The sequence below is a fragment of the Microtus oregoni genome, unplaced genomic scaffold (genome assembly GCF_018167655.1).
Source record: "Microtus oregoni isolate MIOR12 unplaced genomic scaffold, Mior012 000077F_ref0000221, whole genome shotgun sequence".
Taxonomy (NCBI): Eukaryota; Metazoa; Chordata; class Mammalia; order Rodentia; family Cricetidae; genus Microtus; species Microtus oregoni.
Window position 1 is genome coordinate 4,625,940 of NW_024544029.1, and position 56,735 is coordinate 4,682,674.

General features: G+C 42.5%; 2 protein-coding genes and 2 non-coding genes across 10 annotated transcripts; all 4 read right to left on the reverse strand.

Annotated features, from left to right (window-relative positions):
• Window positions 1-5,040: 5,040 nt before the first annotated feature.
• Window positions 5,041-23,102, reverse strand: Kansl2 (KAT8 regulatory NSL complex subunit 2). Of its 5 annotated transcripts, none has more exons than XM_041642640.1 (10): window positions 23,052-23,102; window positions 22,313-22,571; window positions 19,859-20,037; window positions 19,426-19,540; window positions 16,078-16,241; window positions 15,688-15,854; window positions 15,239-15,335; window positions 12,627-12,880; window positions 8,373-8,480; window positions 5,041-7,044 (listed from the first exon to the last, which is right to left on the reverse strand). In XM_041642640.1, the coding sequence occupies exons 2-10, from the start codon at window positions 22,561-22,563 to the stop codon at window positions 6,913-6,915; spliced, it is 1,467 nt and encodes a 488-aa protein (XP_041498574.1). In that variant the 5' UTR covers window positions 22,564-22,571; window positions 23,052-23,102; the 3' UTR covers window positions 5,041-6,912. The 5 variants fall into 5 exon arrangements, with proteins under 5 accessions (XP_041498574.1, XP_041498576.1, XP_041498573.1 ...); XM_041642642.1 differs by having other exon boundaries at window positions 12,729-12,880; window positions 22,987-23,083; XM_041642639.1 differs by having other exon boundaries at window positions 22,987-23,083.
• On the reverse strand, window positions 7,231-7,367 carry LOC121441528. Its single transcript, XR_005973468.1, has one exon. It is a non-coding gene; the product is annotated as a small nucleolar RNA SNORA2/SNORA34 family (small nucleolar RNA).
• On the reverse strand, window positions 15,039-15,175 carry LOC121441527. Its single transcript, XR_005973467.1, has one exon. It is a non-coding gene; the product is annotated as a small nucleolar RNA SNORA2/SNORA34 family (small nucleolar RNA).
• A 3,816-nt stretch (window positions 23,103-26,918) lies between the features above and the next one.
• Window positions 26,919-53,918, reverse strand: Ccnt1 (cyclin T1). 3 transcript variants are annotated; one of them, XR_005973461.1, is made up of 10 exons: window positions 53,692-53,918; window positions 51,490-51,571; window positions 44,708-44,836; window positions 41,717-41,777; window positions 39,905-39,967; window positions 37,562-37,607; window positions 35,583-35,746; window positions 35,356-35,426; window positions 30,881-32,712; window positions 26,919-30,398 (listed from the first exon to the last, which is right to left on the reverse strand). XR_005973461.1 is itself a non-coding variant. In XM_041642604.1 (9 exons), exons 1-9 carry the CDS (start codon window positions 53,847-53,849, stop codon window positions 31,309-31,311), a joined length of 2,178 nt encoding a protein of 725 aa, XP_041498538.1. In that variant the 5' UTR covers window positions 53,850-53,918; the 3' UTR covers window positions 30,803-31,308. The 3 variants fall into 3 exon arrangements, 2 of the variants coding, with proteins under 2 accessions (XP_041498538.1, XP_041498539.1); XM_041642604.1 differs by lacking the exon at window positions 26,919-30,398 and having other exon boundaries at window positions 30,803-32,712; XM_041642605.1 differs by lacking the exons at window positions 26,919-30,398; window positions 35,356-35,426; window positions 35,583-35,746 and having other exon boundaries at window positions 32,569-32,712.
• Between the last annotated feature and the right edge of the window lie 2,817 nt (window positions 53,919-56,735).

Sequence of the window (56,735 nt, forward strand, 5' to 3'; positions counted from 1 at the left end):
CAATGACAGAGGACCTGACACCCATCACAAAACACCAATGCACATAAAATAAAAATAAATATTTTCTTAAAAAGACCCCTGGGTAGCACGATACAACAATGTCCATTGCCAACCTTGCCAGGGGAAAGCAAACGGCTCTTGATGTGCTACATAATGCTACTGACCCAAAGTCACAGGTCTTCTCTTCGCCCCAGAGCTGCTCCGGCTATCGGAAACACAGGGCTTTCTCCAAGTGACGCGTAGGCCACACGGGGGCGCTGTCTGGCTGTGTTTTGCCCTTATTATATCAGCTTTTCTCCCAAGCAACCAATACTGCGCAGACAAGTTGGCAGCCCTTGTGGGAAGGGGTGGCCCTTCACCATCGGCTTTATAGTCTTCCCAAAATATCCACCCACCAGGAGACACACTACGGTTCACTTGACTGGAGTCCCAGCCCACCAAAACCAGAAATGTGAGCGTATTTATAAAGTTAGATGTGTCTGAGCAGCCAGACTCCGTCCCACGCAGCATCAGCACCTGAAAGGATGCCAGAGGCAGGGCTAGGGGTTGGGGGAGCACCCGACCGCTCGGCTCACAGAAGCCAACTGTTCCCAGACAGGGCCGACCCTGTGCGCTGCTCATCCAGCATGGCCCCTAGCGGAATTGTTTACAATGGGAAGCCTAGCACACTTCTAACTCTCAGACTATCCGCATTAAGTCTGTGGAGAGTTCTGTTTACTAACCGCTGACGCTCGCCAGCTCACAGCAGGTGCATCCCAGATGACACCTGGCCCATTAGCTAGGGTCCTCCCTGATTCTTTGGTCCCAGGACCTGTAGACTCTGCTTCTTAGAATAGGTTATAATGGAGACTAATTTTAATGCCTCCTCCACAGTCAGCAAGAAACTATCTGCCCGTCCCCGAAACGCAGTAACCAGGTAAAGAGCAGCTCCCCTGGGCTCAGAACTACTGCAGAGCCGTTGTAACATAAGGGTTGTAGCGCATACGTTCTGTGGCTGTTCTCTGCTCCCCGCCGGACAGCTTTGGCCCAGGCGCTGTCTTAAATGACAAACTCAGGCTTCTCATTTCTCTCTTGGTTCTCGTCTTGTGCGCTTTGGCTTCTCAGCACTTTGTCCTGCGAATGCAGATTCTGCACTGCCCCTCCCCCAGCGCTGGGACTAGACCCTTGGTACGCTCGCGCATCTGCTAGCCTGTGCTCTAATTCTGAGCTACAGGCACAGGCCGTCCTTAAGTTATAGTAATTGATTCGTTTCCTACACCCCTATCTTGGGATTGTTTACCCCAAATGGGGATTTAGGTGGGGTTCCCTGGTCTTCGTTGCAGTTCTACTTGGATGAAAAGGATTTAAAGTCCACCTTTAAACCATGAGCTGTCAGGCTTGCATTCTTTTGTTGTTTTTGTTTTGTTTTTCGAGACAGGGTTTCTCTGTGTAGCTTTGGAGCCTGTCCTAGAACTTGCTCTGTAGACCAGACTGACCAGAGATCCACCTGCCTCTGCCTCCAGAGTGCTGGGATTAAAGGCATGCACCACCACCACCTGGTGAGAGCTTGCCTCTTGTAGTAGGGGACAGAGAAAACCCAATGGGAATGGCAGGAGTCTGGAAAACTCAAAACCCACCCACCCCCAGGGACACACCTCCTCCAACAAGGCCACACCTTCGATTCCTTCCCAAACAGTTCCACCGATCGGGTCCAAGTTTTCAAACATATGAGCCCATTCTCATGCAAACCCCACAGGCTCATGGCCATATCATAATGCACAGTGCATTCCGCCTAACTTCAACAGTCCTAATGTTTAAAAGTCCGAAGTCTCCTCAGACTCAAGGCAATCATTTAATGTAATATAAAGACTAATGTTAGGTTTCAAATTTAAGTTACTGTGCTTAAGAGATCTATAACACAGAAATGTCCCTAACCTGTAAGCCCCACTTGCCCAAAGATAGAGAACTTTCTGGAAAGCTGGAGGCTGTGTCTACATGTTCCTGCTTCTGAAAACAGGCTAGATTGCCCAGCTGCACAGGATGTTTGGTTACATGTAGGTAGAGGAAAGAGTGAGATCAAAGTACGTTGTATGAAAGTCTCAGAAGAAATGAATAAAACTATTTTTAATCTCCTATCTGGTGCCCTCTTCTGGCCTGCAGGCATACATCGAGGCAAAACACTGTATACATAATAAATAAATAAAATCAAGAAGAAGACCTCTGGGAGAGCAGCCAGTGCTCTTAGCTGCTGAGCCATCTCTCCAGCCCCTATGATGATATTTTTAAGTCACTGGATATGTGCCTAGAGTCAGGGAAGCCTCCCTGAGAAAATAAATTTTTAAGATGAAGCCTCCTGAATATTAATCAGGAGAAAGGCATTCAAGAGATATTTGCTGGATGAAGCACTGTAGGGAGAGGGAAGGCTTACGCAGAAATTATGAAGCACAAGGGACTTTGCCACGTCTGTGAAATGCGAACAGGCCAGGAGAGATGAGGCTAGAGACAGATGGCATGGCCACTGCCATCCATGGCAAAGAGTCACCCTCCACCTCGTTTCTGCAGACTTGGCAGGAAGCACAGGGCCTGATGCCAGGGCTCTGCTCAGCTTCTTGGAATTCTCTAAGTGTAAAAAGATGTAGGTGGAAAAGTTGAAGACACAGGCAAGAAGGAAAGGCCCATTATGAAAGAGGAATGAGAAGCAAGATTCCTCCTCAAGAGGAAACAAAAGTAAAATTCATGCCAGAACTCAGAAGGCCAAGGCGACGTGAGTCCAACAACTGCCCAGGCCAAGTGACAAGCACCAGCAGGGTCACAAAGCAAGTTTTCATCTCAAACACAGCTACAGCGGTGGTTCTCAACCTTCCTAAAACTGCAACCCTTTAATACAGTCCCTCATGTTGTGGTGACCCCCCAACCATAAAATTATTTTCGTTGCTCTTCATAGTCGTAATTTTGCTACTATTATAGTTGCAATGTAAAAACCTGCTATGCAGGTGGTCTTAGGCAACCCGTGAAAGGGCCATTTGCGACCCACAGGTTGAGAACCACTGAGCTACAGGCTCCTTGACCCACCCAAAGGAGCTTATAAGGGTTAATTTTGTTGTTTAAATTACTCTCTAAGTTTTAGGAGTATAGGTGTTTCACCTGTACACATATCTGTGCACGGTGTGCATGCCTGGTGCTCTCAGAGGTCAGAAGAAGGCACTGAACCCCCAGAACTGAAGCTACAGACAGTTATAAGTTGCCTTGAGGATGCTGGGAACTGAACCCTGGAAAAGCAGCTAAGTACTCTTAACTGCTAAGCCATCTCTTCAGTCTGTGATGCTTAATCTCAACTGTCAACTGTCAAGAGATCAGTAGTGTATCTATGGGGTATCACTTGAGGACATTTCCAGAAACAAGTCAGGAAGGTTCTGACCAAATGATGGAGTCACAGTGTTATGACATAACTGGAAGATGGGAGATGGGGACCTGCTTGAAGAAGTTAGGTCCCTGGGGTGTGTCCTTGGAGCTGTATCTAGTCCCTTTCTTCTGGTTCCTGGCCACCATGGTGTGTGCTGTTCTGACTCTCCACACCTCTGCCGTGGTAAGGCAATGTCTTCCTTCCTTAGTTGCTCCGCTCAGCTGGTTTGCTGCAGTAGTTACAGTAACTGACAGAGGTGCCTTCGCCTTTGTCCTCGCCTGACTTTGACTATCGACCCAGAATCAAGGGCAATCATTCCGACCTACCACCATCAGCTGTATTCCAGAGAAACTGGGGGGACGTGGATGATCACTGCTGCAGAGGACAAACAGCTTTGTTAGCAGAAACGGATAAATACAGGGAAAACAAAGAAAATACATGGCTATCCAAAGAGCTAAAGGAAGGCCAAAGGCAGCGACAAAAGGGCTGGAAAAAGAGAAAATGACTACAAGGAAAATGAGGAGGATGAGAGTCAGGAAAGATGAAAAGAGAATAATGAAGATGATTAGTTTTTCTTTGTCTATAAAACATTTAACCCTTGGAGTGGAGACATAGCTCAGAGGTTGAGAGCACTGCCTGCTCTTCCAAAGGTCCTGAGTTCAATTCCCACCAACCACATGGTGACTCACAACCATCTGTAATGGGGTCTGGTGCCCTCTTCTGGCCTGCAGGGATATACACAGACAGAATATTGTATACATGAAAGAAAGAAAAGGAAGGAAGGGAGGGAGGGAGGGAGGGAGGGAGGGAGGGAGGGAGGAAGGGAGGGAGGGAGGGAAAGGAAGAATTCCTAGACTGTAGGTTTATTTGTATAGTTGGTGTGTGGATCTTTTCTTGCACAGCAAGAATCAAATAGAGTTGCTCTGGTGATATTCCAGAGTTACTAGCCTTGCTAATAGAGAGGTTATAAATGACACGGAGCATTAGTAAAGCAAACCCTTGTGTGTGCACAGTAAGATTCACTGTCTCTGAGGTAGCTGACTGAAGTAATCAACTGAATTGAAAGTCTTGCAGCTACTCTGCAGACATTCTGGGTGCTTCTAAACATAATTTGTATGGCACTGAAGCAGGCTTTTTAAAAGGTTTGTGCTGGACAGTTGTGACAGCAGCACTCTGGTGGAAGGCAGATGTAAGCAAACCTCTGAGTTCAAAACCAGCCTGGTGTAGAGTTCCAGTTCAGGGCTACGGAGAAACCCTGTCAGAAAGACACGTGATCAAAGTGCTTCCCTTCGGTCTGTTGTTGAACTACAGGTTTTCAGGTCTCTCCTGGGCTTCTACGAGTGACGCCCACTCCTTTACAGTACATCATTTAGCTTAGCTTCTGTTCCTTTAGCCTCCCACTCTGCCTTTCCATCTTCCCCTTACTTTCACTTCTCATTTCTGCCACGTTTCCTAGCTTAGGCTGACTTCCCAACCTTAGAGGTTGGCTGGAACTCAGCACTAATAGCTGAGCGCAGTCTCCCTAGCTCCCTCTTGTGGTCAGTATTAGCCACTGCAGTCATGGTGCATTCCTGGGGGTGGGGAAAATGACCAGACTGGATGGGACATGGTAGGTAGGACACCAATGACACACCCAAGAAATTATTCCACCCAAGTAGTTCAGTAAACTGTTGGAGTTTATTGGTTTGCTTACAGAAGCATGGTACATCACTGAAAAAGTTCACCCCAACATTGTGACAACTCAGGCAGATGTCGCATGGCTGGAGCTCCCTACACAGCCTGCTGAGAGCTGGTTTACAGAAAGTAATTACTGCTTATATATCTTTGGGAAGACTTAAGAACCTTGTAGGCTTTAGGAACTTGCTAAGATCTATATATAAGTTTCATTGACTTCCTGATTCTTTGGGCAGCTAAGAGGATACTAATAAAGGAATGATAGTGAAGTCCAATACAGCACAAAAGGACCTCAGCAATGTTGGCTACAGTGACATGAATAGGCACCGCCATCCCACCCAGCCCTCCAACCTTGTCACAATCCTGCAGCGTTAGTGTGGGGCCTGTCTCCCCAGCACTGATGGTCTTGGTGGGGTGGATCACAGCTTGGCCTGGCTCAGGTTCAACAGATGCACACTGGCCTTTCATCACTGCTGTTTGGCCCAGCTCCCTTCTGACAGTCCCTGGCCCAGTACTATGGACTTTCCATTGGCCAAACCTGATGTGGCTGTTTGAATGAAAAATGTCCACCAGTCTCTGGCATTTGGACACTTGATGGCAATTTTTGGAGTCTTAGGTGATGCAGACTTGCTGCAAAAAGTTGGGCTTTGAGATTAAAAGCCTTCAGTTTGCTGTTTCATGCTTGTAGTTAAGGCTATGAGCTCTCAGCTTCCTGTCGTCATGCCATGCCTTCTTATCCCTTCTGGAACCATAAACCTTAGTCAGAACCAACAAGAAAGTAACTGAAATACTTGAAAGCAGGCTGGGCTGGCCAATGACCTTCACCTTAGCACACCTTCATGCAGGGAGAAAGTACAGCTCATACAGTAATGGGATAAGGGCCACCCCAGAGTATAATCGTCCTCACGGTTTAATTACTTATGTTTTCTGTGTCCAGGCTTCAGAAGCGTCTGTCAAACGTTTCCCTAAAACCAGCCTGACACAAACCTCACCATATATTACCCCCTTTGTAGACCATTCTTTCATCTCCTCTGTGGGGTTCAACCAAGACCCTAAAGCACTATACAGTCTTGACCCCACCACTGAACTAATCCTCCAGTGAACACAATTCCATCTGTCACTTCTCTCACGCGGTTTCTCCAGTAATGCCCGTCTGGGGATAGAAATATTATGTACCTTTCCCATCAGACAGCACTGAAGTCCCAGGAAATAATACAGAGACTCAAATACAAAACAAAAACAAAAACTCCACAAATTCAATTCACACTACTTTACATTTCCATAACATTTTACCATTTAATAGAAACTATATACAACAATTTTGCTGTAATTTACACGAGGGAATCCACCAGACATTTACATAAGTTAAAGGCAAGGACAATTAAGGAGAGCCCAGATATGTGAGGTGAGCTGCTTCAGTCACTAGGAACAGGGTTTCTACTGCCCAGCTATGTGGAACCGAGGAAAGGGTTGATCACAGGTCTTTAGATACAGACGGACAGACATGAACGGCCAGCACCTCAGGACCATAGCCCCTGCTTAGATGGATTTCATCCATGGCTTAGGAAATCATATCGCCAAAACGTCTCTTTCCCAGGCATAGTCTCCAATATTCATTCCATCCCAAAGGCAGGGACTACCACACCCTCTTCCTTGCAAAGAATCCTGTAACTTTTAAATACGAAAGATGCATTCCTCACAAATTTGGCTCATGTTGGCTTTTAGCACTGTATAGGCCCGAGGAAACACCATGCAGTCTGGGTTGCCCTGTTCAGTGAGAGATGACCGGAGATAAACTTGTTTGAAGAATGAGAAGTTCAGATCCACCAAAGTCAAGCAATTCTCAGAATCAACTATCAACTGATAGAAGTGGGCTCTGGTTTTCCATTTGCAGTAGCCAATCCACGCTGAGGGAATGATGCACAGGCTTTCTCTAAATTTCGAGGTCCCTGGGATCTGGACCCGTCTCCAGACACCTGCATCTGGCCCTAATAAATAGAAGTTCTTTGGTTAGAGACTTATCCAATGGTTCTGAAACATAACCCTGATTTATCAATGCCCATTTACAGTAGCTACAAGAAAAAGAAGTAACAACGTGGCTGCTCTCCCCAATACTCTGATGTCCCTGAGAATCAGAAAAGTCTGTACTGAAGCTGTCAAAGGACGGAACAGAGGGTTGTTTCTTCCAAATGAGAAAGTCATTCTCTACTGAGGTTCCAGAAGAGCTGATAACTCACAAGAAGATAGTTCTTTAGGCCTCTGCTTGAAACCAACAGCTACAGTATAACTGCTAGTCTTCAGTTAGAGCCATTAGCAACCTCCCTCAGTCTATTTTTTTCTTTTTTTTTTTTTGGTTTTTTGAGACAGGGTTTCTTTGTAGCTTTGGTTCCTGTCCTGGAACTCACTTTGTAGACCAGACTGGTCTCGAACTCACAGAGATCCGCCTGTCTCTGCCTCCCGAGTGCTGGGATTAAAGGCGTGTGCCACCACACCACCTGGTCCCCTCAGTCTATTCTTAAGAACAATTAGAACGATGAACTCTGCCTTAGAAGGGACAATTTACCCAGCATCCTCCACTCAGATAAATGTATGCCCTACTCTTGAGGATTGGCAACCATCAGAAGTTCTACAGCTCATTTGGAAAATTAGTGTAAGATGGGTATTCAAAGAGAGAAAAAGTTGTTTCATGTTTTGTTTTTGTCAGTGCTGCACATTAAACCCAGGACTTCATACCTTAACTGTAAGCATAAGGTCTATGCTGGCTGGTTCTATGTCAATTTAACAGTCTGGATCATTTTGGAACCTCAACTAAGAAAATGGGCCCTCCACACTGATCTATCAACACTACTGTAGTGTATTTTCTTGATTGATGTGGGAGGGCCAAGCTCATTATGAGCAGTGCCACTCCTGAAGTCCTAGATGGTGTAAGAAAACTGGCTGAGTAAGCCAGCAGTGTTTCTCCATGGCCTCTACATCAGTTCCTGCTTCCAGGTTCCTGCTCTGATTTCTCCCAGATGAATTGTTACTTGAAGCATAAGATGAAATAAATCCCTTTCTCCCCAAGTTGCTTTTAATCATGCTGCTTATCACAATAGAAACCCAAGAACAATATCTATTGGTGAACTATATTTCTAGCTTGAAAGGGGTATTTTCATTTTATGGTACCCAGTGAGAAAACCACCATCTTGGGCACTTTTACACTGTTTGGAAATATTCCCTACTTCCTGAACTCATGCCAATCCACAGGGAAAACCTCCGCCTGGCCTGGTCATTATATGAGGGAATCTAGCAAAGATTCAGTTGTCAAGATACCCACCGGGCCTCCAGCAATTTCTTTGACGGAATGATCTTCGAGAGTTAGTGAAGGATCAAAAAGTAAGGGTGAAGGAGGGCACGGCATGCCATCACCCACCACATCCAGGTCCTGGGAAAGAAAGAGGAAAGCCTATCAGCAATATTTACAAAATCAATGAGCTAAAATTGACATAATTTTCAGCAAAGTTCAAAGTAATTCTCAGGTTCCCCTTTCCCCCTTGCTTAGAATGCTAAACCAATCAAACATGAGCCAACAATATTGAAAATTTTCTCTTAGCTGATAATGAAACATAAATCAAGAAGCAGATTCCTAGGAGAAATCATAGAAAGTATAACAGTGACTAACATGAGTAGAGGAAGAGCAGGCTTAACAGGGATACAATCTGTGTGAACCAATAGAAGAATCCAAGGAAAAGATACTAGTAATGACTGCACAACACATGAGTATCAATACCACTGAACTGTAAACTTGAAAGTGATTAAAGTGATAAATTTTATTATACATGTTTTATTATAATAAACACCAACAAAACAAAACAAACCCCCCAGGACAAGCAGATGACTCAATGAGAAGAGGTACTTGCTATAAGTGTGACGAACTAAGTTTGAACCCCAGAATCCACATGGAAAGAGAAAATGGACTCCTACAAAGTTGTGATGTACTTTTACACACGTGTGTAGAGAGATGGAGAATATTTTTAAGAAGATGGCTCAAGGAGTAGTCACTTGCCATCAAGCCTAGTGACTCATATTCAGTCCCCTAGTGCTCCACAGTGGAGGGAAGAACGAATTCAGTGCATACCACAGCATGTAGACATGTATGTGCGCTCACGTGTGCATACCATTGAAAATAAATGTAATAAAAAACATATTCCCTCGGAGGCTAGTTACAGTCAGTCATCATCTAAGCTCCTCACTGAAGTATATGGAAAGAACAATCAGCGACCAGATAAAATAACATGAAATCCGCTGGAAAACATTCACAAAGCAAGCAACTAAGAGAAAAGGAAGGTAGGAAAGAGAAAGAACCACAGAAACTCAAACTTCTCTCAATGGCAAAGACATAGTATTTGGCTAATTCCCTACTCCTAGCATAAGCTTCAGTTCTACCTGAAGTCAGGGTCTCTCACAGCAGAAAGATGATCATCCTGAACTACATGTATTCCCAGTCCTCTCCTCTCCATTTCTACTTTGAGATGGATCTTACTAAGATGACCAGGCTAGCCTTGAACTCACCCTGCAGCTCAGGCAAGACTTGAACTTATGACGCTTCTGCTTCACCTCACAGTAGCTGGGATTACGGGCCTGTGCCACCTGGCCCAGCTAAGCCTCTGAGTTTTAAACTTAACATAGTTCAAGTATTCTGTTTAAAAAAAAAAAAAAAGACATTATATTCTAGACTATACTTTTCCCACATGAATCAGCCATTCCCAGAGATAATGAGAATCAGCAGACCAAAGACATCGTTCTTGGCTCCTATCTGAAACCAACATTGATTTAGTGCCCAAGTCACTATAATGGTTCAAGTACTATGTCAACCTAAGTTCCATGACACTTGACAATAGCACAGTTAATGCTTTTAAGTTACATCTAAGAACTTACAGGTCCCACATTAAAGAACAGATGGGGGAGGGAAAAGAAAAAGGACACTAAGTAAGAAAAGGTAACAGGGAAGCGATTATGAGCAAAGCATGTTACACGCATGTATAAAGAGACCACAAGGAAACCTACCATCTTACACAACTGTTAGGTACTAATAAAAAAAGTCAGTTTTTATTATTAGTGTACTAACCACCAGGAATAAAAATCATAACCTCTTCATAATTAAGGTGGAGAAAACTGTCAAATTATCTATTCCCCTTAAAAGTCTAAAAGTCTGAAAGCTAATGCCAGACACAGAACTTGACTACCATGAAGCAGGAAGCAAAGGCAAGAGGATCTCTGTGCCTGGTCTACTTTAACTAAAATAAACAAAAAGTCAACCATAATTCAACTGGAGGCCGGAGAAATAACTCAGCAGTTAAGAGCACATGCTGCGCTTCCAGAAAACCCAGGTTCAATACTAACACCACATGGAACTCCACACAGAACTATAACTCAAGATCAGATCTGACACAGCTTTTGACCTCTTAGGGCACATACATGCAGGCAAAACACCCATACAAATAAAATAAAGACATATCCTAAAATAAATAAATAAAAAGTTTAAGAGCCACGCATGGGTGTGCATACCTTTAATCCCTGAACTCTGGAGGTAGGTAGAGGCAGGTAGATCTCTGAGAGAATTCAAGACCAGCCTGGGATACATAATGTATTCTTTTAAAATATCTTAAAAGACAGCAGCAATTTAAACACACTGCTCAGTGTAAGGAAAAACACAAAGAAACAGTCACAGTTACTAGTATCCATTACAGATGTACTGGAAATATCTATGCCCTTCACAGAAAGCAGTGTTCTCACAGGACTGAGACTGTGGACACTTTGTTTCCTGCAATCTTTTTTAAAAGCTTGGGACCACTGTTCACAGCTCTTTCCATCCACCTGTACACAACATATACACAAAGTCTATTTGTGAGAACAATTTCCTGCGAATGCCAGAGACTGGTCAAGAGATTCTTGTGTAGGAGTGGACAGGAAAAGCAGCAAGCCCAAGCAGGAAGCCTGCTCTGGGCTCTACTCCATAACTGGAGTCTCCCAGGTCCTCCCTCAGGAAAGGAGGTCTGTACTTGAAAAGTTTCCTCATCGCTAAGTACTTTAACTCACTAGAAACAGAGAGGATGACATATTTTGAGTCTCTAGATCACAATAGAAAAGAAAAAAAAATGTTAAGATTTATTTATAATAAGGACAAGCACTCCAAAGGGCTTCATTTCCTGAGAGTCACATAAGGAGGTGTTTAAATTTCCCCTTAAAATTCGCACTCCAAATTTATGGCTAAGAGGTTCGCAGACTGCACCCTAAACTGCCCAGCTCTGAGAGCAAAACAGGATTGGCATCATCTCTCTCAAAACCATAGAGGGCAATGTAGTGTTCTACAAAACAAAATCCTTCCCAGGAACTTCAGCCCCTGGAAGAGGTGAGCTCAAGGTCTTCTCTCTTGGTAGAGTTTTACATCACACATCAGTTGCCCCATCAATCTTCATTCTAAATCCCTCAGCTCTGTGAACATAAGAAACCATGCAGGCTCAGTGGTTAGGATTATTCATTACTCTTGCAGAGGACCCAGGTTCCATTACCAGCATCCACATGGTGGCTTACAACCTGATTTAACTTCAGTCCCAGGGGATTATAACCTCTTCAGGTTTCTGATGCCAGGCATCCATAGGGTGCACATACATACATGCAGGCAAAACACACATATAAAATAAGTATTTTTTAAAAAGGAAAAAAAAAAATCAAATGCCAGTCTTCTTAGGTCATGGTACAAAGCTGGGCTTAAAGTAGCAAGCAAAAATGATAGAAATATTCAGATCCCGTACAGAACAGCATCAAAAATTAAATTAGAATTCAATCAAGTGAAATCCACACATTGATTAAATTTTGGAATAAAACGTCAATTAAAAATAAACCTTCTTAGCTGGGCAGTGATGGCACACCTCTTTAATCCCAGCACTTGGGAGGCAGAGGCATGTGGACCTCAATGAGTTTGAAGCCAGGCTAGCCTACAAAGCAAGGAAGGAAAGTGAGGTATTGCAACACTCAGGAAGCAGAAGACAGTAGGACCTCTCTGAGTTTGAGGCCAGCCGGGTCTACAAAGCGACAGTCAAAGCTACACAGAGAATCCCTGTCTTGAAAAGCAAAACAAAACAAAAACTGAGTATTAAAGATTATTGTATTTCTTTTTGAGGTGGTAAAAACATCCTCAGATAGTAACAATAGCTGTCTGCATATAAATATCTACAATAATAATAATAAATCTCTGAACTCTTCTTCCAATCACATCCCAAAGTAATAAAGGAGGCCAGGCCCAGGAGGTCTATGCCTCTAATGCCAACACATATGAGACAGAAATAAAAAATCACGAATTCGGGTTCAACTCAGGATACACAATGAAGCCCTGTCTCACAAGAAAAGTCTGGGGAGGAGAAAAGGTAGGACAGAAAGTATATAATAAAGTAACAAACATATTCAACAACATCTGTATCATGTGAAAAGCTTTATCCATCCTCTTGGCTGAAAACCACTAACTATTCTCACCACTAATAAACAGGGCCTTCTTTCAAGGACCAATCAGATTAGAGCTTCTCTAACTTACATCACTGAACTCCAGTGGTAAACTCTCAGTGGGCTGAAGCTCGGCAGCACTCAAGTACAGATCCATGGGGCCGGCTTCCAGATCGTCTGGCACAGACAGTACCTGCTCGGGCTTATACATCTGAGGAGGCAACTGGAAATGCAGTGGACAGCAGGGATCCTCAGAGAGGCTTACAGGAACTGGTTTGTTGCAGGGTACCTCCTCAGATCCCTGGCAGCATTTGAAGAGAACCTGATTTGTATCCTGGCAAATATCTGCAGAAACAGTTAAGAAAACAGACCCAACCAATCGGAGGCACACAGTACAGGCGCACGCGCCAGGCCAAACACACACATATACACCCCACTACTCAGAGAACGACTACGCTTTTATAGAAACCCAAATGCAATGAGTAATTTTTAGTTCTTCAAATTACTGTTATTTTGCAGCACATAATTTTAGCCCTACCAATAATTTATAACTCATCTTCAATCTCTTTTCCAGGATTCTGGTCAGTTATACGAGCGACACTACATGCTAAGAGGCAATAATAACGCCAAGGAACATACACTGACAGAGAAAACCCATATTGTAACAAAGAAAAACAGAACATTGTTCCTAATAGCATGACACATTCACTTGGAACCGAAGAATTCACTATGTACCTCTTCATCTTCCCACCGTTACCTCTGAAGTGCTGGGGTCACAGGTATGAGCCACTATGACTGATTCTTAAAAAAAACTTTTAAGGTAAATTTTTTTTTTTTAAATAGAAGCATTTTCTTTTTTTTTTTTAAATATTTATTTATTTATTATGTATACAATATTCTATCTGTGGTGCAGGCCAGAGGAGGGCACTAGACCTCATTACAGATGGTTGTGAGCCACCATGTAGTTGCTGGGAATTGAACTCAGGACGTTTGGAAGAGCAGGCAATGCTCTTAACCTCTGAGCCATCTCTCCAGCCCTTAAGGTAAATTTTTTAAAAAGTTGTTTATTGGGGGCTGGAGAGATGGCTCAGAGGTTAAGAGCATTGCCTGCTCTTCCAAAGGTTCTGAGTTCAATTCCCAGCAACCACATGGTGGCTCACAACCATCTGTAATGAGGTCTGGTGCCCTCTTCTGGCCTGCAGACATACACACAGACAGAATATTGTATACATAATAAATAAACATTTAAAAAAAAGTTGTTTATTTGTTGACACAGGGTCTCTTTACAAAGCCCTGGCACTCACTAGACCAGTCTGGCCTCAAACTTTGCTAGCCTCTGATTCCTGAGTGCTGGGATTAAAGGTATGCACCACCATAACCAGCTAAAAGGTTCTGTTTTTGTTGTTTGTTTTAATTAGCTTACACAGCAATAGGCTTCCTTAAGTATTTTGACAGCCATTTCAGTTGATTCTCATCCATTAACCCTTCTCATTCCAGCACTCTCCCCACTTTACTATCCCATGTGTTCTATTGGCTCTAATACCCTCCTTTGAAGGCCCTTAAACCACCACCTCATACATCACGGGCACTTCGCAGTTTCCTGGCCTTCACCTAGCCCAGTTATGGTTTATGCATTCATCTTTAGAGCCCAATACTTTACATAAACATTTATATACTAAGAGCAGTAACTCTAAACAACATGCGGTATCTAGTATACAACTGTAATCCCAGTACTAAGCCATTCAGACATTATTGTAAATTTTCCTTCCTATCAAAACAACTAAGAGAAGGTTCTATTCTCCATTTCTCTCTCTCCAGACAGGACACAAGTTTCACAGCCCACCAGCAAATGTAGTTCTACACCAAAAAGCAAACTGTATAACAGTGTATATTTGCAAATTAGAAAGAATGGGGGAAATAATCCATTTTTTTTTTTTAAGTTTCTAATTTGAGTAAATTAAAAACATACAAGTGGAGCTGGAGAGATGGTCAGAGGTTAAGAGCACTGGCTGCTCTTCCAAAAGTCCTGAGTTCAATTCCCAGCAACCACATAGTGGCTCACAACCATCTGTAATGAGGTCTGGTGCCCTCTTCTGGCCTGCAGGCACATATGCAGACAGACACTGTAAACATAATAAATAAATACAATCTTTAAAAACATACATCAGGGCACTAACCACACAAAAGGACATCATCGCACAGAAGTTCACAGTACAGAACAATGTTCTGGGCAGAAAACCCACAGCAATCTTTCTTCTTGGTAATAGATTTAACATATATATAACTTAAAAGAACAAAAGCTAAATCAATAATGAAGGAGTACAGAAAAATCTTGGAATGTCACCAAGACCAGCAGCTACCCACATCTGTCACCAAGGACCCAGTCCTTTCTTCAGCTCCCCTCTCCCCCACTTCACCCACCCCAGTGAGGGTTTTGCTGTGACCCAGGGCCTCTGTAGCTAGTGAAGCACTACAGCTACAGAGCTGGGTGTCACATCCAGCCAGATGTTTCTTTCTAATGAATTGACCATAACATTTTAAAATTTCTGAAATGGCCAACAGACCATAGAAAGACATTTATTTAGGCACCTGCTTGAAACCAACAGCTTCAGCAAACTAATGGCCTTGATTCAGGGCCAAAGTAAACAAAATCTTCAATTAAACTAGAAAATCAGAACCTAAGCAGGCGGTTTTAAAAGATACGGGTAAGGCAGTGTCTGGTCATTGGAAGAGACTGATTCGAGCAACGGACATCATCCACAAAGGCTAAGCACCTCTGACTGGAACGAGTGGTATGAGCCTAAAATCGAGAGAAGAAAAACAAATAAACCCACACAAGAAGCACATAACTATAACATTATTCAGTTATAAAAGCAAAGTCAATTCACGTTTAACAAACCTGTTCACCAATATTTTGTTGTGGTGGGTTTTTTGTTTGTTTTTGTTTTTCGAGACAGGGTTTCCCCCTGTAGCTCTGGCTGTCCTGGAACTCACTCTGCAGACCAGGTTGGCCTCAAACTTTGCCTCCCTCTACCTCCCGAGTGCTGGGACTAAAGGTGTGCGTCACCACTGCCTGACTTGGACATAGTGTGCTCATGATGATTCTATCAATAAAGAGAATATGCACACCCAGAGATATATAAGCAAATTACCTGTTGAGCAGCCCCATCTGTGGCCAGCATTCTGCGTTCCTTCAGCTGCCTATGTAGTAAGGCTTCTACTCCATAGCGTTGACGATATCGCCTAAGACATTTTAGTCGCTTTAAATTCTCTCTTTCTTTGGCTAAAAGTCCCTCTGGGCCAGTCAGGAGACTACTACCTAGAGAACCACAGAAATCAAAATTTTCAAACAGGATGTCAATCTATCTGGTCTTGAACTCACAGCAAACTCCCTACCCTGCTTCTCAAGTACTGGGATACTTACTATACACCCTCATCACTAAAACAAGTCAAAGTGTAACTTGTAACCAAGGATCCATTTCCAAATCTAAGCAAACAAGGACTCACTACACGACAGGCAGATTCAGCTACATCAAACTTGCCTAAAGCTTCATGCTCCACTTTTCGGTTGTGTAAGTAACGGCGCTTCTTCTCTTTGAGTAGGTGTTGTAGTCGTTTAAACTGATCAATGTACAAAGACTGCAATCGAATTAGCTTCTCTCTCATAATAAGAGCCACTTCTTCAGCTGTGTAGACACCAGCATGTCTGGAATAAAAGAATAAATTCAGCGAAACATTAAAGAAGCAGCAATAATAATGAATGACAAGCATGGTGATGCCTGCCTAAAAGCCCGGCACTTAGGTGGAGACACAAGAATCAGTTCAAAGCCTGCCTTGACCAAGCAGCAAATTCAAGGTCAACCTAGATATGAAACCCTATCTCAAAACAAAACAATAAAAATCTAAAAATAGACTCAATTTGTATTTGTTTTTGATAAAGACAATGCTAACTGACACACCTTAGTAAATAGGAATATTTTTTATTTAGTTATGCATGCAAGTATAAGGGAGGCCCTTAGTTCCATCTTCAGCACCAACAAAAGGTCCCAACAATCCAGTGCCCTCCCCCGTGTGCACGTGAGTGCTGATGAAGCTGTCAGGTGCCAGGGGCTGAAGTCAGAGGGACTCCTGAGTGTCCGCATGGGCGCTGGGACCTGAACAATTCTTTTTGGTTTTTTTTTTTGTTTTTTTTGGTTTTTCGAGACAGGGTTTCTCTGTGGTTTTGGAGCCTGTCCTGGAACTAGCTCTTGTAGACCAGGCTGGTCTCGAACTCACAGAGATCCGCCTGCCTCTGCCTCCCGAGTGCTGGGATTAAAGGCGTGCGCCACCACGGCCCGGCTCTTTTTGTTTTTTAATTTATTATATTTAAAAAAAAATACCAATCCAAGTTCCTACTCCTTCTCCCCCCTCCCATTCCCTCCACACACTCTCCCACCCCACCCCCTCACCATCCTCAGAGAGGGTAAGGCACATTGCCTTGTGGAAGGTCCAAGGCCCTCCCTACTACATCTAGGCTGAGCAAGGTATCCATCCAAAGAGAATAGGATCCCCAAAAGCCAGTACATGCAGTAGGGATAAATCCTGATGCCACGGACTCAGTCTGCCCCAGCCATACAACTGTCAACCACATTCAGAGGGACTAGTTTGGTCCTAAGCTTGTTCCTTCCCAGTCCAGCTAGAGTTGGTGAGCTCCCATTAGCTCAGGCAAACTTGAACAGATTCTTTGTAAAGAGACTCAATGGAGGGAGGTCTCTCCACAAAAGGATACCAAAATGTTATCTCACAAAACAGAACTAGAGGGGAGATGTCTCATTACTTACATATTTAAAATAAAGATGTGAAACATCAAAATTTTACTAACTAATCTACGTTCTACTTTTACACAGTAATTTAACAGAGACCCTCTGGTCAGAACAAATTAGTATTTTAATTATAAATATAACAGGGACAGAAGATGGCCCAGTGGTTGAAAGCAGAGGCCCTCAGGCTGATTTCCAGCACTCAGAGCTCATAATTCTTATGAGTTCAGAGGATCCAGCACCCTTTCTGGGCCATGTGCAGACACAAAAACATCAAATGACTCCATGACTTCTAATTTTCCTTTAAATACCATCTTATACTGAGACTTTCTTGCCTTCAAAGACTAAGCATGGTCCAGGGGAAACAGCTCGAAGGTCAAGTTCTGGTAAAATGCATGTATATGTAACGCAAAGCCCAAAATCTAGGAAGACTGCACACCAATGTATAATTTGGCTGCCAGACACAAACCTCAAAGGTAGCCGAGAGATTAATATAATGACAGCCTCCTGTTTCTGAGTTAAATAATTAAAAACTGAAAGATTAACTATTAATTAAAAAAAAAAAATTAGCCAGGCCAGGCAGTGGTAGCACACGCCTTTAATCCCAGCACTCGCGAGGCAGAGGCAGGAAAATCCCTGTAAAGTCAAGGCCAGCCTGGTCTACAAAGTGAGTTCTAATTCAGCCACAGATACAAAGAGAAGCCCTGTCCTGAAAGAAAAAAAATAAATTAGCCAGACATAGTGGATCTTGTAATCCCAGGCAGGAAGAACTCTATGAGTTAGAGAGCTACCATGAGTTCCAGGACAGTCATGGCTATGCAGAAAAACCCTATCTTGAGGAGAAAAAATCATTTAATTAAAAATTTCATTTTAAAGCTGGGCAGTGGTAACGCACTCCCAGCACTCAGGAGGCAGAAGCAGGTAGATCTCAGTGAGTTCGAGGTCAGCCTGGTCTACAAAGCAAGTTGCAGGAGCTTTAAAAATGAAATTGTTAGCCGGGCGGTGGTGGCGCACGCCTTTAATCCCAGCACTCGGGAGGCAGAGGCAGGCTGATCTCTGTGAGTTCGAGACCAGCCTGGTCTACAAGAGCTAGTTCCAGGACAGGCTCCAAAACCACAGAGAAACCCTGTCTTCAAAAACCAAAAAAAAAAAAAAAAAAAAGAAATTGTTAAGATTGTTTTACAAAGCAATTTAATGGTTACTCTAAAGAAAAATCCCATCTATAACTATAGTGAGAAAAAAGTTACAATTACTGCAGTGCATTTAGTGTAATCATTAACAATATAAATACCCACCCAGCAACTGTGCCATATTGCTTTAAACCCAGTACCAGGGAGGTAGCAGCAGGCGGATCTGAGTTCCAAGCCACTCTGGTCTACAGAGTGAGTTCCAGGGCAGTCAGGGCTACTCAGAAAAACACTGTCTCAAAAACCAATACATATATATGCACTCTTCTGTAATAAGTAAAGATAAACACTGTCTAATAGCTAAGATGATTCAAAAACTAGTACTAGAAGAAACAAAAACTGAGCCAGTCAGACATACATAATGAGACTGTGCTCAAAAAAAAAAAAAATCAGAGATCTGAAGTGGCAATGTTTTGATATTTCTATTTCTGCAACTCTCAAAGATAACCAGGGGCTGCAGCAAATCTTAAAATGTACATTTTGGGTTTCTACATCAGTTTTCCTTTCATTAGACATGAAACCAAATAAACTACTCAACACTGTTATTTCCCATTTAAAAAGTCAGAACGATAGAATTTTGCAGCAAGTGCCCGAGTATAATTAGCTCATTATTTCTGAGATTTAGGACAAGTACCTATTTAAATCCATTTTCTCTTCTCTAGCCAGTCAGTGCTTTTCCTCCCATTCCTGTCAAAAAATCTCCTTTCTTCCCTACAGCATCTCATGGGAATAACTTTAGTTACAAGACTTCCACAAAGAATCAAGAGATCTTGCCTTGGAGCAAGATGGTGTTGAAGCACAACACTTAAATCCACCTATATGTATTATTAACCACATGCCACACTACATTTTACATTCTAACTCCATAAAATATGTAAAAGTCTTATGTGGAGTTACAACTTACTTTAGGGGATCTTCTTGATCACTGTCTATGCTATCAGCTTCACTGTCAGGGTCACCTCTCCATGTCTGATCCACAGTAATGGGTTCCTGATCCCCATCACTCCAGCTGTCTTCATCTGAGGCAAGGAAGGGAGAGCAGCCATTAAGACTTCCCACCTCTGTAACTCCACACAGGAAGCTACATTACTTAAGAGATCAACTTAAAACCTTAAAATTCAAATGTTTAAGTTCTTAAGAATAACAGAAGGAAAGGTCACCAGATCAGGAGAGTGCATCTAAACAAACTCTAAACGCAGAACAACTAACAACAACAACAGCAACCCTGAAGCCTCCGAATCCCAAGGAGAACCGCAAATACACAAAGCATTGCACTAAGCCACGTTCATTCTTTAGCACCTTCTACCGCACTCAGGAGAGAAGACTTACATCCTTACCCAGTATTCGGCTGGCTTCGCTTCGACTGCTCTCTGGGGTCTGAGAGCCCAGCTCTGTTTTTGCGTATGAGCTCAACTGGCACAAGAGGGTTTCACCCATAGGGCCTGGATTATTCTTCTTCATTTGAGCATGAAGTGCTAGAGCATTCCTTCGAGCATGTTCAGCACAGAAAGACACCCTAAGGAAGCAAAACATTAACATTTAATAAGCTCTCTCTTGAAAGGAGTCAGCAATATTGTCACCAATTAATTTTTTTCTCTTTAGGAAATTTAAAATTATTATATTCATGCCTTGAAAAACCAGTGTGAGCCGGGTGATGGTGGCACGCGCCTTTAATCCCAGCAGGCAGAGGCAGATGGATTTCGGTGAGTTCGAGTCCAGCCTGGTCTATAAGAGCTAGTTCCAGGACAGGTTCCAAAGGTACAGAGAAACCCTGCCTCAAAAAATGAAAGAAAGAGAGAGAGTATAGACAGATAGAGAGATAGAGAGAGGCAGAAAACCAGTGTGAAAGGAAAGTCAGGGGTGGTGGCACTGCCTTTAATCCCAGCACTCAGAAGGCAGAAGTGTATCTCCAAGTTCAACCTGGTCTAGAGTGAGTTAAAAGATGGAGCTACAGAATGAGACGCTGTCTCAAAAGAAACACAAATCTGAATCCGAAATTTAACAGCCCCCAAGTCAACCTACTTAGAATTTTGTTTTTGTTTTGTGTGGTACATGTGTTGCTTAAAGTCAAATCCAGAGCTCCATACATGGAAGGTCTCTAACACCAAGCTACTTCCCAAGCCCACACTAGTTGTTATTAAAGAGAAAGCCAAGTAGCTTAACCAGTGTTCTAGTCAGACAAAACATTCTAACCATAAAACATTAACAATATCTCATGGAAAATCAGAGACACTTTTAGTTTTCAAAACTAAGTCTGGAAACACATTTTACTATCAATCCACTTTAGATGATGGTTCAATTTTAAAACTTTTCGAAAGATGTATACAAATTACCTAGTAAAGTCATATTCCTGCACAGGTAAAGCACATATATGATAAAAGCTCTAAGTCCCTTCCAGAGCACACACTATACACTGTTCCTACCATTTAACAAGGAACAAGGCTGGGCAGGTGAGCCAGCACTCCAGCATTAAGAATTAACTTGCGAGCCAATTCAATGACTCAGCAAACAAAAGCACCCACGTCACAGCCTGACCACCTGAGTCCCATCCCCAACCCCTTGGTGGAAGGAGAACCAACTCAAGAAGCCGTCCTCTAACCACATGTGTGGTAGCCCATGTGCACATAATAAATGTTTAAAAATAAAAAACTTAAGGTTGAGTATGGCTGTGCAGACAGTAATCTCTGAGGCAGAAGAATTAGGAGTCCATAATTAGTCTGGACCACAGTTTAAAAAAAAAATCACTTAATTTTACAAGTAAGCAATTACCCCTGCCTCAGGTGTTCTTCCAGTTCTCACCATGGGGGAGGGTTTTTCGAGACAGGGTTTCTCTGTGTACCCCTGACTATACTGGAACTCAAGAGATCCTTGCCCCTGCCTCCCAATGCCGGGATTAAAAGCGTGCGCCACCATCAGTTCTGATGGTTTTAATATTTTGATTCCCTCCCAAAGAATATATCCTTGATCCTCCAGATATAACGAAGCTTACACACTATGATCCTCCAGATATGCCGAAGCCTACACACTATGATCCTCTTTCACTTCCCAATAGAAGGAACAAGCGTGGTGGTGCACCCACGACTCAAGAGACAGCCTGGTGTAGTGAATTCCAGGGCAACCAGAGCTAGAAACATTGGCCTTGTCCCAAAAAAAAAAAAACAAACAAACAAACACCCACACCTCGAAGGCCAAAAGGTTGCCAAGACGGGGCTGAAGAGGAGGCTCAGTGTTAAGAGCAAAGGCAGCTGCTCTCACTAGAGGATCCCCGGGTTTGAGTCCCAACAACCATCTATAATTTCAGTTCAAGGGGATCCAATGCCTTCTTCTAGCCTCTGCTGGCGTCAACCATGAACTTAGTACACAAACATTAACACGCAGGCAAAATACCCATACACATAATTTTTTAAAAAACATTGTATAAGGGTTGCAAAAGTGTTTCAAACCAGCTTGGTCCACACTGAGTTCCAGGCATAGAATGAGACCGTCTCAGAAAAATGCAAAACGACAAAGGGGCCGGCCCGGTGGCTCTGCGGGTCAAGCTTAACGACCCACGAGGTAGAAGAACGGACTCCAGCATATGGTCCACACGTGCGTGACACGAGAACGCGCCGCCCCCACCCACAACACACTACCAACTGGAAATAAATGTTTTCAAATGAAATAAGAATAAAAAGCTAAGGGCAGGAGGTTTGGGTGTTGCAATAGGCTCGGCGACACGTGTGCTTTGCGCGCACGAGCCTCAGCACGCATCCACACACCACCCACCCACACACACAGGGATCTACACATACCCATCTTTCTTCTCGGGCTTTGGGGCAGCACTGGGACACCGTTTTCCATTCTTCGTCGATATGTAACTACACTGTTTGAAGGGTGCATTCTTGTCTTCAAGAATATGCTTAATGCAGAACTCCTGCCCCTCCAGACGCGGTTGAGAGCATGGGCGGTGAGTAAATGAACAAGAAAGGGGCTCCTGCGATCTGGGCACTGGGGTGATCCTCCCCCGATTCGTTGGCAAGACGTGAATCCGAATCCTGTTCATACCAAAACCTGCAGGGGTGTGGGAGGCACACAAAAGATCGAAATGGCCTTAACCTTGCCTAAAGTCCTTGCCTGCGTTCTTCCGCGGGTCGGTTGGCAGGGCGAGGGTCGCGCCCTCCCTTTCGTGCCGCCGCCCTCAGGGCTGCTGGGGCTAAGTCAGCCACTCACCTCCCCGCCGCCCCGGCCCGACCACGTTGGCCGAATCCCCACAGCAGCAGACCGGAAGCGCGGTGCCCCGCCCCCACGCCCCGGCACACCGCCTTTGTCCCGGCCGCCCCGGAGCTCACAAGCCCCGGCCCGCAGAGCCTAGTCCTGCAAGCGCCATCTTGTCGTACGGCTCCCGACACCAGAGAACCCCCGGTTCCCGACAGCCTAGCAATCAAGAGTGACCCCGACGCTGAAAGAGACGAAGTCCCGCGCTGACCTGACAGAAAGGACGACCGGCAACCTAACAGCAAAGGTGAAGCGCCAGCCGCGGCGCCATCTTACCTCCCCGCCGCGCTACGCCGCGCAGCTCACCCTCTGGCCGCTCTGGCCGCTCGGAACACGGCCGCGCGGCCCCTAAACGCTGATTGGTCGCTGCTCTGCCGGTGATGTGCTGCTATTGGTCAAAGGCAACATATCAGCCGGAGGGAGGCGGGGCAGTGAGAAACTGCGCGACGGGAATGGTTGAGGTGAACTGTCTGTCAGAAACTCGGCCCGTGATTGGGCCATCGGAAAGGCGGGCCGCAGCCAGTTTCCAGGTCCGGATATTTTCCCGTCTCAGTGTGGTTCGCCTTCTGACGGCCATGGGCTCCACCCCTCTTAGACAGCTACTTTGTTACCTTTCCTACACAGCAGGTAAAAAATTGGACAAGGCTGACCTGTTTATACATGAAAAGGCTTTATTAGTTTTCTATTGTGGAGTTGATCGTAAAGAGAGAATCTACGAACAAATGTAGAAATAGCAAAAAGAAATAATAACAGTGCTATGGTAAGCAAATGGACAAGGGGAAAGAGAAAAACAATAGACTTCTAATTACGAAAAAATTCTAAATCCAAAGCGGGCCAAAAATGTAATACATAGAATCGCTTCCTTCTAAATAAGTATATTGAGGAAGCAGATACCAAACAGTCAGATACTGCCAGATTCTGCTGTTTCTGTGTGTTTGCAAGTGTGCCTGTGAAGGCCAGAAGATGGTTGATGTCCTCTTCTATCCCGCTCTACCTTACTCTCTCCTGGCAGGTGGTGGCACGGGTCTTTAATCCCAGCACCGGGGGACCAACCATCTACAAAGTGAGTTCCTGGACCGCTAGGGCTATACAGAGAAACCCCATCTCAAAAGAAAAAAAAAAAAAAAGGTAGAGGCCACCAGGTATGGTAGCATACACCTGTAATCTAAGATCTGAGGACTCTGGAGATAGAGACCGGGTCTGATAACCCGGAGCTCACTTTTTATATATTCATATAGACCAGGCTAGGCTGGCCTTGAACTCAGATCCACCTGCCTCTGCCTCCTGGGTGCTGGGATTAAAAAGCGTGCGCCACCACGACCTGGTGGAGCTATTTTTTAAGAAGTATTATCTCTATTTATTTATTTATTTATTTATTTATTTATTTGGGAATGTAACATGTGTGGAGTTCCGAGAACAATTTGCAAGTCAGTCCTCTCCTACCATGTGGGTTAAGAGAATCAACTGGGCCATCAGGCTTGGCTGCAAGAGCCCTCACCACTGAGCAGTTTTTGTTTTAGTTTGTTGTTGTTCTGACTAGGCTGGTGGCCAAAAATCCTTATGATTCTCTAGTCTCTGCCTCCTCCCCCATGCCCCGCCCCAGCACTGGAGTTGCCGCCTTGTCTGGCCTTTTTCATGAGTGCTGAACACTGGAACTCAACTCACAGCTCGGCACTCTACCCACTGAACCTGCTGCTCAGCTCCCTTTCTAAGTTCTGAGCATTCTGCACACTTTAGCTCTCCTGTACCTCGTTGATCTCCTGTCTGTGGACTGCTGGCCTGGACCCTTCTTTGGACTGTGAAAGTCTACAATTTTGTCATTTTTTTCCCCAGACCATTGTGATTTAACTGGACTTGGTCCTATTGGATGCAAAGTCCTCCATTTGTGTACTCATTTCCGGGTCAACTACTCAAGGACATCACCCCACATCTGTTTTCTGAATCTTCCAAAAGCATATGCATATGCTGTGATTTCTCCTATTCAAAAAGTAACAATGTTTATCTTGCCTCTTCCAGCTACTACCTCTATTGCTGTACCTAAGCCAGGATCTCCTTATCCAGCCCAGTCCAGTCTCAGATTCTCCTGCCCCAGCCTCTTTCATGCTGGGGTGTGTCATTCCCAGCTCCCTTATTCTCTCTTGAATCTTCTCCAGGTAGAATTCTCCCCACAGCAAACTAATATACAAGTTTATATGTAACCTTTCACTTTGTTAATTCAAATGAAGTTTCTAGGCTTCATTTTTAAGACAATTTTGTAAGATCTGCCCACAGACAGTCTCTGTAGTCCAGACTGTCCTGAAATCCATGGCAATCCTCTGGCTCAGCTTCCCAACAGTTGGAATTAGAGACATGAGCTACTGTGTGCAGCAACTTGTGTTTAGACACTCACAGGTGAGCTCACCTTTGTTTGTGAATATGGAAACCAAGTGTCAATTCAATTTCCAGTGTCCTCTTACTATACCTAACTCCACCTCTCCTCCCCGGCACTGGGATTACAGGTGCATCACCACACCCAACTTATGTGAGTGCTGGGATCCAAACTCAGATCCTCACGTTTGCACCCCGAGCACTTTACCACTGAGCCTTCTTAAAACATTTTCTAGATCCCTGTACTCTAGTTCCCTCTTTCCACAGTCGCCCATTCTTGTCATTTGAGTCTCTTGTTCATTATCCTCCCTACACCAAGTTTTGAAAACAATACTTTCCTCTCTCACTATGTCTTATTCCATTCATAAACTGATGGTTCCCAAGTAGGTACCACTACCCTGAACCTTGCTTTGAATGGCACACTCTACATCCATCCGTCCAGTAGACCTCCATGGATGTCTACACTAAATTTCTAACTTAATGCTAAGGCAAATTTCCTGTTTCTGTTTTCATAAACATTAGCTCTATTCTTCCAGTTGGTTAAGTCAAACAGTCATCCTTGACCTCCCTCTGACTTTACAGCAAATCCCACCAACTATCTCAATGACTCATTACAATTCTCATTGCTTCCAGCACTTTTGGAGCCACCTTATCTCTTCTAAGTTGAGTCTGTCCTCTCCTGTCCCCTCCTCTACCCAAAATAAAGAAAATAGACAAAATGACCAGAACCCACAGTTTTTTGTTTTTAAAGAAGTGTCCTTTCTCCATAGGGCTGGAGAGGTGGTTCAGCAGTAAAGAACACTCACTGGATGCTCTTCCAGAGGACCTGGGTTCGATTCCAAGCACCCACAGGATGGCTCGCAGCTGTAGTCACTCTAATTCCAGTGTCAGGGGATATGACACCTCACAGGCATACATGTAGTTAAAACACCAATATACATAAAATAAAAATAATAAATTATTTTTAAAGTGTCTTTTTTTATTGTATTTATTTGGGTGTGGAGACACATGTATGGAGCTTAAAGGGTAACCAGTGGAAGTCATTTTTCTCCTACCATGTGGGTCCCAGGGATTGAGGCTCGGCACTGAGCAGCTCTACCCACTAGGCCATCTCATCAGCTCTCCTTTTAAACTACTGGTAATCCTAAAGTTTGACAAACTTGCTGCAGTTCTTTTCCTCTAAGTGTATAACTGGCGTAGTGCTCATAGTTTCTCTACATTATCAATTTAACTTTTCTTCTTCAAAATGTAATTCTACCAGGTGTGGCAGAACATGCCAGTAATTGATCTCAGCACTCAAGACCTTGGGTGTAGCAAGAAGATGCCATTTGAAGCCAGCTGAGCTACACAATGAAACTGTCTTGAGCAAAACATACTGTCTGCCAAAAACATCATTGTGGATTTTCAAAGATGCAAGCTACAGTTATAAATTATATCTTGGTGCTTGGTAGATGAGTGTTTTAAGCTTTGCTACCACAGTAAAGCTGTCATTTTTTTGTTTGGTTTTGCCCTTCCAGGTACTCATGCAACAATGTAAGTGAAGAGTTCCCCCCCCACACACCCCGTCTACAGCATACTTTACACACCCCGTCTACAGCATACTTTACACCATCAGGTTCACTTGTTGTAGTTAAATCTTAGCTCTCCCAATGGACTTGATGTCTCTACGATAGTGTGATAGGAACTTTTAATACTATCAAAACCAAGGTGGTAATGAGTCAACAAAATAAGTCAAAGACTAATTTAAGAACACGGCACATACAAATAACAATCAGGTGTTTCATCATTAACGTTTATTGATGGGATGGATAAATACAGATTGAGAAACATACTTGACAGCAAGATATCAAACTGATAGCCAGACTATAAAATGTGTATACAATATCCTTCTTTAAATTTTTTTTTGAGTTTTTAAAGTTTTTTACAAAGAGCCCTTATGATAATGGTCACTTACATCCTATCATCATTCACCTAACAGCAGTAGAGATCCCAGGAGTAGCACCCAAAACTGAGGTGCCCCACGGAGGACAGAGGCAACAGCAGAATAATATGCTGAGCAGTACAAAATAAGACAAAAAACAAAACAACAAAAAAAGCTCACCACAAAATTGTACCTGAGTGACATAAACTGGTAAAATGTTACTTTGCTTTTCATTTTTTCTTTTCTTTTTTTTTTTTTGTTCTTTGGTCTGATAAGAAAATGGACAGTTTTTGATAGAAAATGTGTGGAAAGTAAGGTAATATATATCAGTTTCAAGTTTAGAACCCTAAGTTACACCTTACAGTTTCGAGTTCTTAGGCCAGAAAGCACTTCTACTTTCTAAGTGTTTCATTATGGTCTTCAGCTCCTCTGCTTCCACTGGCATTTCCAGACCACCTGATGGGAGACATACTTGCTCTGGCTTCAATTAACATGCTGTCAAGCATCCCTCTCCACAGTTAGAACGGCAACACAAAACCTATGAGTTTCTTCATACAAGCAGCAATACGCACTCAAAAAGGGAAAGAGCAGACACTGATTTTTATTAAACATTCTTTTCCCTCTTTTTTCCATTGCCAAGTTCATATTAAAAACTTTAAAAATATTAACATGGAGAGCTCACCCACTTAGAAAACAACTCTGAATTTAGACCACTCCATCAAGTAAAATTACAGTACCATTCTTCTTTCAAACTTCCATCCACTGAGGAATAAGAAATAAACAACAGCTTGGTGTAACAAGAATGCTTTCTAAACCATCAAGATCCAAAATTCAGTCAACATCAAGACATTTGGGGAGGTATGAATCGTTGAAAGCTCAGTGGGGGATGCTGGAAAGCTATTTCTCACTAACTGATGGGTTGCATAGACTGCTTAAAATTCTCCCAAACCCAGGAGAATAATATAGGCATTCCAATCAAGATGTCTTAGTTTCTCATTTCCTAGCATGAGTATCAAAATAACTCATCAACAAAAGAAAAAACATCTTTAAAAAAATAATCAGTTCCCAAAATAATGGAAACGCATATATTTAGATTCCAACCATACTAGGATAGATAGGACCCCTCCAATTGCCTTTTTCTAGAAGCAAGGTGTGAGAGGTAATGAGGAATTAGGTTGCAAAGGCTTCAGGAAACCCAGCAGTGATGTTACCATGATTTTGTTTCAATACTCAAATCTACTGCTGTTTGCAATTGGAGATTTCGATTTTTCTATCACTGCCGGTGAAACTAACAATATAGAAATATGTGGGATACACTAAACCAAAACACTAAAATCATTTACAAGGAAAGGATACTGAGAGTGTCAGATACAAAAACCACAATGATTCATGAATGAGAAAAGTAGGCTACTATTTAGGTATTTTCTAAACCCAAAAGGCTTAACTGAATACTTCAGAACACCACACTGGCTTTAGGTTAATGATTCAGAGTTTAGCCAACAACACAGGTATGATTTAAAAAGCCCTAACAACAATCCACAGGTATTTATTTATGCCAACGTAAGAGTCAAGCAAAATTTTAGGAATGAGATTTACAGAAGTTGAGGCTCCAAGCCTGCTTACCACTGTCACTTCTTCTTGACAGTTTAGATCAAAAGAAAAAAGCCATGTTTACAAGGCTGACTTTAGATATACAAATACTACTTCTCGACCTTTGAAGGTCTGAAGGTGGGAGAGACACACACAGTTTAGAAGCCTTATTTATACAGAAACAGGACAATATGCATGCTAGCTAGAAGGTATATCTGCTAACCCAAAAATAATGCAGCAGTTCATGCAGAGCCCATGAGGAGGTTCAGGACCTATGCACAGATCTAAAAGCAGATACTGTAGATATCTGTAGACAATACCAGGAGAAACTAATATAGGAAAAGTCCATAAACTAACCAAATTCAGTGCTGATCTACAGTAGGACCAGACTACAACATGGTCACTCTTTTAGACTCTAGTAAGCACTTTCTAGCTCACTACTGACAGTTCTAAGAAATTAACTACAGCACTGGCATGAAGAACTGCTGTAACAGCAAATACAACAGCCTTTGTGGTAAGGGAGTGCATGTGATTAGAAACACGTGACATTAGTGAGAGTAATTAAAAGAACATTTTCCCAAGTCAATTATGGTCAATCCCATAAATACAGATGTACTCTAAAATGGCACATTCCCTTTTGGGAAGGTCAGGATGGAAAACAAAATCTAAACGAATACCAAACCTAAACTTAGTAATCATGATGACACATATTTCTTGCACAACACAGGAAATACCAAGAAAGAAAATGTCACTTTAAAAGTTGCATACCAAGAAATATCACTGGCTTACAGATTAGCTAGGAGTTCCTTGTTTTGCACAGCACTGGCAGGCACTCCAGGACTGTTCAAACATGCAGATTATAAACCACGAAGTCACCCTAAGATATATTCCTCCTGTACATTCTTCTCTACTGGGCCATTACCTCAATAGTAACTGCCGCAGTGTTTTCCTAGGCTGTTCTTGGCAAGCAGCACCCGTACAACTTCTGTTTCCCTATGACTTTCAGCAAAAAGAATCTGAACTCTCCATAAAGACTACTTGGCATGACAGAAGCTTCACTAATTAAAAAAGAAAAAAAAAAGACAAATTATTTTCATAGCACCATCTTTTCCATAGCAAAAAAAAAAAAAACTACACACACATTTACATGCGTGTGCATACATATTTTTTTTCATGCAGTGAACCAAAGAATAGCAATGATCTGCAGCTTGGTAGCATTTTCAGTTAGAGAGCTTGACTTAGAATTTTTTTCTAGCCATTATCTCTTCAAAGATCTCCTTCATCAAAAATAAGCCCCATAACAGGATTCCTGATCCACTTTTTAAAAACAGGACTCTGTCTAGAATCAAAAACCACTGAAAGAAACAATTGAAACCCAACTGTGTCTGTTGGCTAGGTTTTCTCACTCATCACACCAGTGCTCTGAAGTCACACAGGCTGCAAACACAAGTGTGCAGTTGTTTTCCGTTTGACAGATAAAGAAGCAAGAATTACATTCATAATGTATCTTAAAATGCAAATTCTTCAGAATCCCAAATCACAATTTCATTGTCTTTAGTATCATTAACTGCATGGCTTCTCCCAAACCGATTACCACACATGGTCTAGTCTCCGACAGACAGGACATGCAAGCACACCCTTCTTCCCTCAGAGACCCAAACTTTCCCAAAGCCCAACCTGAAAAGGCCCAACTCTGTAGGGCAGAAGCCGGCCTTGCTCTCTAAGCGTCTTCCTCAATCGTCCATCTGCACTGAAAGCACAAAAAGGGTCAAAGGGAGTTTTCATGATAGTGCTAGAGAGTTGGCTCACTGGCTACATCTGTCCACACTAGAAACTACAGGGCTACTACTCAATCACAACATAAAATGTGTTGCAGTGTGACAATGTCAATACATGCCTCTTCATGTTTTCAAGGCCAACCACGCTCTCTAGTAGAATGTGGGGATGTGAAATGGTAGAGGTGGGAGGAAAAAGGTAACATGATTTTTAATCTCTCTCTCTCACACACACACAACACACACACTCACATACACTCATACACTTTAAAGGTCTCAATACTTCAAGTGGCCTGAGCCTATTTCACTCTTGGCCAAAAGCCTACCATCCCACCCACCCTGCACACTCCCACCCTCCAACCCCCACCCTCAGTCATTGCTATGTACCTCATACACACAGCAAAACCCCTTCCCCTTCCCGATTACATAAAAAAACTAAACAGATAACTTACTTTCTTTAAATTATTTTTAAGTCTCTTAAAGATCTGACGTTTAAATACTCCCTCTTCTGATATGTTAAACAAACTGCTTGATCACCCCCACGATTCAGTTCCAGCAAGAGGGGAAGAGTACTTCAATCAACCCCATAAGGATGAGGAGAGGCCAAGAACAGTGTTCTTAATCCTTCACAGCTTCAACACAATCTTACCTCTGATACCAGTACAGACTATAAGATAGATGTATGAGGCAGATGTAATAACTGAGGCCTCCACCACCCTCCCACCTGTCTCAATATCAATTTATTCCTTAGTCCAATGGTGACATATTTCATAAGGGATGTAATTTTCGTAGTCCAGTATCAGTAGTCAAAACAAAAACAAACCAAAAATCCCCCAAAAACAAAGTGTTTTTGTTTTTTAAGTTCTCGCCTCATTTTTTTTCATTTAGGAAGAGGTGGAAGTGGTGGAGGTGGTTCTGATGGTAGGGGTGGTGGTCGAGGTTTGTCTGTATTGCCAGATCTGGAGATTCCACCAGCTCGTGGATTCATATATTCACCATAAGAATGAACAAATTCAAATGCAGGGGGCTGAGTGGGCTGAACACCCTGGGCACTGAGCAGGGAGTGGAGCATATTCACAGTATCTTGATAATCTATTGACTGAGTTGTGTTGTGACCATTAGCCCCAGGAGGGCCTTTATCCAGTTTCATATGAGGAACTCGAGTTTTACAGCTAGGCTGTGAAAAGGGGAGGCCACTTGTGTCTGAGCTATGCCCAGGCAACTGGGTCATTGTAGGAAGACGAGGGAAGGGGAAATTCAAGGAAGAGGATTTAGTACTCTTGGCAATCTTGGCTGGATGATCAAACACTGCTGCCCCCGTCTCTTCCAGGGGACCCCTCTTACGAGTAGAGCTCGAAGAGGACAAAGTACTAGACAAACTATACGGTTTGTGCGCTAAGGTGCTGGACTGGCTGCTGTGTTTTGGGTCACCTGGCCGTTTGTTCATAGTACCGACAGGCAGCTGTAAGTGAGAGTGCTTGTGTGAATGGTGATTATGATGGTGATGGTGGTTGGACGGATGAGGCTTGTGCTTTTCTTTGTGCTCCCGGCTCTTGGAGATGCTATCCTCTGCAGAATTGTGCTTCTCAGCTGCAGAGTGGACTTTAATGCGCATTTTCATCTCCTCTGGTTTTGAGGAGGATGCTTTATCTCCACTGGCCACCGGGAGTCTCATTTTCAGAGCTGACTTGTCAGCCTTTTCCAAAAAAGGTCGTTCAGGATTTTCTGAGCCCTCAATGGGCATCTTCAGAATGACTGAAGAATGGCTGTCATGGTGGGACAGGAGGTTCTGAGCGGCATATGCATACTGTGACTTCACATTGGCCTCCATATTCTCCAGCTGCCTCTTCTGAGCAGCCAGCTCCTCAGCGTGCTTTGCACGGTACTCTTTAAGTGAAACTTTAGCTGACGGCACGCTCTTACTCGTCTGCTTCTGGGAAACAAATGCATTCGAACTATCATGTTGTAAGGAATGATCAACTCCAATAAGTGCTAAATTCTCACTAGTCCGATGACCCTGAGAAGATTCTAGTTTAAAAGGAGGTTGGGAAGACAGCCATCGCTCGCCTTGCAACATATCCACATTAGTTAGACTGCTTGATGACTCTTCAGAGACAGGAAGGGAAGGCACTGCACTTGTAGTAGAAGTAGTTGACATGCTCATTAATCCTGCAATAGTTGTGTCTGAAGAGGTCTGAGAAATCATATTGAGGATTGTCTGCTCTGATGTGTTTTCATCTGCTCCTCGGTCATCTGGTTTAGTTTTCATGGCAGCCTGGTATGCCTAAAATGAAGCAAATAAAATCTTCAATCCAGGCAATTTACAAAGTAGAAGTATACCGAAACAGCAACCAAGAACCTTTTTATTTTGTATTATTTGTTTGTTTGTTAGCTTTATGTGTATTGGAGGTGGGGTTTCCTGTTTTTATTTGAGACAGAATCTCTTTATGTAGCCCTGGTTGGTCTTGAACTCCCCATATAGATATATCAGGCAAATTTCCAACTCACAGAGATCCACCTATCTCTACCTCACCTCCTAAGTTCTTAAAGTTACATACATTACCCCCGCCCAAAAGTCATTCTTAGGCATTCAGTGTAACTATGACTAGTAAAGTTTATATAAAAATAAAAAATGAAGTACAAGTTCTTAAGTCTACTTCTAACCCTAAGCTACTAGAGGCAAACATTATCTATAATTCCCTAGATCTAGGAACATTAGTCTAAATAAGAAACGAGGGGGGGCTGGAGAGATGGCTCAGTGGTTAAGAGCACTGACTGCTCTTCCAGAGGACCCAGGTTCAATTCTCAGCACCCACATGGCTGCCCACAACTGTCTGAAGATCTAGTTCCAGGGGACCTGACACTGTCACACCAATGCATATAAAATAAAGTTAAATAAAATTTAAAAAAAAAAAAAAGAAAAAAAAGAAACGAGGGAGGGCTGGAGAGATGGCTTAGAAGTTAAGAGCACTGGTTGCTTTTCTAGAGGTCCTTAGTTCAATTCCCAGCAACCACATGGTGGCTCACAACCATCTGTAATGAGGTCTGGTGCCCTTTTCTGGCCTTCAAGCATACATGGAAGGAATGTTGTATACATCATGAGTAAATAAATAAATTGAAGGAGGGAGGAAGGGAGGGAGGGAGGGAGGGAGGGAGGGAGGAAGGGAGGGAGGGAGGGAGGGTAATGTATGGTGGTACATGCTTGCAATCCCAGCAGTTAAAAGGTAGATAGATGCAGGAGGATCAGGAGTTCAAGGCCAGCCTCTACTAACAGCAGCAGGTACAAAAACCTTGTCTCAAAAAGGGATTGGGGGAGGCTTTGTTTTTTCTTTTTTGGTACTGGTGATTGAGTGCAGGGCCTTATGAATGCTAAATACTATCCTACCACTGAATTGTATCTCAAGTTCATCTATCTGATGTTATGGGGAAAAGGAATGACTCTATTATTCATAAAACTAAAAACATCTGCATTACAACTTTAGTTCGCAACTCATAAAAAAAAAAAAATCCTGGGGCTGGAGAGATGGCTCAGAGGTTAAGAGCACTGACTGCTCTTCCAGAGGTCCTGAGTTCAATTCCCAGCAACCACATGGTGGCTCACAGCCATCTGTAATGAGATCTGCTGCCCTCTTCTGGCCTGCAGGCATACACACAGACAGAACACTGTATGCATAATAAATAAATCTTTAAAAAAAAATCCTGGGGCTGAAGATAGGGCTCAGCAGTTATGAGCACCCCACTGCTCTTGCAAAAGATCTGGATTCATTTCTCCGCACCTACAGCAGCTCATGAACACCTGTAACTCCAGTCCCAAGGTATCGGACACCCTTTTCTGGCCTCTACAGGCACTATATACACATAAAAGGAGGCAAGCACTCACACAAAAGATAACAATAAATTCTCCCCACTACCACCACAGAGTCTTACAAAGTAGCCCCAGCTGGTTTTAAGGTCACAGAGATGTCTTCTAAATGCTGGGATTAAAGACATGCACAACCATGCCCAAATGTAATGATAAATCTTTTTAAAAGGAAGGAAGGAATGGAAAAAAGAAGGAAAAAAGAAAAGTAAAACCTCTCTCTCTCTCGACAGAGTTTCTCTGTGTAACAGTCCTAACTGTCCTGGAACTAGCTATGTAGACCAGGCTGGCCTCAAACTCACAGAGATTCACCTGCCTCTGCCTCCCAAGTGCTGGGATTAAAGGCACGTGCCACCACTGCCTGGCTAATAAAACATTTTTAAAGTGTTTAACATTGCAGACAAAATTATAATCAACCCTTGTAATTCCAAACACACCTTGCCCCTCTATACTATACAGAAAATATACAGAAAAAAATATATATATATACATATCAACACTATACAGAAAATACACATCTGGAGCTGGGAGACGGAGGCAGCTCAGTGGGTAAAGTGCTTGCCTTGCAAGCATAAGGAGTTTAGATGCCCAGCACCCATGTAAAAACCCAGTGCAGTGGCATGTACCTATGACTCCAAAGTACGGTGGGTAGAGGGAGACAGGCAGGCAGACACAGCCAGTCTAGCTCAAATAGTGAGCTCCAGGTTCAGTAAGAAAGACCATGTCTCCAAAATAATAGGGAGCAATAAAGGAAAACACAAAAACCACCTCTGGCTTCCATATGTATGCTCACAGGCATGTACAACTACATGTGAATACATATATGCAAACAAACCAAATAAAGCCAGTGCCACCGAACAAGTAACTATGCAAAAGGCAATTTACACAATTTGCACAGGACCCAAAGCAAAGTTCCCTACAGACTAACATCTTAGCTAGTATCCATGCTACCAAGTTACAATGACTGTTGAGAAAAGGGAAATTGCAAACCTAGTGCACATATCCAATTCTGGCATATTCACTGGCAAAGTTAAAGGAAAGAATAAGTTTGTCAACAATAATTCTTACCCTCCAATTTCTAATGCGTTTCAGCCTGCTTGGAGTTTTCTCCAGAATCTGCAGAAATTCATGTGTCAATTCTACAAATGAAATATTCAAGAAATGCTCAGAGACAAGAAGGTAATGAAACAAGAATAATCTCAACTAACTTACTGTTTTCATGTGACTCAAGCACATTTGGCCAGACATGGGACAAATCAAGAAGTGCGTTTCAGGTCCCTTACACTAAAACTTACCATCTAAAAGTTCCAACGTCACAGTGGCGTCAACATACTCCCACCAGTGCTTCCCGTCAGTTGAGACTGGGATCTCCCAGTTGGACCACTTGCAAGCCAGATGGATGCAGACACAGGCCACCACAGGAGGTGTGTACTGCAGGCTAAATGTGGTCAAATGCAGGCTGACATCAAAGGGAAGGAAACAGAGAGTGTCATGAGCCCTCAATTCTCAACCCTAAACTAAAACTCTCCATTATTAAAAAACAAAAAAACAAAAAACAAAAAAACAAAAAAAAACAAAAAACCACAGGAGAGTGAGAAGGGCAAGAAATCTCCTATGCTCTGATTTAGCACTCAACTTCTTTCTTTAAAACATTTCATTTCCATTATGTGTACGTGTCTGTTGCGGACAGAAGTACATGCACATGAGAGAAGGTGTCCAGGGAGGCCGGAGGTCTCAACCTCCCAGTGCTGGAATTAATTACAGGTCATGGTGTAGGTACCTCCCCACAATGGATGGTGGGATTGGAACTCGTGTCCTCTGGAAGGCTGCATGTGCTGCTCTGAACCTCTGACTCTTCTCTCTAGCCCTTCAAAATGGCTTTCTATTAAAATATTGCTCGGGTTAACAACACTCCTAAATTTCCTATTACCATACAATCTATACAATTAGTAAACAAAAAAATGAAAACAAAAATAAAAGAAGAAAAAGAGCTAGGTAACTTTGGTGATGCACACCTTTAATCCCAGTAATCAGGAGGCATAGGCTTGCAGATCTCTGTGAGTTTGAAGCCAGTCTGATCTACAAGCACACTTCAAGACCAGAGTTACTGTCTGTGATCCAGTCACAAGCCAAAAAAACAAAAACAAAAACCCAAAAAACAAAAACAAACAAAAAAAAAAAATGCAAAAAGCCAAAGCCAGCACAGTAGCAGATGCCTATAATCCAAACACATGGAATGTCAAAGTTCAAGGCTAGCCTGGGCCATGAGACCCTGTCTCAAAAAATCAAAAGAAAAAAATACAATAAAGAACAGTTACTCGAGTATAAATATACCTGATAGTTTTCCCCCAAAAGATGTCATCTAGTTTTTAGACAGGGACTCATTCTTTGGCTGCCCTGAAATTTACAGCTGCCCTATCTCCAAAGAGCTGAGGAGCACAGACTGATCCACCATAACACCTGACTCTTACCTCATGAATTTTTCATTTCTCCTCCCTCTGTTTGTGTGTGTACCTGTCTGTCTATGTTAATAAGATGGGGTCTTACATCACACAGAATGGCCTTGAACTTGCTATAGTTCAGAGGATGACCATGAACTACTGATTCTCCTGCCTCTGGTCCCTGAGCGCTAGGATCACAGATGTGAGCCACCATACTCAATGTATGCAGGGCTGGGAATTAAACTCAGGAACTGGTGCATGCTTGGAAAGTACTCTAAGAACTGCGTTACACCCATAGTACTCTTTACCTGCTTACTAAAATTAAAACTCTTATACTTGATGACTGATGACATTAGTTTCTCTGAACAAACAATATGGGAAATCAGACACAAGAACAAGCAAGTCACTTAGCAGAACAACTTATATACTGATAACTATTTTTTTAAAGAAAAATATATTGCAAATCCTTATATACTAAATGTCCATTGCTTGGGCAGAAGAAAATCAATAACCCCTAAAATTACATCAATTTTCAGAATTACGTCTTGGATATCTTATAGCAAAGTTAATACATATAATTGGGAAGGCTAAATAATTACAAAACCCTAGCAAATTAAAAGGTATAACGTAAATGCAAGGTACAAAGAGTCTGTAGGAAAATCCACACTCTTCAGGGCACTGTCTATATATAATACATTATATCAAAGATTATTTCCATGGTCTTTTGGCTCTAGTTTACTAAGTGACCCTATATATCCCTCAAAAGGTGACAAATCCAGCCCAACCAAATTCCAAACCCAAAAACAGAAGAAAAAAAAAATAAAAATATAAACCTGTTGGTTGCCATGAAGTAAGATGTCTGTGCTAAGTCCTTGCTTGCTAACAAAAACAAAAGAGAAAGAAGTTATTAGTTCCATTCTTCTGAACAAACACTTAGTATTTATTATCTATGAACATTATAAACTAGGCAGAGACAATGCCTGGGTACGTGGTGTTTACATTCTACCCAAGGAAGCAGACCAAAGTTTGTGAGAAGGTGAAATAGGGCGCTTCAATTTGACCTAGAGTCTTTTTCAGGCAAAGTACAGGTTCTACTACTGATTTCCAAGCATTTTGATTTTTTTTTCAAGACAGGCTTTCTCTGTGTACATCAGGCTGTCCTCCTGCCTCTAAAGGCATGCACCACCACTACCCAGCTACTTCAATGTTTTTAAAATATGCAGAACTGACAAAACTTGGGCAGGTAAAATGAGGTAAAGTACTTGCACCAGTCTGACAACATGAGTTCAAGCCCCTAGAGCCACATGAGGGAAGAGAACTGACTCCCAAAAGTTTATCTTCTGGCTTCCTCCACACAGGCCAAGTGGCACATGAATAACATCTCCACCTTCTGACACATAAACACAAACTTAAATTTTAATGTATAGAACTTGGGAAAGTGGGAATTTTCTGGAAATTCAATTTTCATGAGATACTATTAATATGAAAATAGGGCTAATTATCAGCTCAGCATATAAAACTCCATAAGACATCTACATGCACTATGATATCCAGACCTTCTGTCTCAGAATAAAACCCAAGCAAATGCTCTATCAACTTAGTTCTATGCCCAGCCTCACATTTCCTTTGTTTGCTATTTGTGTTATTGATTAGGTCTCACTATATAGCCCAGGCTAGCCTAGAATTTGCAATAATCTTCTTGCCTCAGCCTCCCAAGTACTGTGAATGCAGGTGTGTCACAACTGGTACCCCAGATATTATTGATACTATTTAAATAAAAGGAATTTGTAAGGATTAGGGATATAACTCAATGGCAGAGCACTTGCCTAACATATACAAGGCCCTATATTTAAACAGTATAGCAAAAACAAAACAACAAAAACCCAACCAACACTGGGTATGGAGGTGCACACCTTTAATTCTAGCACTTAGGAGGCAGAACTCTTGAATTCTACTTAATAAGTTCCAGTCCAGCCGGAACTACATAGTAAGACTATGTCTCAAAAATGAAAAAAAATATTAAATTAATTAATTAGTTAAATTAATCATCTAAGAACTAGTTTTTAACTCGGAACTGAAGAGATGGTTCAGTGATTAAGAGCACTGGCCTTTCTTCCACAGAACCAGGGTCTGATTCCCAGCACCTTCATGGTGGTTCACATATCTGATCTGATGCCCTCTTCTGGCCTACGAAAGTACTAGCCACACATGTCCTACAAAGTCATAAACTCAAGCAAAATACCCAAACACATAAAAATAAACAAATAATAAATAAGTAGGTATATCATACCCAATGGTTTATCAGTAATAAAAATAAGTTCAAATGAATTCTATATCATTGGGGTTTCCTTTAATTAGACATGAACTAAAATAAGATCATCCAGTTTAAAAAATAAACAGTGTGTGTGTGTGTGTGTGTGTGTGTGGACGGGGAGATGGGGTAGGGCAGGGCACTGGAATCCCACAGCATGTGTGAAAGTCAGAAGACAACTTTTACAAGGCAGTTCTTTCCTTCCACTGTGGGATCCAGGGCTCAAACTCGGGTCATCGGGCTGGTGAGGAAAGTGATTTTACCTACTGAGTCATCTTGCTGGCCCAAGATCACCAACTTTCAAGATTTTCTGAAAAATACTTTAGATACATGTGACTTGGTGACTTTTCCAGACCTACCCTTACACTGGCAAATACCCTCAACCAAACAGATGTTATCTCTTAGTTTCTGTTCCTGTTGCTCTATAAAATACCCTACCATTCTGTGGTTTTCTGCTCACAGTACGGTGGGTGCATCACAGTGCACCGTACACCACAGTCAGGGCTGCAGAGCCTAAGCAACTGCTCACAGGCATCCAGTCAGAAATAAGGTGATGATGCAGCTGCTACTCAGCTCTTTCCTCCACTATGGGGGAGGCCTTCTTGTCTCAATGAACATAATCAAGACAGAGGTCTGGCTCCCAAGTGATCCTGTCAAAATGACAAGTAATGCTAACTTCACATTCTCATTAAATTAAGACTGTCGAAAAAAAATCACTTTTTCCAATAGGTCAGAACCAAGTGTCTGATACCAGCCAAACAGGCCACATAATATGGGCAAAGCAGCTGTGCTGTGCTATGCTTTAGTCCAGAGCCAAGCATAGCTCCCAAATAACTAAACAATTCAAGACATTAGGGTTACTTACCCCGCACAAGCTGGGTGCACTTTACCACATGTGTATGTGGGTGATCAATTGTTAGTTCAAACCCTTTAAAAGAACATACACATACATTTTATAGCTCTTTTGTCTGAATCATTAACAGCTTGTTCATTTTTCTCTTCCAAAAGTACTGTGCAAGAACTAAATCGCAAAAAAAATAAAAACAGGGTCAATACATTGAAAAAATAAATAAATAAATAAATAAATAAATAAATAAATGTAACAGCCAGACGGTGGTGGTACACGCCTTTAATCCCAGCACTCAGGAGGCAGAGGCAGGTGGATCTCTGTGAGTTCGACACCAGCCTGATCTACAGAGCTAGTTCCAGGACAGCTAGGGCTGTTACACAGAGAAACCCTGTCTCGAAAAAAAAAAAAAAATAGTAACTTAAGTTTTCTTTGAGAACATAAATACAAATTTCAGCCATGCATAGGCGGCACACTCAGAAGGCTGACGGTGTTTGCAAGTTTGAGGCTAATTTGATCTACATACATAGTGAGTTCACGGGCCAGCCTGGGCTACATGCTAAAACATTGTCTCAGATACTTAAGACATAAAAGACATGATGTAAATTATTCTAATAGAAAAATTGTTAACTGTGAATTAAGACTGAACTTATTTCTATGTAATATAGGTATCGCTAGCCAGTTATGCTGGCACACACTTTTAATCACAGCACCAAGACAGAAGCAGGCAGATCTCTGAGTTCAAGGTCAGCCTGCTCTACAGAGTGAGTTCTTTTTTCGTCTGTTTGTTTTGGTTTTTCAAGACAGGGTTTCTCCGTAGCTTTGCAGCCTATCCTTGTAGACCAGGCTGGCCTCAAACTCACCCGAGAGATCTCCCCATGTAGAGAGCAGCGTGGAGCCACATCTGATAATCAGCTCCTAATTGTGGCTAAGACCTGACTTATGCTGTGATCACGCAATGATTGTCAGCTGCTTGCATATGCGTGGACCTATGGGCAGTGCCCACCTGGCAATCCGGGGTTGGCAGCCCATGCCTTTTTAAGGGCTGGGAGAGGTTTACCCGAGGAGAGAGGGGAAGAAAGAGAGATACAATTGTTAAAAAAGGTCCTGAATAAACTGTCAGCAAGAAGAGCTCCGGGTGTCACATCTTCCTTGCGGGACGAGGTAAACGCGACATCCCCACCTCCGTATTCCAAGTGCTGGGAATTAAAGGCGCGCGCCACCACCGTCCAGATTACGGAGTGAGTTCTAGGACAGCCAGGGCTACACAGAGAAAACCTGCACTGAAAAGTCTTATAATTCAGGTCTATTTAAAGGAAAAAACAATTGGCCAGGCTTCGTGGCAACATTGCGGCAAAAGCCTTTATCCCAGCATGCTCAGGGGGCAGAGGCAGGTGGATCTGAGTCTTTTAAAAAACTGTCAAACTATTAAAAAGATAAACTATAAATCTTACAATGAGAAAAATTATATACAAAATCCTGGCTAATAGGCAGAGGCAGGCAAATCTCTGTGAGTTCGAGGCCAGCCTGATCTACAGGAATTAGTTCCAGGACAGGCTCCAAAGCTACAGAGAAACCCTGTGGTGGTGGTGGGGGGGGGGGGGGTGGGAATGGGATGGATAGGATCCTGGCTAATGGCTGTTTCAAGGACCACCCTACACCTACACTGTGGAAACAAACCAGGCTAAACTATACACTCCACAGCCACTATTACCCAGTAACAGACAATTTCCAAACCCTACAAAAGGTTTTCTCCCAGTTTTACAAATTTTAACATAAAATCATATTCCACACGTAATTTTTCAATGATTTTAAGGAAAATAAACTTACCGAGGGTCTGCAAAATTATGCTCTCTAAAATCACCAGATCTTGAACTTGTTGTAGGTATGCCTATGGGAAAGAATATAGAAATTACATCCCACAAAAGGGTAAACAATTTTAAAAAGCAGAATAATAAAAGATATGGATGGAGGCCACTGAAAGATGGCTGAAGAGTCAGTTAGGTTCGCGTCTCAGCACCCACATGGCATGTCACAGCCATTCAAGTTTCAGGAAATCCGACACGCTCCTCTGGCCTTCATAGGTACTACATACATGGGGTCCATGTAACATGTGGGCAAACACTCAAACTCAGAAATTTTTAAATCTTGAGAGGGGTGGCATGGGAGAACAAGCTGAGTTGAAACTGGAATAGAACCTCCATCCACAGGAAGAAAGATACAGCACATCAATATCTTACTTTCTTTGCTGTTTTTTCAAGACAAGGTTTTTCTGTAGCTTTGGAGTCTGTCCTGGAACTAACTCTTGTAGACCAGGCTGGCCTTGAACTGAGAGATCTGCCCACCTGAGTCCCAAGTGCTGGATTAAAGGCCTGTGCTACCACTGCCTGGCAAGCCAGCACATCAAAAGACAGCACTTTACTACTTTCTAAGCTACCAAAAAGCACAATTTTATTTATTTTCAGATTGATATTTTAAATCTCAAAAATCGGATAATTTAGCGATGAAAAATAACACACCTTTTTAAAACTCATTACATTCTTTTTGCAGACCTTTTAACAGCACTAAGTATCTAACTGATTGTACTAATTGTCATGAGCTTAGGTTTAACAAAAGAGACATTGTAGTTAACTTCACACTAAAAACTTTGTACTAGTAAAGCAAGTAAGGATATAAACTATGCTAGCTAGCCCTCTTTTCCATATAAGGGAGAAAACATCTTCCTATTACCACCTCATATAAAATACTCAGTTAAGAAATTATGTGAGTCAGGTAGTCGTGGCGCACACCTATAGTCCCAGCACTCAGGCAGAGGCAGGTAGATCTCTGTGAGTTCAAGGCCAGCCTGGTCTATAGTTCCAGGACAGGCACCAAAGCTACACAGAGAATTTTTCATCTCAAAAAACAAACAAAACAAAAAAAGGAAGGAAGGAAGGGAGGAAGGGAGGAAGGGGAAAAAGAAAAGGAAAAGGAAAGGAAATTATGTGAACATGCTTTGGAGAATGAAACTGTTTGAATATGAAAAGTCTCCCATAGTCTGATATGTTAAAGGGTCTAAGTATTGAGCTGGAAAAATGGTCCAGCAGTTAAGATGTTGTCACACAAGACTGGCAACCTGAGTCCAACCTCAAGAATTCAAGTAGGGGGCTGGAGAGGTGGCTCAGCAGTTAAGAGCACTGCCTGCTCTTCCAAAGGTCCTGAGTTTAATTTCCAGCAACAACATGGTGGCTCACAACCATCTGTAATGAGGTCTGGTGCCCTCTTCTGGCCTGCAGGCATACACGCAGACAGAATATTGTATATATTATATATAAAACTGAAGGATTATGAGATTAGTGACAATAAACTAATCCTTAAGTATTTGTTTAAAAAAAATTCAAGTAAAGGTGCAAAGAGACCTAGGCCACAAGGTTGTATTCTGGCTCCACAGTCTGTGGCAGACTGGCTGGCATGCATGCATAGAGGCGCAGCACACACTAATAAATAAAAAACTTTTAGGTCTGTCAGCTCTTAGGAAGTAATTGGATCATGAGGGCTCTGACCTCATCTGTAGATTAATCCAGAGATGCAGTTATAATCTGATGGCATTTAGGGAGGTGGAAGAAACAAAAGGTAGGGCTAGGAAGTAAGTCACAGAAACAGAGCCCTTGAAAGAGAGCATCTTGTCCCTGGCTCTTTACTGTTTGATGCTCTGGTTACTACCTGTCAGATGAGCACTTTGCTCCACCACCTGCTGCATCCTGGCCATGACATTCTGCCTCATAACCTGGACCCAAAAGTAATACAACTAAGTAACCATAGGCTGAAACTTTTGAAACTGTGAACCAAAAGGAATCCCTCCTTCCCTTACTTTGTTTTCTCAGATGTTGCAACTTAGTGGGAAAAAAATAAATGTATCAATGCTCACTTTAATAGTACATATACTAAAATTGGAATAATATAGAAATTTTCAATAGGAAAATATGTAATCAATTCCATATATCTTTTTCAAAGCATAATATACTCAAATAACCTAGTAAAAGAAATCCATAATTATATTTCAATTATAAATGTTACAATTCCCAACATCTCCAATCATTGACTTCTAAAAGCAAAAGAACTAGCGATGGCTCCATGAGTTAGAGCAATTCAATACCCAGCACTGATACTGGTCATCTCACTACCACACACCGATACCTCCAGCATCAGGGGGATCTGGCATTTATGAACACCTGCACTCACATACACAGATACACACAGACATGTTTAATTAAATACACAATAAATAATTTTTTAAATAAATGGATAAAACCAGGAGTCGCCCTTCTCTAAGAAAGCCAAGGACATAGCCAGGCGATGGCGGCATACAGCTTTAATCCCAGCACTAGGGAGGCAGAGGCAGGTGGCCTGGTCTACAAAGCAAGTTCCAGGATAGCCAGGACTGTTACACAGAGAATTAAGAGTATTTTGATATAGAGAATAGGATAAAAAGAAATCTATGCAAGTGACATGATTCTTTGCTCTTATGAAGCTTTTATTTTTTTTTTAAATATTTATTTATTTACTATGTATACAATATTCTGTCTGTGTGTATATCTGCAGGCCAGAAGAGGGCACCAGACCTCATTACAGATGGTTGTGAGCCACCATGTGGTTGCTGGGAATTGAACTCAGGACCTTTGGAAGAGCAGGCAATGCTCTTAACCACTGAGCCATCTCTCCAGCTCCCTTATGAAGCTTTTATGACAAGCTTTTTATTTTAGAAATTAAACACTGAAAAGTTGAACAGCCCAGATTCAAAGTTACCAAAGTTATGACTTTTTCAAAAGTATAGTTACCTACCTCGCTCCTCGTGTCAGGAAGTGACTCCTGTGGATGGAGGCAAGTATGTGCTACCTTGATGACATGTTCCAGTTTTTTTGGCTGTTCTTCCACTTTTGCTGCTAGAAACAAGGCTGCTGGAGCCATAGACTTCATAGAAGAAAAAAAAAAAGGTCACACTTGTTATTGATTTCAAGAGAAGCTAAATATCAAACAATCAAGTCTCTGGCACATGTCATACCTCGCATTTACACTTGCCCTGGACTTTCAAATCAGACAGCAATCCCTCAAAAGATCAGGTGTGTATGTGAGGAGACTGTAGACGGAAGCTGTTCCCACTGGAAAAATCACCATTATGTTTGTTGTTTGCTTGCTTTAGGTGGGTATCTCACTGTAGAGCTCAGGATGGTTTGAAACTCAGTATTTATATTGCCCAAAATAGCCTCTAACTGGTGAAACTTCTGCCTCATTCAGCCTCTTGGATGTTGGGATAATAGGTATGAGACACCATGCCAAGGTTGTTCTTTTTTTTTTTTTTAATGGTAAATTAAAATCCTTAGAATAAGTAAATCCAGAGACAGAAAGCAGCTTAGTGGCAGAGGCTGCAGGGATAGATATGTGGTGACTGCTAATGACAAAGAATTGATACACATGTTTTCAGACCAAACACTGGTGATGGTTACCTAACTTTGTAAATATGGGAAGGGGCAGTGAATTAAAGAATTTAAAAAAAATTGGAAGCTCAGCAGATTAAGTGGGGACATACAGGAAATCCAGGTGCCGCACATCTACAACACCAGGGCTGCAGTGCAGTCATGAGTTTTAGAGGTCACCCAGTCTAGCAAAAATGGTCTGCTCTAGGTTCAGGAAGAGAACTTATTTCAAAAACATAATTGAGAACAATAGAAGACTTGGTGTCAACTTCTAGTCTCTGCCCCCTACACATAGGCAAGCACACAAATGTATTTAACAAACACTAAATAAAAATGTTTTTGTTGAGTGCGGTAGCCCACAACACCTGAAATCCCAGCACTCAGGAGGCAGAGGCAGTTAGATCTCTGAATTCAAAGATAGCTTGGCCTACATGAGACTGTCTTTAAAAAAAAAAACCAGTCAGGCAGTAGTGGTACACGCCTGTAATTCCAGCTCTAGGTAGACAGAGGCAGCATCTGTGTTCAAAGCCAGGCTGATCTACAAAGCAAATTCCAGAACAGTCAAGGCTACACAGAGGAACCCTGTCTTAAAAAAACAAAAAAAATAAAAAGTAAAAAAGCTACAAAGTATTAAACTCACAAGATAGAAAATATTTAGGAGACAAAAGATAATCAAGCCAATACGCAAGTAAAGATCTCAGAGACTAACCATGCATGATTACACAGCAATTGAAACATTGTAATACTTACTTGCAATCCTACTGCTATCTAAATTACAATTTTCTAGACTTAAGCCTGGCATGCCACAAAGATACTTACTTGCACAACCTTCCTTATCCTTTTACTCTTCTTAAAAAGCTAAAATGGAACTAGTCTAGACATCCACAGATGAATGGACTTAAACAAACAAACAAAACAACAACAACAAAAACACAGGGCCCTGGGAGTGTACCTCAACTAGCAGACTGATGTCTGATCTGTATAAAGTCCTGGGTTTGATTCCAGTCGACTCTCCTTCATTGTAATTTTCCAGGGATTGAACTCAGGTTGTCAGGTGACCATAAGCACCTTTCTCAATGTTATCCTCAAAATGGAAACCCTGTATTTCAGTCTCCTTAATACCTAGGTTTACGGGCACATGTACTTAACTCTGAGAGGAATTTTTAGACAAGTTTAGAATATAAATTTTCTTTGAAAAAAAAAAAGGAAAGAGGACTGGAGTGGTTAAGAACACTGTGTGCTCTTCTAGAAGTCGTAAGTTCAATTCCCAGTAACCCCATGGTGGCTCACAACCATCTAGAATGGGATCTGGTGCCCTCTCCTGGCATGCAGGCAGAACACTATATACGTAATAAATCAAATCTCTAAAAAAAAAAAAAAGAAAGAAAGAAATTAATACCACTTTTTTTAAAAAGGGAAAGAAAAAGATAAAACAGCTAATATTTACCAACTGTTTGCTTTGGAAAGAAACGCAGAAATTAATCAGTTTAAATCCCATCAACTCCTTTAAAAACAGGCACTATTATGCAGGCAATGGTGGCGCACACCTTTAATCCCAGCACTCGGGAGGCAGAGGCAGGAGGATCTCTGTGAGTTCAAGGCCAACCTGGTCTACAAAAGCTAGTTCCAGGACAGGCTCCAAAGCAACACAGAGAAACCCTGTCTCGAAAAACAAAACAAAACAAAACAAACAAAAACAAAACCCAGGGCACTATATTAATGAATATAAAGCCCAGAAATCAGAGGCATATGAACACCTACACAAAGTCACACAACTAGTAAGCAAATCAGAACTCTAAATCTAGACACATCTGACACCAGCATTCACACTCAGCAAATAAGGGTAAAATATATCCAATTATGTTATTAAAATATGGGTCCTTTTTTCTTTTGGTGCTATGAACTGAACCCAAAACCTAAAATGCTAAATACACACTGTACTGTGTCAGATATTTACCCCCAAGGATTTTTAAACGTAAAATACAACATAAATACAAAACAGCAGAATTTAATGACTTATCTTTCCTCACTTGAAAAGACTTAAGACAGCATATGTGGAAATTCAGTTAGTGAATCCAGAATTGAAGTGAAATGAAACAATGGGGGTGGGGGGAGGGGTGTTTGCTTACACTGCTGGGAACAGTATACTGATTTGGGGAGGGGGGTTCTCTGTATAACTGGTTGTCCTGGAACTCACTCTAGACCAGACTGTCCTCTAACTCACCGAGATCCACCTGCCTCAGCCTCCCAACTGTACCACCAGCACCCAGCTGAGAAATGATCTTTTAAACAAAGTACTAGTTTAAATACAGAGTGATGAATACTGTATGTCAAATATTGATCAATGATTACCTCTACAGGGCACAGTTTTCAGTACTGTTAAAATTTTTACCATGAGAATTTATATTTGTAATTGCTATAATGCATTAGTTATGGATCTTGGCTTACTGATACAAATTTAAGATCAATTTTGTTTTATATATATATATATATATTTCTGCTCTTGATTAAGATATTGTAATTGTGCAGCTCATTTAAAAATGTAATGTATAATTAAGAAATATAGGTTAATAAATAATCATCTATAATAGCCAAGCTTATAATCATGTTAGTTAGCTTTTTTTTTTTTTTTGAACTTTCGAGACAGGGTTTCTCCGTAGTTTTTGGTTCCTGTCCTGGAACTAGCTCTTGTAGACCAGGCTGGCCTCGAACTCACAGAGATCCGCCTGTCTCTGCCTCCTGAGTGCTGGAATTAAAGGCATGCGCCACCATCGCCCGGCTAGTTAGCTTTTCTAGATATATAGAGATATATTTCAGTTAGACAGATAATCTTCAAACTTTTCAAAGACCCACGGAATATGGCATCTAAAATGCTTTAAGAACTTAAAACTTTTCATGACAGATACATCTGCTCCTGGCAGCACCAATCTACTTCAAGAGGATGATGGGCGTGGAAGAGGCTCCTAAATGGAGTTTCCTAGCCATTTGAGCAACCAATTGCTCTTGCCTGGACTGCTTGATGTTATGCTGTATGAACTGGACATGCAGGACCCACAGAAAAATGACTGCTGAACTTGCCTAAAGGTGAGACAGTTCTTCGGGGTTCCTGCTTCATTAAAGAGTTTGCTAGACATTCTGCAGGACACAGAAGAAAGTGACGATAAACTGCAAATATAAGTGGAGCTGTCTTTAAAATTTCCTGCTTCATGGAAAAGTCTGCCAGATACTATGGGCCTAAAGGCTGAAGATTGGATGCCCCAATGGTACAGAAGAACTCTGGGTGACTGTCCAGGCAGTGAGATGTCTCTGTCAATTCTAGAGTTTTGAAAGTTGCTTATAGTGTACTTCCTATTAATATAAGTAATATTATATCCTTCTGGAGTCTTTGATGGAGTTGAAAAATAGTTATAATATTGTAACTATAATTCTTGCTTGATAACTGTTTTGCTAGGTAAATTTACTAAGTTAAAGTTAAAAACCTTCCTTTTTATCTCAACAGAAAAGGGGAGGTGATGTGGGATTCCCCTCTATATGCTGTGAATATGTTTTACTGACATTGTTTAATAACTTTGGCTAATGGCTTAATAGAATATACCCAAGCTGGAAAAGATATATAGAAAGTAAGCCATGTGGCTGCCCGCAGGAGACAGATAAACCAAAACCTTGCTAGTAAGCCACAGCCACATGGCAATACACAGATTAATAGAAATGGGTTAATTTAAGATATAAGAGTTAGCCAGGAAAAAAAAAGTTAGCCAGAAATATGCTTAAGCTATTGACCAAACATATTGCAATTAATACAGATTTCTGTGTGACTATTTCAGGTCAGAGCAGTGGGGAAACGAACTAGCAGCCTCCCCCAACATGTAATAATAAAAATTCACAAGGCAGCTAGCAAGATAGCTCAGCAGCCTAATGTGCAGCTGCCCAAACTTGACAAGCTGAGTTTAATTCCCCAGAACCCATGCAGGAAAAGAGAACCAAACCTGTCCTCTGATCGCGTATGTGCACACGGGGGATTAAAGTTGTGTGCCACCACCACCCGGCCTGCCATGATGTTTTAAATCCTCTCAAATTTAATTTTAATTTATCATAGTTAAATCCAACTTATAAGAGTAGCATTTTGATGTGCTAATTCCAAAATATACAAAAAAAAAAAATCAATACTCTAAACATCAACTACTTTAAAAGTTAGGGCACCAACTGTGGTCGTGTTTGCTTTTAATACCAGCACTCAAGAGACAAAAGCAAGTGAATTTCTGACTTCAGGCTACATGTGAGGTCAGGGCTACTAGTGAGGCCCTTTGTCAAAACAAGACACAAATAAAAACAAAGGATATAATATCCAAAAGGATGTTTAATTAAATGATAATCAGCTCATTCGTTAATTCTTCCAGCTTACTGCAGGTACTTTGAAAATAAACAGATTAATGTCTGTCTTAACTAAAGTTAACACACAGGCAATAAGAGATCATGTCACTTAAATAAAAAGGACATATATACTAAACCCAAAAATACAGACTGAACTGAACAACCTGATTTAAGATTCCACTCTAAATTTCAAATCTATTTTTTTTTTCTTTCTTTCTTTTTTCTTTCTGTAGCTGTGGAGCCTGTCCTGGAACTAGCTCTTGTAGACCAGGCTGGTCTCGAACTCAGAAATCCACCTGCCTCTGCCTCCTGTGTACTGGAATTAAAGGTGTACATCACCACCGTCTGGTTTAAATTTCAAATCTTTGTTGCAATAAAAGAGAAGACTCAGCAGGTGTTGCGCCTGCTGCCCTTAATGCCAGGCAGTGCTTGGAAAATCAAGGCCAGAATTAAATCAAGTCCAGCCATGACTGCATAGTGAGACCCTAATATCAAAGAAAAAAAAAATTGGCCAGGTGTCTCACGCCTTTAATCCTAGCACCCACGGCAGGCAGATCCCTGTGATTTTCAGGACAACCAAGGCAACACAGATAAACCCTGCCTCAAAAAGAGACGGAAAGCTGAACATAGAAAATTTTCAAAACTACTAAGATAGCCGTGGAATTCCTCTTTAATTTCATTCTTGATTCATTACATCTGTTTCAGTGCTATTAGATAGCTTCAATAAAGGCTAATTAGAAATATGGGAGTTAAGGGCAGGAAAAAGTCAAACTGACTAATCACTCAAAATTATCAATACTTACCTAAAGATTCCAAGAGTTTCATGTTACTCCTAAGTCTGATTCTGCCAATTTCTTACATTACAGCAATTATAATTACCTTCACAAAGTGTATCAAAACAAAACAATTCCAAATGTCTTATCTGGGTTGAAGACGCTCAGAACTTTGACTCCCAGCACCCACCTAGGGTTGCCCACAGTTGCCTGGGGCTCCAAGGAATTCAGCGTCCTCACCTACCCTCTGTGGGCACTGCCACAAAACACTCAAAAAATAAAATTATTTATTTTTAGATGCATTAACCTAAAATTTCGAACATGTTTCTTCAAAGACTTTAAAAAATAATGGTAGAATATATGACCCACTAATCCACACGGTCTGTTCAGGTCAACCTTTATTACCTTAGGGTTTTGTCTGTTTAAGAAAGGGTTTCCTCTACAGAGAAACCCTGTATGGGCCCTGGCTACCCTGGAACCTGACTTGTTTACCAGGCAGGCCTTGAACTCAGAGATCCACCTGCCTCTGAGTGCTGGGATTACAGAAAGGCGTGCACCACCAGCGCCCGGCTTTCCCTTGGGATTTTAATTAAAGAGTCTTACCTGCAACTGAAATATCGCTATGTACTCACTCCCAAATCACCAAATGTTAAATAGACCAGTTAACAAAGCTGAAAATAGCACCATATTTACAACTTTGTCCAAGAAAAAGCATCCTTTTATTCCTACTCTTCCCCATTCCTAAGTCATCTCCCCAGGTACTACCACGTAATGCATCTTTCCCTCCAGCTGCCCATTGGATTTTACCAAAGGTTTTGCAAAATCTAACTGACATTTGTCTTCTTATGGCCATAAACTTAAGACGCTAGACTCAAATCATTATTTTTTGACCTTAAAATGACCAGCCCTAAATTCTAAAATTAAAATCCTAATCTAATAACAACCAATCATACGACAGCTAGAACCAACCCCAAAAGGATTATACTCCATACAAAATTGTACTTACATAGCGATGAAACTGTGTAAAAGATTGAATCATATAGAACCGGTGCATGTATACTATAGCAGTGTTGATAGTCAGTTGTGAGCTGAATTGCTCAAGTTAAGGTTCAATAACGGACAATATAATCTCCCCCTCCCCCAAAAAAAAGCAAAGCACAGTAGACAACAATCCTACACAAAAGTAACAGTCACCGCGTCAAACCAAATAGCAGGTTTGTTTCCCTTCACTAAGGTATTAACTGCCAATTGACAGCGTGTCTTTTACCTATTAAGTGCTTCATACAAACTTAATGACTGAATAAATAAAACAAGTGGCAACGTATAAATCAATATGCAGTATAAGCACAGCTACATAGGATTTTAAACCTTCCTGCCATGTCACTTGCCTTCTGCAAGTTCAGGATATCTTTCATTACATACACTTTTGGAGGGGAGACACACACCAAAGCATGAGTGTGGGGGTCAGCGTGCAACTAGCAGGAGTCAGTTATCCGTCCACTCTATATGCGCCACAGGGATAGAACTCAGGTCATCAGGTTTGGTGGTAAGCGCCTTTACCTGCTGGGCCATCTTTTCTGCCCAAGGATAACAAACTCCAGAAATCAGTTTTTCAGTTCTACTTTTTTTCTTTCTTCCTTTTTTGGGGGGAGTTGGAGGATGGGTGGGTATGAGGGTATTTCAAGGCAGGGTTTCTGTGTAGATCAGGCTGTCTCCACCTCCTGAGTGCTGGGATTAAAGATGTGCACCACCATACCCGGCTTAGTTCTACTTCTTTCAGAAAATATCTTGGCTCCTGAACGTATGTTTGAAAAGTCTTGATGGTAATCCACTGTAAATAAACTCCTTCCTTCCTCCCACTAATCCAGTCTCTCATTTGTATGGGTATACCTCCAAAGTGGGCGGGGGGGGGGCACACGGGGACGGAACACCTTATTCCCACAGACCTCAAAAACAAGCAACAATCTGTATAGAGAAGACAGTATGATGGTAACAAGCTTAAACACACTTTAAAAAGGAGCCTTAGCCAGGTGGCAGCGGCACAGGCCTTTAATCCCAGCACTTGGGAGGCAGAGACTGATAGAGCTCTGTGAGTTCAAGGACAGACTGGTCTACAAGAGCTAATTTCAGGACAGGTGCCTCCCCCCCAAAAAAAGGTGCCTTAAACATATAAAGAAACTCAGAGGTTTAATTGTGCACTGACTGAAAGCTTGGGATGGCCAAAAAAGGGGACACCTATTTGGAAGAAATATAGCCCTTAAAACCTAAACATTATAGTCAGAACTTTTTTTTTATCCTGCCTCTACCTCCCCAATGCTAGGATCAAAGGTGTACGACACCACACCTAGCTCTCAGCATCACTCTTTAAAGGCTACATAAGTTGAAGCTGCAGCTAAAAGAAAATTATATATGAAATGCAAAGAGTTTTTAAACTATTAGTTTTGACACAGATGACTGTTTTCTGAAGAAAAAAACGGGGGAGGTAGAAGTTATCACTAAATTATCTTATCTTTGAAATGTGAAAACGATGAATAATCTATAGGACCCCAAGAAACAAAAACTTAAAACTCGCCAAACTACTTAAAACATTATATATTCATACCTAGACTACAAACTACAAACCTGAGTTGACATCTTTCCTTCCTCTTAAATTCTACAAAACAGTTACTAGACCATCTGAATCTCAGGGTTTTGGCGGACACAGAAAACCAAGAATTAACAGGTTAAAACAGCTAGTAAGTGGGAGAAAAGGGTTTGGAACCAAAGCTGGGACGCTAATTCTAGACCACCTTCATAAGCCCCGTCGGGTACAGAATTTTCCGAAACCTTTTTTACACACTGGGAGGCAGCGTCAACCGTGAAACCTCTTAAAAGGAGCCTTTGCTCACGGCAGAAAGGAGACTCTAAAAAGTCACTAAAACAAGTCAGAATTCGGAGGAGAGGGGCTGGGAAGGAGTGGCGAACGCACAAAGACGGGAGAGGTCCGAATTCCCAGCCGGGCTGGTGGCACCGGTGAGCGAGCGGGAAATTGACTCCGCCTCACTTCCCTCGCGCGAACAGTGGCTCAGCCAGCGCCATTGTGGGCTCTCCCCACTAGACGTCCAGCTCCTGCCACCTTACCTACTCCTGTCCCCTCCAGCGTGCCCGGCCTGACGCCGAAGCGTGGCCGGACGGGCTCCAAGGCCGAAGGCCTAGGCCGCAAGGATACACGTTAAGACGTTGTCCCATGTCCTGGAGTAGATTGGCCGCCTGCTGGCGATAAGATAGTTCTTTATCTGAGTCCACGCCGAAACGACGCGACGGGCTATTTTCCAGCTGTTCTCGAGTAAAATACCACCGTTTGTTGTTCTTCCTCTCTCCCTCCATAGTGCTTCAACCAAAAGGCAGCGGCGGGGGCTGCAAGCACTTCCCAGCGTCACCTAAGCGGCGACACACATCCGCTGTGCCGAGACAACTGCGACGTGACGAACTTCCTCCTAGAGCCGACTGCCAGGCTGTGACACACTTCCGCCCAGGAAGCAGAAGATTCAAGCGCCTACTTCCGGAATGAACCCTCCGAAACCCTGTAGACCAATCAACAGCCAATCAGCGACTGGGACCGAAGTCACGGCCAGGACGCAGGCGCGGGTCACGTGACCCCGGGGCGCTCTTCAAAGTTGTTCTTTGAAAAATCTCGCCGTTCCCCGCGATAACTGTGCCGAGGCCGCCTTGCCGATGGCCTCTGCCTGCCGCCTGCCACACTGCCTGGGTCTTTCTCGAAAAGCTAGTGATGGAGGCCCCTTTATAAAAGTAGGCTAGCCGGGCGGTGGTGGCGCACGCCTTTAATCCCAGCACTCGGGAGGCAGAGGCAGGGGGATCTCTGTAAATTCGAGGCCAGCCTGGTCTGCATAGAGCTAGTTCCGCGACAGCCAGGGTGCTACACAGTGAAACCCTGTCTCGAAAATCCAAAATAAATAAATAAGTAAAATTAGTGTTACTAATTTCAATGTGTTTGGGTGCTTTTACTTGACGATAAGGGTAACAAGACCGTTTTCTCTTTTTACTTTTGCAGGGAAAGCGATATGCTCGCCAGTGCAGATTCCAAACGTTCAGTTAGGTCCCAAAGGTATGCCAGGCGCCAGAATGCCGGCCAGATCAATAGTTCTAGGAAACCCAAACCTTAGGGAAAGATTATCTAGCGAAAGAGAACAAGAGATAATTTGTGTGCTGGACTCATTGCTAGGTCCACTTTGTGGGGCTGTAAAAAGCAAGCTGGGCTGCTGTCTCCCTCACCCTCCTGTCCACTCTAGGGCTTCTCTGTTCCCAGGCTTCTGTCGCTGTGTTCGACTCAGTTCTGATGTTCACACTATCTCAAATCACAGATCTATGAGTGGCCCCACTGTTGTTTACCAGGAGCCCACCGTACCCACCATTGGACCATCTCAAAGATTTGGGGCTTTGGTTTTTGCTCTAGAAGGCCTCTGGGACTTTTGTGTATGGATGTGTTGAGTGAGGGACCCCTCGAGATGGCTCAGCAGGTAGAGGAGGCTGCTGCCAACACTGACAACCTAAATTCCATCCCTGGAACCCCGTAGTAGATGAAAGGAGAGGACTGACCTACAAGGTGTCCTCTGACTGCCCCAAACGCACTGAGGCACATACAGGAACAGTAAATAGTTTAGAAGTAGCCAAGTAGCCGAGGATCTGCTAATGCATGAACTAAAACTGCCTCTACAGTGTGGAAAGTTCCACCACTACGTGTAAAATCTCTAAATTCAGGCCTCTGGGTTATTAGACCAGCTCCAGGTCTAATGGCTTTTCCACCTAAGCAAGCTAATTAACCCCTCTTAGCCTGCCCTCCCTGCAGTTGCCCCTTCAACTACAGTGGAGACTGAACTTAGATCCTTGTGCTTATGCTGGGCAAGTACTCTACCACCTAACTAGGCAGCCCTGCTTGATTTGTTCTTTTAAATTGGCTAAATTGGTCTTGAACTTACTACATAGGCCAAGTAGGCAGGCATTGAGCTTGTGAACCTCTGTGCTCAGCTTCCTACATGTTCTTCCATGATTATCAAGTTCATAATGTTTATATTTGTGGTATGCCGGGCGATGGTAGCACACACCTTTAATTCCAGCACTTGGGAGGCAGAGGCAAGCGGATCTCTGTGAGTTCGAGGCCAGCCTGGTCTACAAGAGTTAGTTCCAGGTTAGGGTCCAAAGCTACAGAGAAACCCTGTTTCAAAAAAACAGCAACAAAAAAATTGTAGTATAGGGCAGGGTGTGGTGGTCCACTCCTTTAATCCCAACAGTCAGAAGGCAGGAAGATCTCTTGAGTTCAAAGCCAGCCAGTAGGTTTACTCACATCACAGTGAAAGACTAAAGGTCAGAGGACAAATTTAAGATGTTCTTTCTACCACGCAATCCAAAGATTGGACACAAGGTCATCAGGCTTAGTGGCAAGCACCTTTTACCCACTGAGCAATCTCACTGATCCTCAAATGAAGTTTTTAAATAAAACTTGGGTTTTACCAAAGCCTAACCATGAGAGATAGGAATTAGCCAACTTCAGTTTTCTCTACCCTTGCTCTATTATGTAAGGTAGAAGAAACGTTAAACATTTAAGGTCACTGCCCAGGGAGGAACATGCTTAGCAGAAGACTGGGAAGTCCAGCTAGGCAGATGGTCAGTCAGTATTGTCCTTGTGCAGAAGAATGAGAACCTGAGTTCAGGTCTCCAGCACCCATGCAAAAAACTGGGCACCACACCAGTAATCCCAGAGTTGGGGAAACAGAAAGAAGAATCCTAGGTTTGATGGCGGGACAGTCTAGGCAAATTGATGACCCTTCACATACAGTAAAAAGCCCTTTCTCAAGTGGCCTCCAGCACCTGCATCTGCAGCAAACAGTGAAAATCTCCAAAGCCTAGCCATTTAAAGATAAAACCTGAGCCTTGTGTAACATGTTCTGTTCAAGCTTGAAAAGCAAAACCTGGAAGCATCAGAACCAGGTACTCACAGTGAGATCTTAGGATTTCAGATTGGGAATTTAAAATAACTTGATAACTAGGCAGGGCAGAGTGGGACTCACCGTTAATCCCAGCACTTGGGAGGCAGAACAGACAGATCTCTGAGTTTGAGGCCACCCTGGTCTACAGAGTGAGTTCCAGGACAACCAGGGCTACACAGTGAGGTTAGGAAGGAGACGGGGCTGGAGAGATGGCTTAGTGGTTAAGAGCACTGGCTGTGCTTCCAGAGGACCTGGGTTCAACTCCCAG

What these genes read in the sequence shown, in the direction of transcription:
- Kansl2 (XM_041642640.1), bottom strand. Translation starts at nt 22,563, where the DNA reads ATGAACAGGATTCGGATTCACGTCTTGCCAACGAATCGGGGGAGGATC. An exon ending in AAGCCCGAGAAGAAAGATGG is followed by an intron (nt 20,038 to 22,312) that starts GTATGTGTAGAT and finishes TTGCTTCCTTAG; the next exon opens with GGTGTCTTTCTGTGCTGAAC. An exon ending in TACCACTGGAGTTCAGTGAT is followed by an intron (nt 8,481 to 12,626) that starts GTAAGTTAGAGA and finishes TTTCTTTCCCAG; the next exon opens with GACCTGGATGTGGTGGGTGA.
- Ccnt1 (XM_041642604.1), bottom strand. Translation starts at nt 53,849, where the DNA reads ATGGAGGGAGAGAGGAAGAACAACAAACGGTGGTATTTTACTCGAGAA. An exon ending in TTACACAGTTTCATCGCTAT is followed by an intron (nt 44,837 to 51,489) that starts GTAAGTACAATT and finishes TCTTCTATGAAG; the next exon opens with TCTATGGCTCCAGCAGCCTT. An exon ending in GTGCACCCAGCTTGTGCGGG is followed by an intron (nt 37,608 to 39,904) that starts GTAAGTAACCCT and finishes TGTTTTTGTTAG; the next exon opens with CAAGCAAGGACTTAGCACAG.